This window comes from Rattus norvegicus, chromosome 2, assembly GCF_036323735.1.
Source record: "Rattus norvegicus strain BN/NHsdMcwi chromosome 2, GRCr8, whole genome shotgun sequence".
Lineage (NCBI taxonomy): Eukaryota > Metazoa > Chordata > Mammalia > Rodentia > Muridae > Rattus > Rattus norvegicus.
The window spans coordinates 49,637,184-49,709,272 of record NC_086020.1 but is presented as its reverse complement, the minus strand read 5'-3'; the positions used below and the strand labels follow the sequence as shown (position 1 = coordinate 49,709,272).

The window sequence follows — 72,089 nt, the reverse complement described above, 5'->3', positions numbered from 1 at the left end:
CATTTTTGGATTGGGTTGTTTGGATTTTTGGTGGTTAGCTTTTTGAGTTCTTTATATGTTTTGGACATTAGCCGTCTATTGGTTGTGGGGTTAGTAAAGTTTTTTCCCCAATCTGTAGGATGCTGATTTGTCTTATTGACTATGTCCTTTGCCTTATAGAAGCTTTCCATTTTCATGAGGTCCCATTTATCAATTCTTGATATTAGAGCATGAGCCACTGGAGTTCTCTTTAGGAAATTTCTCCTGTGTCAATGAGTTCAAGGCCCTTTCCTACTTTTTCTTCTTTTAGATTCAGTGTATCTGGTTTTATGTTGAGGTCCTTGATCCATTAGGACCTGAGTTTTGTGCATGATAACAAATATGGGTCTATTTTCATTTTTCTACATCAGACAGCCAATTAGACCAGCAGCATTAATTGAAGATGCTTTGTTTTTTCCACTGTATATTTTTGGGTTCTTTGTCAAAGAACAAGTGTGTGGTTTTATTTTCGGGTCTTCAATTCTATTCCATTGATCAGCCTGTCTGTCTCTGTACCAATACTATGCAATTTTTATCACTATTTCTCTGTAGTAGAGCTTGAGAGTCAGGGATGGTGATTCCCCCAGCTGTTCTTTTATTGTTAAGAATTGTTTTTGCAATTCTAGGTTTTTTGCCTTTCCAGATGAATTTGAGGATTTCTCATTCCATGTCTTTGAAGAATTCTGTTGGGATTTTGATGGGGGTTGCATTGAATCTATAAATTGCCTTTGGTGGGATGGACATTTTTACTATATTAATTCTGCCATCCATGAGCATGGGAGATCTCTCCATTTTTTGGGATCTTCTTCGATTTCTTTCTTGAGGGACTTTAAGTTCCTATAATGATCTTTCACTTGTTCGTTTAGAGTTACCCCAAGATATTTTATATTGTCTGTGGCTATTGTGAAGGGAGTTGTTTACCTAATTTCTTTCTCAGTCGGTTTATCATTTGTAGAAAGAAAGCTTACCTATTTATTTGAGTTAATTTTGTATCCGGCCACTTTGCTGAAGTTGTTTATCAGCTGAAGAAGTTCTCTGGTAGGATTTTTGGGGTTGCTTATGATACTATCATGTCATCTACAAATAGTGATACCTTTCTTTCTTCTTTGCTAATTTGTAACCCCTTGATCTCTTTTTTTGTTGTCTTAGTGTTCTAGCTAGCTCTTCGAGTTCTATATTAGTTTGCAATAAATTTCTTTCATTATGTTTATGTATGGGCCCTGAATTCCTGATCTCCTCAATACTTTAAACATGAAGAGGTGTTGTATTTTTTCAAATGCTTCTTCTGCATCTAAGGAGATGATCATGCAATTTTTTTCTTTGAGTTTGTTTATACAGTGGATTATGTTAATTGATTTTTGTATATTGAACCAACCTTGTATCCATGGGATGAAACCTACACAAAATAAAAAGATTCAAGAGAAAATTGGTCCAATGACTTTTGGGCAATATCAAATGGTTATCCGGTTTTGCTGTTCAGATAGGTCTGTGAATGGAACCAAAGAAGACGATGCCTTGTGGAAGGATGAAACCCATACTATCTAGGAATCTGCTTTATCTCCACAAGCATTGGACCTAATCTTCACTATCACCTTGATTTGGAGTCATCTAGGAGATACCTTCTCTTCCATGGTGTTCACAGAAAGGTTTTACTGAGGATGGACCATCTTCCCTAAGTGCAGGGGGACTGCCTTCCAATGCACTAGGGCTTTAGAAATTTGAATATGAATGGAAAACTGCTTAATGCTAATTCTCCCTTCTCTACCAGCTCATCCAGATGTGAGAAAGTTCGATAGTCACATCATCCCTATCACAAGAGACTGTGTCCCCACAAATTGTGACCCGATCCAAACTCTTTCTGCTTTGAGTTGCTTTTAACATGGACTTATTAACAACAAGAAGAAATGTAGTTACTATAAAGTCCTGCAGAATACATTTTGAGTGTGGGTTGGAGCCTAAACTCTGACTCAAGAGCAAAATATATGTCAATGAATCTATTAGAAAGAAAAAAATCTCAAAATATATCACAAACATAAAATGGAATGGGAGGTAAAAAATGAGAAAGAACACAAAAAGGCTTTTGTGTAACACATGAAGAAACAAATTTCTCTCGAAAGTGTATCTTCATTATATTTTTCCACCTCAGATCAAGTCATCTAGCGATTTAGAATCACATACTAAATTAAACCCATAATTACTAAAGTTTTCATTTTACTGTATCCAACTAAACAGTGTGTCTTTTTCTCTCTTATATGTTCTAAGTCTGAATATAAAACTCACAGCTGACGATCCCCACATTTCCATGTTTGAAAGTCGTGTTCATGCTGTCGTGGTTGGGTCCTTCCATTCATGCACAAAACACCTTCACACCCCTTTCTCTTTCAATCTTTCCATAAAGTCCCATTGTCCCCAGCACATTTTACTGCTTTTACTGCTTTGCTGAGCCAAAACATCTCCTTATGGTCCTTCCACAAGAATTTTTCCATGTGGAAATGTTGTTTATAGAAGGGATTCAGCTTTTATCTGTTTTGGGCAGAGAACTTGTGTCTGCTGTGATTCTGCCCGCACAGAGAGAAAGAGTAGTGTCACTGGAAACCACAATGGAGAGTGCACTATTATATAAACGAGACAAGAACTGTCTCTGTATGTTGTAGAATAACCAGAATTTAATCTTGTCATTAATAAATTTCACTTATCATAAATTCTTTTGGAGGCTAACTCCCTTGAAAAATAAAGACCTATTCTTGCAATAGGTAAATTTCTGGGCTATAGGATATATTCTAGTAGTGAAGCATTGGTTTCCCTTGTACTAATTTCTGGATTCAAATTCTAGCATCAAAACAAAAGTGCACAAAATGATGAATATCTGTACATAGTCTATTGAAGACATATACTCTTGCAATGTATTAAATAATATCCCTAAAAACTGGTGTCCCGTGAATGATTCTTAATTTGGCTAGTGGCCAATTTTTTGAATTGTAATTGAGTTTGATGATATTTAAGTTACTTGTCATCTCCTTTGGCATAAAAGATTTCTCGTACTAGAAAATTTCTCAGCTAGTGAAGAACGATAGAACGTTTCTCTTTCTGTCTAAAGCCAAAGCCAGAATTTGAGTTCTCGGCCTTTTTGCTTTGTTCTTGATATGAGAATGATTGGTTTTATAGGACAGCTTCCTTCACTCTGGTAGCAATTATTCATTATTGCTGTGTTGCTGGGGGGCTATTTGCTTTTTTCTATCACTAGTAAACATTCCCTTTTCCTCCTCTATCATATCCTGAAAAGACTATTCAGTTTTGTCATCAGCTATCATTGAACCATCACAGAGCCACAAATCCCAACTCAGAGAGCTGTGGGCTCTCAGCCTGAACATTTATCTGTAACCCCTTGGTTTATTCTTTTCTTTGAGGGAGAGATAATGTTAGGGAGGATGGTGGTTGTGCAAAGAAATATTTCATAGCACTGAAGAGAAAGATCTTTATCAGCACAAAATTATGGAGCCTATACTGGGACAGAGCCTTATGGAGGGAACAGAGATCAGCAGTTCTTTGATAGGCTTGTAGCATGTGATGCAAATTTTATCATTGTTTCCAAATCAATTATCTCATCGATATCAGAACGTTTCCCCATCAGACTAGGCATAAAAAAAGATATGGTTCTTAGCATCCTTTCAGCATGTTTTTACTGTTAATCACATGGTACGTGTATCAATGAATGGGACAGATTTGCTGCAAGAATTCCAGTAGAGAATCTCTGTGTGGAACGGAGAACTTCTTTTTTTTTTTTTATTAACTTGAGTATTTCTTATATACCTTTCAAGTGTTATTCCCTTTCCCAGTATCCCGGCAAACATCCGCCTCCCCCCTCCCCTTCCTTATGGGTGTTCCCCTCCCAACCCTCCCCCCATTGCTGCCCTCCCCCCACCAGTCTAGTTCACTGGGGGTCCAGTCTTAGCAGGACCCAGGGCTTCCCCTTCCACTGGTGCTCTTACTAGGATATTCATTGCTACCTATGAGGTCAGAGTCCAGGATCAGTCCATGTATAGACTTTGGGTAGTGGCTTAGTCCCTGGAAGCTCTGGTTGCTTGGCATTGTTGTACATATGGGGTCCCGAGCCCCTTCAAGCTCTTCCAGTTCTTTCTCTGATACCTTCAACGGGGGTCCTATTCTCAGTTCAGTGGTTTGCTGCTGGCATTCGCCTCTGTATTTGCTGTATTCTGGCTGTGTCTCTCAGGAGCGATCTACATCCAGCTCCTGTCGGTCTGCACTTCTTTGCTTCATCCATCTTGTCTAATTGGGTGGCTGTATATGTATGGGCCACATGTGGGGCAGACTTTGAATGGGTGTTCCTTCAGTCTCTGTTTTAATCTTTGCCTCTCTCTTCCCTGCCAAGGGTATTCTTGTTCCCCTTTACAAGAAGGAGTGAAGCATTCACATTTTGATCATCTGTCTTGAGTTTCATTTGTTCTAGGCATCTAGGGTAATTCAAGCATTTGGGCTAATAGCCACTTATCAATGAGTGCATACCATGTATGTCTTTCTGTGATTGGGTTAGCTCACTCAGGATGATGTTTTCCAGTTCCAACCATTTGCCTATGAATTTCATAAAGTCATTGTTTTTGATAGCTGAGTAATATTCCATTGTGTAGATGTACCACATTTTCTGTATCCATTCCTCTGTTGAAGGGCATCTGGGTCCTTTCCAGCTTCTGGCTATTATAAATAAGGCTGCTATGAACATAGTGGAGCACGTGTCTCTTTTATATGTTGAGGCATCTTTTGGGTATATGCCCAAGAGAGGTATAGCTGAATCCTCAGGCAGTTCAATGTCCAATTTTCTGAGGAAACTCCAGACTGATTTCCAGAATGGTTGTACCAGTTTGCAATCCCACCAACAATGGAGGAGTGTTCCTCTTCCTCCACATCCTCGCCAGCATCTGTTGTTCCCTGAGTTTTTGATCTTAGCCATTCTCACTGGTGTGAGGTGAAATCTCAGGGTTGTTTTGATTTGCATTTCCCTTATGACTAAAGATGTTGAACATTTCTTTAGGTGTTTCTCAGCCATTCGGCATTCCTCAGCTGTGAATTCTTTGTTTAGCTCTGAACCCCATTTTTTAATAGGGTTATTTGTTTCCCTGCGGTCTAACTTCTTTAGTTCTTTGTATATTTTGGATATAAGGCCTCTATCTGTTGTAGGATTGGTAAAGATCTTTTCCCAATCTGTTGGTTGCCGTTTTGTCCTAACCACAGTGTCCTTTGCCTTACAGAAGCTTTGCAGTTTTATGAGATCCCATTTGTCGATTCTTGATCTTAGAGCGTAAGCCTTTGGTGTTTTGTTTAGGAAATTTTTTCCAGTGCCCATGTGTTCCAGATGCTTCCCTAGTTTTTCTTCTATTAGTTTGAGTGTGTCTGGTTTGATGTGGAGGTCCTTGATCCACTTGGACTTAAGCTTTGTACAGGGTGATAAGCATGGATCGATCTGCATTCTTCAACATGTTGCCCTCCAGTTGAACCAGCACCATTTGCTGAAAATGCTATCTTTTTTCCATTGGATGGTTTTGGCTCCTTTGTCAAAAATCAAGTGACCATAAGTGTGTGGGTTCATTTCTGGGTCTTCAATTCTATTCCATTGGTCTGTCTGTCTCTGTACCAATACCATGCAGTTTTTATCAATATTGCTCTGTAATACTGCTTGAATTCAGGGATAGTGATTCCCCCTGAAGTCCTTTTATTGTTGAGGATAGCTTTAGCTATCCTGGGTTTTTTGTTATTCCAGATGAATTTGCAAATTGTTCTGTCTAACTCTTTGAAGAATTGGATTGGTATTTTGATGGGGATTGCATTGAATCTGTAGATTGCTTTTGGTAAAATGGCCATTTTTACTATATTAATCCTGCCAATACATGAGCATGGGAGATCTTTCCATCTTCTGAAGTCTTCTTCAATTTCCTTCTTCAGTGTCTTGAAGTTCTTATTGTACAGATCTTTTACTTTCTTGGTTAAAGTAACACCGAGGTACTTATATATTATATTATTTGGGTCTATTATGAAGGGTGTCGTTTCCCTAATTTCTTTCTCGGCTTGTTTCTCTTTTGTGTAGAGGAAGGCTACTGATTTATTTGAGTTAATTTTATACCCAGCCACTTTGCTGAAGTTGTTTATCAGCTTTAGTAGTTCTCTGGTGGAACTTTTGGGATCACTTATATATACTATCATGTCATCTGCAAATAGTGATATTTTGACTTCTTCTTTTCCGATCTGTATCCCCTTGACCTCCTTTTGTTTTCTGATTGCTCTGGCTAGAACTTCAAGAACTATATTGAATAAGTAGGGAGAGAGTGGGCAGCCTTGTCTAGTCCCTGATTTTAGTGGGATTACTTCAAGTTTCTCTCCATTTAGTTTAATGTTAGCAACTGGTTTGCTGTATATGGCTTTTACTATGTTCAGGTATGGGCCTTGAATTCCTATTCTTTCCAGGACTTTTATCATGAAGGGGTGTTGAATTTTGTCAAATGCTTTCTCAGCGTCTAATAAAATGATCATGTGGTTTTGTTCTTTCAGTTTGTTTATATAATGGATCATGTTGATGGTTTTCCGTATATTAAACCATCCCTGCATGCCTGGGATGAAGCCTACTTGATCATGGTGGATGATTGTTTTGATGTGCTCTTGTATTCAGTTTGTCAGAATTTTGTTGAGTATTTTTGCATCGATATTCATAAGGGAAATTGGTCTGAAGTTCTCTTTCTTTGTTGTGTCTTTGTGTGGTTTAGGTATAAGAGTAATTGTGGCTTTCTAGAAGGTATTCGGTAGTGATCCATGTGTTTCAATTTTGTGGAATAGTTTGGATAATATTGGTATGAGGTCTTCTATGAAGGTTTGATAGAATACTGCACTAAACCCATCTGGACCTGGGCTCTTTTTGGTTGGGAGACCTTTAATGACTGCTTCTATTTCCTTAGGAGTTATGGGGTTGTTTAACTGGTTTATCTGTTCCTGATTTAACTTCGGTACCTGGTATCTGTCTAGGAAATTGTCCATTTCCTGAAGATTTTCAAGTTTTGTTGAATATAGGTTTTTATAGTAAGATCTGATGATTTTTTGAATTTCCTCTGAATCTGTTGTTATGTCTCCCTTTTCATTTCTGATTTTGTTAATTTGGACGCACTCTCTGTGTCCTCTCATTAGTCTGGCTAAGGGTTTATCTATCTTGTTGATTTTCTCAAAGAACCAACTTTTGGTTCTGTTGATTCTTTCTGTGGTCCTTTTTGTTTCTACTTGGTTGATTTTAGCTCTGAGTTTGATTATTTCCTGCCCTCTACTCCTCCTGGGTGTATTTGCTTCTTTTTGTTCTAGAGCTTTTAGGTGTGCTGTCAAGCTGGGGACATATGCTCTTTCCTGTTTCTTTCTGCAGGCACTCAGAGCTTTGAGTTTTCCTCTTAGCACAGCTTTCATTGTGTCCCATAAGTTTGGGTATGTTGTACCTTCATTTTCATTAATGTCCAAGAAGTCTTTAATTTCTTTCTTTATTTCTTCCTTGACCAGGTTATCATTGAGTAGAGCATTGTTCAACTTCCACGTATATGTGGCGTTCTTCCCTTATTGTTATTGAAGACAAGCTTTAGGCCGTGGTGGTCTGATAGCACGCATGGGATTATTTCTATCTTTCTGTACTTGTTGAGGCCTGTTTTTTGACCAATTACATGGTCAATTTTGGAGAAAGTACCATGAGGAGCTGAGAAGAAGGTATATCCTTTTGCTTTAGGATAGAATGTTCTATAAATATCTGTTAAGTCCATTTGGCTCATGACTTCTCTTAGTCTGTCTACATCTCTGTTTAATTTCTGTTTCCATGATCTGTCCATTGATGAGAGTGGGGTGTTGAAATCTCCCACTATTATTGTGTGAGGTGCAATGTGTGTTTTGAGCTTTAGTAAGGTTTCTTTTACATATGTAGGTGCCCTTGTATTTGGGGCATAGATATTTAGGATTGAGAGTTCATCTTGGTGGATTTTTCCTTTGATGAATATGAAGTGTCCTTCCTTATCTTTTTTGATGACTTTTAATTGAAAATTGATTTTATTTGATATTAGAATGGCTACTCCAGCTTGCTTCTTCTGACCATTTGCTTGGAAAATTTTTTTCCAGCCTTTCACTCTGAGGTAATGTCTGTCTTTGTCTCTGAGGTGTGTTTCCTGTAGGCAGCAGAATGCAGGGTCCTCATTGCGTAACCAGTTTGTTAATCTATGTCTTTTTATTGGGGAGTTGAAGCCATTGATGTTGAGAGATATTAAGGAATAGTGATTATTGCTTCCCGTTATATTCATATTTGGATGTGAGGTTATGTTTGTGTGCTTTCATTCTATTTGTTTTGTTGCCAAGACGATTAGTTTCTTGCTTCTTCTAGGGTATAGCTTGCCTTCTTATGTTGGGCTTTACCATTTATTATCCTTTGTAGTGCTGGATTTGTAGAAAGATATTGTGTAAATTTGGTTTTGTCATGGAATATCTTGGTTTCTCCATCTATGTTAATTGAGATTTTTGTAGGATACAGTAACCTGGGCTGGCATTTGTGTTCTCTTAGGGTCTGTATGACATCAGTCCAGGATCTTCTGGCCTTCATAGTTTCTGGCGAGCAGTCTGGTGTGATTCTGATAGGTCTGCCTTTATATGTTACTTGACCTTTTTCCCTTACTGCTTTTAATATTCTTTCTTTATTTTGTGCGTTTGGTGTTTTGACTATTATGTGACGGGAGGTGTTTCTTTTCTGGTCCTATCTATTTGGAGTTCTGTAGGCTTCTTGTATGCCTATGGGTATCTTTTTTTTTCAGATTAGGGAAGTTTTCTTCTATGATTTTGTTGAAGATATTTACTGGTCCTTTGAGCTGGGAGTCTTCACTCTCTTCTATACCTATTATCCTTAGGTTTGATCTTCTCATTGAGTCCTGGATTTCCTGTATGTTTTGGACCAGTAGCTTTTTCCGCTTTACATTATCTTTGACAGTTGAGTCAATGATTTCTATGGAATCTTCTGCTCCTGAGATTCTCTCTTCCATCTCTTGTATTCTGTTGGTGATGCTTGTATCTACAGCTCCTTGTCTCTTCTTTTGTTTTATATATCCAGGGTTGTTTCCATGTGTTCTTTCTTGATTGCTTCTATTTCCATTTTTAATTCCTTCAACTGTTTGATTGTGTTTTCCTGGAATTCTTTCAGGGATTTTTGCGATTCCTCTCTGTAGGCTTCTACTTGTTTATTAATGTTTTCCTGTGTTTCCCTAAGGGAGTTCTTCACGTCTTTCTTCAAGTCCTCCAGCATCATGATCAAATATGATTTTGAAACTAGATCTTGCTTTTCTGGTGTGTTTGGATATTCCATGTTTGTTTTGGTGGGAGAATTGGGCTCCGATGATGCCATGTAGTCTTGGTTTCTGTTGCTTGGGTTCCTGCGCTTGCCTCTCGCCATCAGATTATCTCTAGTGTTACTTTGTTCTGCTATTTCTGACAGTGGCTAGACTGTCCTATAAGCCTGTGTGTTAGGAGTGCTGTAGTCCTGTTTTCCTCTCTTTCAGTCAGTTATGGGGACAGAGTGTTCTGCTTTCGGGCGTGTAGTTTTTCCTCTCTACAGGTCTTCAGCTGTTCCTGTGGGCCTGTGTCTTGAGTTCACCAGGAAGCTTTCTTGCAGCAGAAAAGTTGGTCTTACCTGTGGTCCCGAGGCTCAAGTTCACTCGTGGGGTGCTGCCCACGGGCTCTCTGCAGCGGCAGCAACCAGGAAGACCTGTCCGCCCCTTCCGGGAGCTTCAGTGCACCAGGGTTCCAGATGGCCTTTGGTGTTTTCCTCTGGCGTCTGAGATGTGTGCACAGAGAGCAGTCTCTTCTGGTTTCCCAGGCTTGTCTGCCTCTCTGAAGGTTTAGCTCTCCCTCCCACGGGATTTGGGTGCAGAGAACTGTTTATCCGCAGAGAACTTCTTAATTTTGAAAACGTATCTCTATATTCATGCTGGCCAAAGTCAAACCAGAATTTTAATCAGGAAGACAAAATTATTAGTTCCTATTCTAAATTATTCCATATAACTTACATAGTTTTGAAGGCCAAAGAACATTTTAAAATATAACATTTTCAAGTTTCAAGACATTAAATAAGTGGCTGGAGAGATGGCTCAGCAGGGAAGAGCACTTCCTGATCCTCTGGAAGATCTTTGCTTCATCTCCAGCATCCACATGGTGGCTTCCAAACATCTGTACTTTTAAGAAAACCTAATGGGCTTTTCTAGTCTCTATGTGATACAAATACTGTGCAGACATACCGGCAGGGAAAAAATCATAGATATAATATAAAAATACTTAAATAAAAAACTTTTAAAAAGATAGTTAAATTTCCTCTAGCTCTTGACAAATGGGTTGATTTAATGTATTTGCTCTTTTATTCTTAAAATCATCCCCAATAATAATAGTGTGGATTGCCAACACTGTATAGTTCGAATATACATGAAATACTCCTAGGTAGGTAGGAAGTTAAAGTCTTTCCTGTCTTTTTCTATGTTGCAATAAGTCTCCAGCCAATGAATGTAACTTCTTGAGGCATGATTGAGGATGGCAGAGACCATTGTAGGAAAAAAAAATGAAAGAGAAATGATTGGTTAGTGAGCAGAATAAGTAAATACCAGGAGAAATAGTGTTCTCTTTCAACCTTTGTTCTCAGGGTTATTTTAATGCCATAATTCCCTCTACTGAAGCCCTGACTCATCATCAATATAGATGTTATATCATCTATATCATATATGCATATATAATATCAATATAGTATAGAATTATTATGTATAGTATACAATCATTTAAGAGAATAGGGAGGGGTTGGGGATTTAGCTCAGTAGTAGAGCACTTGCCTAGCAAGCACAAGGCCCTGGGTTCGGTCCCCAGCTCCGAAAAAAAAAAAAAAAACCAAAAAGAGAATAGGGAAAGTAAGACATTACTTGTTATGTAAAAAAGTTTCATAAATGATTTGAGAAAGACAAAAGTAATGCCATCATGGAATCTAGCCAGTAAAAATAGAAACTATATTGAACATAATCATTCCCATAAATACCTTGTAATGTTTATGTGACTCTAACATATCTAGTAATGGTGATCATGACTTTATGACTTGTGTGAGTAGAAGCAACACCATGGACTATGGAAAAAAATTCTTATAGCGCATGTGTATACTGGATCCAAAGAGCAGAAGAAAAGACATTGAGAGTCAACTCCAGACAAGGAAAATTGAACTTTAAGAGACCACTAAGTGTGTTTTGAAAATCCACTTTGAAATTAAGTTGGCATCTATTCTTGCTTCTTGATCTTAGTAGCAAATTATAAATGACAATATCTTCATCACCACTCAAGTTTTAGAAGATATCATACACAAGAATCTTTTAATTTAAATATTAAAGTTAGTACAGTTTTATAAAGAACACATACAGGATTTTATCCTGAAGAATGATTCATGTAACTATGTGTTGTTTTACTATTTGTAAATGGATAATTTGACTTTCAATCAAGTGATAAAATCTGCATAGAATATCTGGTCATATTCAAATTAAAGAGTTTCCTGTGAAAAGTGTGTACAAACGCATTTAGCAGCTAGGTACCATGACTGCACAGTACTTGTCCATTTGATTGAATCTGTGCAAGAACCCATGCAATTGAATATAAGATAATTTTAAAATGCACTGCCTAGTACATGTCTACATGTTGGTTTTAGTCAATAAAAATGATATGAATTTTAAGTCTTTGTTACATATAGTGTTCTCTCTAGTCACAAAAAAATTCTTGTGTATTAAACCAACTTTTTGATTAACAGCAATCATATCATATGGAAACTTTGTGTGTGTGTGTGTGTGTGTGTGTGTGTGAGAGAGAGAGAGAGAGAGAGAGAGAGAGAGAGAGAGAGAGAGAGAGAGAGAGAGAGGAAGAGAGAGAGACCAAGATGCTAACTCAAAAATTATGCTTGTGCAGTTTTGACATTTGTGGATGTTCAGTCTTCATTTTCCTGCTGGGATACCTAAAGAAATGATCAAGACAGTTTTCTGTTTACAATAAACATAATATAGAGGGAAAAATGACTAAAAAATGCATCTCATTGGAATTCCTATCTCTAAAACATACTTGTAGAAGATACTTTCATGACTGTTAAAATTCTCAAAGGTTTAAAAAATGAGAATCATAAACAATTAAATTCTTAGAAGATTGTGATGATTTAAAACGTATCAGATCATTTTTAGTTTTCAACTTGATTAAAGTCCATAGTGAGAAATATATTTGATGCTCAAAAATTTGTAAATTCACTATATTGCATTGTATTCTTTTATGCTAAAAACCTAAATGAGCAATTTTTGGTGGAAACATTGTTTCCCAGAGAATGTCTATGAATAACTTGGTTAATTCATTTTATTTCCAAACTTCGCGTGTTTGAACAAGCTAGTGTTCATCTTAATTTTCAATTTTACAATAATGGAATTGTTAGTAAATCTCAATGCCGGTAATTTCTGTCTGAATTAACTTACAGTCTTTATTGACGCATGGAGAAGTGGAGGTTTCTCCTCTCGCTAATAATTATATCGTTCTGGTTGTTAGAATTACAGTGTCGCTGCTTGGTTCAAAGCTGGTCAGGGCAAGTTTAGTGAAGCTGGATTTATTACCACTGACTCGTCTGAGGTCTACCGCAGTCTCTAAAGTTGTGACAGAAACTCCTTACCTTATACTTTAGCAAGTTAAGAGACCAAGAACACAGACAGGTACAAACAAGGTTTAGAAGCGTGTATTTCTGACGTAGGGAAGGTACTCAGCTGCTATGTGCATTTGGAAACCCAGTTGCACTTTTGGTATCAATTTTCTCAGACGTAAAACACAGAATATGTTTCCTGAATTTTACGCTTATAATTTGCCAAAAAAAATGCCACCACTTTTTGGCCAATAAGAATAAATATTTGAACATTTTTTCTCCCTGTAATATTTCCTTCAAAACCTTTTGTCCAGACTTCTGCTTACAACAACAATACTTTAAGTATTGTGACTTTTTCTGTCTCTTTCACCCCCACTTTTCCATCATTCTCTTTCAAAAGCTTTTCCTCCCCAATTTCCCATGAGGGACTGAAAGAATATTATTTAGTCTTGCCTTTTCCCTCCACTTTATTCGGCAAAAGCTACTGACTGGAACAAAAGCGGCACTGTACCTGTTTCTGCTCTCCAGAAACAACGAGGAGCGCCCTGATAAGATTAGATGCAATTTTAAATGCAGCAGGGACAAAGCCTCCCTCCCTCCCTCCTTCCCTCCCACTCACCCTACCCCTCTTCCCCCTACTGTAATTCCACCACAGCCAGCAGTTGCAGAATCCCAGCCCAGCGCCAGACTGCCCGGTAGGCTGCCCGGTAAGCGTCACCTCACAGGCCAGAAACACGATCTGCATCATTTTCAGGGTTGGCAGACATTTTGTGGTTTAAAAAAAAAGAAAGAAAGAAAGAAAAAAGAAAAGGAAAGAAAAGGAAAAAAAGGCCATCTTTGATGCAGACACAAGCAAACTTTATACATTCCAGTTTTATAGCTTCAAGAGTGACTTAAATTTCAAATAGTCAAGCAAACACAAGGCTCAAAAAGAAAACCATGTTGACGACTTGGATCAGAACCCCTCCCTTTTTTCTTTCTTTCTTTCTTTCTTTCTTTCTTTCTTTCTTTCTTTCTTTCTTTCTTTCCTTCTTTCTTTCTTTCTTTCTTTGTTTTTTTTTCTTTTCATTTTGTTCTTTGGGCAGTGAATGTCTTTTTATATCTGAGAGACGCTGCTCTGTAGAGGGTATCATGTTTTCAGCTAGTGACCTGAAGCAAAGGTGCACATGATTCTTCATGGATCTAGGAAACATGCTTGAATGTACGACGCGTCTTCCCGCAGTTTGAAAAAAAAAGTTAACCAGTTCTTAGATACATCTGATCTGAGTCCAAGCACATTCTGCCTTTTTATGCTACTAGGGAAAAAGCTTGCATGCATTTACATTTGCATGTTATTTCCTTCTCCCTTGAAAACACTGTAGACTCTTCTTAACATTCACTGGTAGGTAAAATACTTTTTCTGTTTAGTATCTACCTAGCTACCTGTCTGTCTTTACCTACTATCTATCTACTGATACCTACCATCTCCCTGTCCTCTAGTTTCCTATCAGTCATCATTTTCATAGTCAGTAAACACTTGCTTCTTAACTTTGAAAGAATCTTACCTCGACAGCAATAAAAATGTGGTTGATTATCAAGAAGCCATTTGTTTTGCCCACATAATCCCACATAATTCATAAAGCCTCATAGTAAGGTTGATTTTTTTTGTCAGTTGAATCACTTAATTTGTGTTATAGAAATAGTTTAAGATAAGGTATCTGTTTTGTAGGGTAGACACGATCTTTGGAGTTACTCTTTGGTATCAACCGTGTGTGTGTGTGTGTGTGTGTGTGTGTGTGTGTGTGTGTGTGTGTGTGTGTGTGTGTTTTAACAGGGGGCATGACCAAATGCTCAAACACAGGCATATGTTGAAAGAGGATAACGAATCAGACTGAATTTGAGAGGCTCGCTGAACTTCTGCTCCCATAGCAGGAGGTGTTTTTGAGTAACACTAGAGGGAAAATTTCTACACTCACCTAGTTATGGAAATTAGTGGCATTTTGAGTTTGGATCCTTCCTGTAACTTGGTACACAGACTGTGTGGGTATTTTTTCCTTCTTTTGTCATAAAACTTCAAAAAGCTTGGGAAGTGCCTTTAGAGTCTCTATTACAACACATCCTAAGTGTATATGCTGTTTCTCTGGGGGAAATAAAGAAGCCTAAGGAGAATTCACACTGAATCTCATCTTACTAGGTCTGGTCCGACATTGCTATAACATTATGTAGCATCAACTTAATGTATTGTTCTATTCTACATTATGCTCCATTGTACAATGTTGTGCACAATTCTACCCTCAAGAATAATGAACTATGCTGGTTTTCCGGTTGTTGTCTTGGAGTGAATGAAAGGTTTCCTGGTTTCTTCCCACCCTCCCTTCTTTCCTCCCTCCTTGTCTCCCTCCCTCCCTTCCTCCCTCTCTCCCTCCCTCCCTCCTTCCCTCCATCCCTCCCTTCACCTCTCCCTTTTCCCTCCCCTCTTCTCTCCTTCCTGCCTTATGCATTTCTGTTTTAAAATCTACCCACATGTGACCAGTATCATCAGTGCCCCTTCCTTCTATTTATTTCCTATCTCCTTAACTCCATTCCTAGAAACATATGGATGTTTTTTCAGACAGCCTCTTGGTAAGGTGTTCTTGGCATTTCTAACACTGCAGCGATCATCTTTGTGGCTTCCCACTATGTTTCTCCTTCCCCTTGGTTTTCTAGACACCACACATTCACACACCCCAATCCCTAAGTTCCTGGCTTTCCTTTTCCCTGCAGTATACATAAACTCTCTTGGGCACTGAGGATTTGAAAAGAGGCAAACATACTATAGTAAATGCTCTTGAGAAGTTAATTGATTGTTGACAAAAGAAGGAAAGGAAGGAGGAGGAGGACTGGAGGAGGGGAGGAGGGAAAGAGGAGGGGAGGAGGAAGGAGTAGAAGAGGAAGAGGAGGGGAAGAGGAGGAAAACAAGGAGGAGGATGAGAAGAAGAGGCAGAGGAGGGGAGGAGGAAGAAGAGAGAGAAGGAGAGGAGGAGGAGAAAGGAGGAGAAGGAGGAAGAGGAGGAGGACGAGGGAGGAGGAGGAAGAGGAGGAAAAAGAAGAAGAAGAAGAAGAAGAAGAAGAAGAAGAAGAAGAAGAAGAAGAAGAAGAAGAAGAAGAAGGAGAAGAAGAAGAAGAAGAAGAAGAAGAAGAAGAAGAAGAAGAAGGAGAAGAAGAAGAAGAAGAAGAAGAAGAAGAAGAAGAAGAAGAAGAAGAAGAAGAAGAAGAAGAAGAAGAAGAAGAAGAAATGTTTAAATAATTTGTTTCTAATTGTCCCATATTCAGTTCTTGAACAGATCGGAATGATGAGGGTTTCAATATCTTCATCTGCAGATGAAACACAGAAATGAATGGGAGTCAAGCACACTGTTAATATATTAAAGCATTGCTCAGCTCAACATTTAAATATTATCTCGTGCCTTGAATAATGAGATAGATGTGTCAACTGTTGCTAACAAAGAATACAGCTGAAGGAGATTCATTCTACATTGAGCACATACTACACTCTTTATATTCAAAGTATTTTAAACAAAAGGAAGTGTGTTATCCCTAAGCCCTGTTTGTATTGTCTAGAGTTTATTCTAACTCAGAAGATTTCAGTCCATTTTTTTTCTGATTTTCTGTATTTTGACATTTACCATTCTGAACATAAAATTTGTGAAATAAAATAAATCATCTTATGACTTATGTGCCAATACATATAGATTCTGGGAAAAGGAAATTTACATGTAAATTGAAAACTTGATATTCTTTTCCCTTTACTAATATGTCCTTGTAAAAAAAATCGAAGGTGATTTTGACTCAGAAAATGTATACTTAAAGATTCTCCCATTTCTCCTCATATTATTGTCCTACACAGCATAAGTCTTTAATTAATGCATGTTTATTATGATATCATCCATAAACAAAAAGGACAAAACTAACAACAAATGAGACTAAGTTTATTTCTAAAGTTTGATAACTCCCTTTAACATTTTTATCCAAGTATTTGCACATCCTCCATAGTGAGATCATTCTGTGGATAGCAGTTTTGAATATATGGAAAGCACATATCACATTCATTTAAAATGACCCTTGATTTATAAATGCATTTCAATTTTAATGTCTGTACTCCATAGTTGTAGAATTCATACATACTATTTCTTTTCATTTATCACTTTAGCCTTTCTCTGTGTGTCACACAAACTAAATATCATGTATTGGAAAATTCTAAGTCCTCTTAATACTTATATTGCAACAAAATTCTACACATGGAATTTTTTTTAAAGCAAATCGACCCTATTAAAATACACCATAAATTGCCTAAAAGTTCTGTGTATAGGTTTATGAGAAACATATACACAGTTTATGTTTAGAATTGGGCCCATTCCTAAAATAACTAAAGATGTACCTAAAAATATTCCAAATACAAAATAGTCTAAATCTTGAAATCTATCCTCTTCCCAAGGAACCTCAGCCTGTACTGATAGCTTCCAGTCAGACTCCACTTTCTAACTTCCATGATGTGATCTCACCCTGTCCAAAGGTGAAAACCTTCCCCTCCCTTATCACTCTGATTAGAAACCTTGTTCTTGCAAGGCTCAACTGTTAGCCTACATGCTCAGCATATTGCAAATTTACCCTCCTTCTCTGTATTCCTCTCAGGCCTTGTGTGTGGTGTGTGTGTGTGTGTGTGTGTGTAAGTGAAATTTACCACCCTGTGTAGGATGACGTCATCCCAGATTGGGCCTCAGACTCTGCCAGGCAAGTGGCAAATCTCTCGAGGGTCTACATTGTGTGCTCTAGATGAAAGAGCCTCTAGAGGGTACAGACTGTTTTGGGGTCTCTAGCTAGTGGAAGCGATCGCAATTTCCTGAGAGAAAGCATCTTTCAGTTGACAAGACTTTGATTGAATGAAAGGTCAGAAATGAATGGGAAAATGACTGTGGCTATACCAAGAAACTGCCTGACCAGCATGGGCTTCTTTGTTCATCCAGGGACAGAACTCACTACGTTGTTAAGGAAACCTTGAGCCACTGTAAACGCAGAAGCTTGGCTGTGGAAGTCATTCTGACAGAATGAATCACGCTCAGACATGGATGTGCAGAGTTCCCTTTGCAGGTCACTGTGGTCACTAGTACCTCTGAGAGAACGAAGCGTGGGCCCCTTCACAGGCTCCAACCATTAATAGATGAGGGAGATTTCAGGATGGGCCAACTCAAAGGTGAGAGGCAGAGCCAGTGCGCATGACCTTGGGCCCGGTCTCCTGACTACTGCACGGGGCGAGGGGCAGAAGGGCTGGGTATCATCCCTGCTATTTGCCACCTCATGGTTGATGAGTAGCTCTTCCATGTTCACGCTCCCTCTGGGAGGCTCACCTAGATCCCCTACTAAAAATCCATCTTTTTTTCCCAAAGCTTTATTTACCACTGAGGAGGGCCTGATCATAGAAGTAACTAACATATAGAACATATTATAATTCATAAGACAACAGCCAGACATTTAATTTTATAGCAATAGCCCAAAATACTTATTTTAATTTTATAGGTTAAAAAGCGGGTCAAAAATATTAATTTTTCTAATTTGACTAAGATAGGACAAAAAAGGGTCAGTGTTCCAAAATAGGCCTATAAAACTTTTTTCTTTTATTTTTGGGCAAAATGTGATACTCATGGGTATTTTGGGGGGTGGGGATGCTTGTCAAATGGACAGCCAGACCTCTGTCTTCAAAGCTTTTATATTTAACAGTGAGTAAAGAGAATTATACTCGTAAAAGACATAAATCATAGGTAAACGTGTAAAGTAATACAGGACATGTTATAGGCACAAACTCTGAGGTCATGGGGATGGAGTAACAGTATAGCCCTGTGGTTAATGCTATTAATACTGGGGATATTGCTTTCTCAATGCAGAGAGGTGTTGGGTGACTACCCGGAGTGACTCGAAAGTCCCTATAGAATAGCAGCAAGGGACCAGGAAAAGTGGGTGTCTTTGAGCAGTGGACAGTTTCAAAGAGAGGCAGCCTGTTTGCACTGTGTTACTATTAGCGAAATTAAAATTAACCTGATGTTTTTATTAGTTAATAATGCCATTTCTCATAAGAACATCTAGATGCATCATTGCCACGGTGTTAAATCGTAAATAGGTGTCTCCGATGGTAAGGGAGAAGCTTAGTTAGTTGGAGGTTTTTGGAGCCACTACAGGAAAGCGGGAACTCTTCAGCACAGCATCTGTGTTCCTCCTGTGAGGGGCTTGCTGTCAGTAGTACAGGGCTGTATCTCACTCTCTAGGGAAGCAGGGAGGAACAGGAGAGCGCCATACCTCTCCTCCAGGCAATGCAAAGCGATACTTTCTGAAGTCCGGTGTTATTTTACAACAGACCCGCTGCATACATCCCCACAGGGGTAACAGTGACCAGCAAAGAAAGGTTGCAGTGTGTGTGTGAGTGTGTGTGTGTGTGTGTGTGTGTGTGTGTGTGTGTGTGTCACTGAAGTTTTTTTTTAAGTTTAAATAATTTTCCAAAGACTTGCCTTCAGACTTCAGGTGCCAAGGCAGAAACAATTTACATGGACCTGGGTGAACTTGAAAGGTCGGAGAGTCTTGCCTCTCTTGTTGTTGGAGAGCAGATGAGAGTAGGCTCCATGGAAATCCATTCTCCCGTGGAGGTGGCGGTTTCTCAGGCGAGATGGAAGAAATATTCCATGAAGTTTTTCAGTAAGTGCTTTCAACTTTTTACATATCTAAACACTGAGTCCTGAGATGTGAAAATTTTTCCCGTTGACTTGGTAAGCAAGAAAAAGACAACGTTTAAACATTGTGCCCATTCTCCAACCTCATAGGTAGCAATGAATAGCCTAGTAAGAGCACCAGTGGAAAGGGAAGCCCTTGGTCTGGGCGGTAATGGGCGAAGGATGGGGAAGGGAGCACTATACAGAAGGGGAGGAGGGGTTAGGGGGATGTTGGCCGTTAAACCAGGAAGGGGAATAACAATCGAAATGTAAATAAGAAATACTCAAGTTAATAAAGATGGAAAAAAAAAACATTGTGCCCATTAATTCAGTCAGTTATTTATCCCCGGTCTGATTAGCCCAAGGTGAGGATTGGTGCAATTAAAATATGAATTGCGGGGTTGGGGATTTAGCTCAGCGGTAGAGCGCTTGCCTAGCAAGTGCAAGGCCCTTGGGTTTGGTCCCCAGCTCTGGGGGGTGGGGGGGGTGGGGAGTTTTCTCCCTCCAGAAATTACTCATTGCTTACAGAACCAGGAGGAGGAGAAGGAAAAAATAAAATATGAATTGCTACGAGAAAACATTTAAAAACTATAATTGTTTAGCTCTTATCACTATCCTGAGTTATAACTATAGAAATTAAATATTTGGGGGACTGGAGAAATGATTGTACAGTGGTCAAGAACACTTGCTGAACTTCCAGAGACGCAACTTTGATCCCGAGTTTTGGGCTCAGAAGACTTACAACCACCTGTAGCCCTAGTTTTAGGGCATTTGATGCTTCCTTCCGGCCTGCACAAGTACCCACACACATGCAGTGCATGCGCATGCGCATGCGCGCGCGCGCGCGCACACACACACACACACACACACACACGCACACTAACTCCTAAAGAAAAACAATCCATTTTTTTTTTTAAAAAAGAAGTTATATGTTTTTGTATGAGATCTCTGGCTCAGACTTCTTCATGTTTTATGAAATCTTAATATTGCTATTGAACATTGCTCTTTGATTGACAGAAGTGTGTCATGATGTTTACTCCTGTGTGGGGCTGCGACTTTATCTTTAAAATTTGTCAGCTACTGTAGCAAGTGGAAGTTGATAGCGCTTTCTCTCCTCACCTCATTAAACTCAATGCATGTGGCATTATGAACAAAGTTCTTCCTGCCACATCTGTAGCAGATGCACAGCTTGGTCTTCGTGCAGGTTCCCCAACATCTGGAGCAGAGGCTGTCGCTGACTCTGTTGTCTGCCTGCCTGTGGATTCTGTTGCTCTAAATAGGCTACATTTACCTCAGTGGGAGAGGATGAGCCTAGTCCTGCAGTGACTTGGTGGTGAGGTTGGGGGGAATGAGTGTGGGGGTGACAAAGGAGGAATGGGGGGAGGATCTCCATAAGAGGGTACTGGGAGTATGGGGGCTGATATTGGGATGTAAGGTGAATAAATAAATAAGTGTAAAAAACAAACATATTTCTTAAGATTTCGCTGGGAATATCAGAACATGTCTGTAATCTGTTTTCTCTGAGACTGAGTCAGGACGATCAACAGATTGAGGCCAGCCTTGCTACATAGTAAGACCCTGTGCAAAAGAAAAAAAGGTGACTTATTAATATATTAATTAACATTATAATGCTTACATATTCACTTTAGTTCTTTGAACTAAACAGAATGTGATATGTCTATATCATCTATATCATTTCTCTGTGTGTGTGTATATATATATATATATATATATATATGTGTGTGTGTGTGTGTGTGTGTGTGTGTGTGTGTGTGTGTGTTGATGGTATAATTCCTAGGTGTTTGTTTAAAACTAAAAATATAAGGTAGTGCCTTGTTGAGGTTCCAAGATACATAATGGGTCCTGACTCTGTTACTTACTAATTTGGAATCATAAAGGAACTTGCTTATCCTCCCAACCCTAATTTCCCTATACATGAAGCAAGAATGGGGAAATCCACTTTTCCAGCAGAGTCAGTGAGCTCACTGCTGGCAAAACAGGCATCATCATTGGTGTACAGGATACACGTTTTCACTAAGTTGATTAACTTGTGAACACATCCGGTATTAATCTGATTGTCTTTTTCATTGCTTTAAAACACATGCCATCAAGGTAGCTTTAACAAAGTCTTGTTCTCCAGAATGCTCAATAATAAGGAAATTAGCCATCTTCACAGTTTTTTAACTGTAAAGAGTCTCATTTTCTAAACTTATCAGACATGTTTATGGTATATTATTAAATGTATAGTCTTTATAATAATGTCCAAAACAATTTAAATATTGATCTCTTTGAATGCTTATTGTTTATTTGTGGTGAAACTTTAGGATTGGTTTTAAATTCTCTAAGAAAATTTATTAGAGAGTTGAAATATTAAATTTTAACTTCATTTCAGAGTCATTAAAAGTATTTAGCCACACATGAAACTCATGCTATTTGCCTGGTGATCAGTGAAATGCTCCATTGACTTCTTCACAGAATGAGTTCTTTGTCTCTAAGCATTTTATCGTAAGGATCCTCAAGTATTAATATTTACAGAAATGAGTCAAATTATGTTTGCTTTAAATGATTTGCTATATTGTTTTATAACAGTTAGATGGTTGTACTTGCTTTATTAAGTCTTAGAAGTATTTTATTTAAAAAGTTTAAATAATTGTAAGTTTGTTTGACTTCCTCCTCATTAAGTTTTAGAGGAAGTAAGATGTTTTCCCTTTTTGGTAATAGAAACAACTTGCAACTGTCATCTAGATGGAGAATAGTCCTCCTCCTCTTTCCCCTGATCTGCCTCCTCCTTCTCCTCATCTCCCCTCCTCTCCCTTTTCCTCTCTGAAGTGTAAAGAATCAAACCCAGAGGTCCTTGAGTATGCTTAGCACATATTCATTCTATCTTCCAGCTCTTTCTCTGGTGTCTATAATATTTTAATATTTCCATGTTCTTGGAGAACTTTTTTCTTCTACGCATCTACTCCCCAGTCAAAAACAGGGACTCATATTCACTATACTTTTGTAAGTAATAGAAGTCATTCATTTTCATGGGCATTAGAATGAGGGGTTTGGCAGATTATATTTACTTTCAACTGTATGTAATTTATTTTGTCTTTGAAGAAGCTAGCTGAAGTTTGAAGCTAGGTTTTATTAGATTCAAAACAAATACTTGATGTAGCTAAGAGTGGACCATTCAGCCATGAAAGTGAATGTTCACGCATACCCTTGCTCACATTACTCTCGTTATTATAGGAGACATTTTAAAAGAACATAGAAAATGAATTCCTGGAGAAAGCATCTTGTACAGTCACCCAAATGTTTGGACTACAGAAAGAGGAGGGCATAAGAGCCACTGTAGATATAAAATACAATACAAGCTTTGTTATGAGACAACACAGGCACAGAATTTCTTTCAGAATGGTAACAACATTTTTCAAGTTGAAGATGAAAGGATTTCCTTTCAGTTGCTGACAAACAATATATTCTCGCTGAAACTCCTTGACTTAGCTTCATGATCAATTATTCCCATTAACAGTGGTGATCTGCATTTAAAGTTCCATCAATTATTCTTATTAACAGGGAAAAGTTGCAGTCAGGGTTTATCGTTTAAATTATTGAGGTGTAATATTAGTACATACTTGTGAGGTAAAATTGATACTTTGAGTCATAGATACCTGATCTGCTTGTAATTATCGAATTCTTATCTTAAAATGTTCTTGCTTCCTGGTGTGCAACTTATATTCAACTCCCCTCCTATTTTTGAGATAGGAAGTGCATCAATGCTAATTTACTTCTCCTGCTCTGCCACAAGACAAGTCAACTTGTTCATCCTATCAAATGGTAGCTTTTCTTCTTCCCTTTCCCTGGCATTACTTTTCAAGTTCTTTGGAGAATGGGCCCTAAGGAACTGCATTACTGATGTTCTACTGATGCCATGCTGTCCCACAAGGATGATTTTAGTGGGGTCAGTCTTCACCCAAGGGGAGAGCATGCCTCCAGAGAAAATCCCTCTGTTCTCAAAGAATTTTGTGGTTAGAGGATTTTCCATATTTTTAATGAAAGAGAAATTATTATCTTGCTTCACAGATTCAGAAAAGGAACACATATTTTTCTGAGTCCACAGAGGAAGAAGCACTTGTGGGGCTTGGGTGGTTTTCTCTTTACATCTGAGCCTATAATTCAGAGGAACAATAACACAAAAGGAATTAGAGAGGGCTTGAAGGTTGAAAAGGGCTGCTTGGCTTTTTTGTTTGTTTGTTTTGTCTTTTTACATTTTTCTTTACCATCAGTATTTATAGTCTGGATAGATTTTCTAGAGAGCAAAGCCTTTCCTGCTCTGCTTAGATTTCTTTTGAATCAAGACCCCAATGTAGAAGTTAGGGCAAGGATTGCAGGAGCTGAAGGGGTTTGAAACGTAGGAACGACAACAGTATCAACCAACCAGACCCCTCCAAAGCTCCCAGGGACTAAAACACCAACAAAAGAGTACACAGGGAGTTCCCATGGCTCCAGCTGGATATGTAGCAGAGGATGGCCTTATCTGGCACCACTGGGTGGGGAGTCTCTTGGTCTTCTGGAGGCTTGATGATCCAGTGTAGGGGAATTAGGCTGCTGAGGGAGGAGTGGTTGGGCAGGTGGGGAAACACCCTCATAGAAGCAAGGGGGAGGACAGAGGGGAGAGGGAGCTTCTGGAGGGGAAACTGGGAAGGAGGATACATTTGAAATATAAATAAATAAAATAACCAGTAAAAAACAAGATTAGATAATATGAAAGAATATTGAGATGCTGAATAAATTTTATGTTGGTAAAGAGGTAATATTCATGTGTGTTTATGTATATATATACGTGTTGTGTGTGCAGGTATGTGTGCCTATGTATATATCTGTGGAGGTCAGAGGTTGATATAAGGTGCCTTCTTTCATTGCTATCTTTTTTTTTTCAGAGCTGGGGACCGAACTCAGGGCCTTGCGCATGCTAGGCAAGCGCTCTACCACCACTGAGCTAAATCCCCAACCCCTCATTGCTATCATTTACAGCACTTGATTTAATTTTTATTTTGCAAATGTTCATTTATTGTTTGATACTTTTAACATGCATATAGTATATGTTGACTATATTTTCTCCCTAATTACCTTTTCTCATCCTCTCATGAGGTGGAGGTTATCAGTCTGACAGTATATCGAATTACCTGGGAGATTGGCCTCCAGGAAAGCTCATGGGCAATCATGTTAGTTAAGCTGACTATTTTAGTTAGAGGAGACAGACCTGTTCACTGTGGGCGGTGGCATTCCCTGGCTGGGAAAGGACTGTAGAAATGGAGGCATGAACAGGCCTGAAGCGTGTATTTATCACGTTCTCCTGAAAGTGGATGAGATGGGAAAAGCTGCTTGAAGCTCCTCCTGTCTCCTCTGTCATGACTGATATACTTTGAACATCCTGAGTTAAAACAACCTTTATTTTTCCTCCCTTAAATTACTTTTGTCTGGGTATTTTATCACAGCAACAGGGATTTATTTCCCCAAATCCCTTCTTATTAGTTAGTCTCCTATTTCTATGTCTCCTACCACTTGTCTCCTCTTTTCTCTCTTTCCTTTCTTCTTCTTTTTTTTCCACACAAAGAGGTTTAATGAGAGAAGAAGAGTAGAGGAGAGAAAAGGAGGCCAGCCATGGGCATGTGGTAGGAAGCAGGAAGAGGGCAAGAACAGAGAAGAACAAAGAGAAAGTGGGGGAAGTAGGAGCTCCTTCCTTCTTTTTTTTGTGTGACCCGTTGAGTTGAATTATGGTTGTTTGCATAAACTTGGACAAAGGGTCATTTACTGTAGCCTAGTCAATGTATTAGTGGATACATCACCAAAGAAGATGACTCCCTCTTTTCCAGTAACTATAACTGTCAATACTGTCAATAGCTCAAGGAGATGTGTGACCCACCTTATTTCCTTGAAACAGGGAATCTCAAAGTTTTCAGCAAGAATGACTGACCACTGAACCTCTATGATCTTTTTGTGTCTTCTCTACACAGGTTGAGTTAGTATCAAACCACACAGCTTCATTTGTGTGTCCTGTAGATCCAAATTCAGACCCCCAGGCTGCTCTAGCAGCACTCTAACCATTGAACTATCTTGTCAGCCCTAATGGCTAGCTTACTAGCACTAAGCAGCTGATGGACTCATGATGCAGTGATGAACTATTAGTACTTTCCTCCACAGTTAAATTCAAATAGGAAAGAGAGTATCTGTTTCACACTAAAGTTCAAATTGAGATCAATTAATAGCAGTCACATCACCATTTTTATTTAAAAAATGAACATCATTTTAATGAATATGCTATTTTATAAAATTGACTGATATGGAAAAAAAGATGATGCTCATGTGCCTTCGTAGAAATTTTAATTGAGTTTTAAAAATACTTTAATTCATTAATGGGGGGAGACACGGTGAAACACTGACATGTTTTAGCTCTCTAGTATTAACATAGTAATTTTTCAACATAGAATCCATAACAAATTTTAATTATTTTTCCAAAAAATATATTTCCCTAGTATCTTAGTTCTCATTTATTGAACATTAAAATTAAGTACTTTTAAAATGAAAACTTAAAAGCTGTTGGTGGCACATGCCTTGAAACCCAGCATTCCAGAGACAGAGGCTGATGGATTTCTGAGTTCAAGATCAGGCTGGTCTATAGACCAAGTTTCAGTATAGCCAGACTACACAAATAAACGTTGCCCAGAAAAACAAAAACAAAAACAAATAAAACAAAACAAAACAAAACAAAAAACTTAATCCTTTATTGTTTCAAAATGGTCCCAGCCAGCGTGTTGTATCTATAGGTTGATTCAGTTACGTGTATATGAAACAGCAGTGGTTGAAGATGGGGGTGGGGTGTGTGTGTGTGTGTGTGTGTGTGTGTGTGTTTCTGTGTGTGTCTGTGTGTGTCTGTGTGTGTCTGTGTGTGTGTGTTTGGGGGTTAGACTTGGGGAGGGGATTGGAAGAAGAAAGGGAGGAAAGAAATAATGTGATTATATTTTAGTCAAATAAAAAAATCATAGAACGAAAAAAATACAAGAAGGAAGTAAGTAGGTAAATGCATGTCATCAAGCTCCCTAAACTTTAAATGAGGCACTAGAAGTGCATATCAGCTACTCAGACAGTAGGGGTGTGCATCAGTCATTCAGGCAGTAAGGGTGTGTATCAGTCATTCAGGCAGTAGGGCTGTGCATCTGTCATTCACTTGAGTATGACAGTCCTTCAGGTTTCCCCTTCATTTTTAAAGAAATTATAGAAGTAATAGTTGAGCAAAACCATTTGTAGTACAAAAAGCAAAACATAAAAAAATCAACTAAATTAGTGGTAAAATTCTACCTCTATATAAGTGTGCACAGCCTTCATCAAGTATGTTGGTATAGGAAGCATTCGTTATTCATTTTTAACCTGATTACAAATATTAGCTTCTATGTGCTATTTAACTTTTCCGGTGGCGCTGCTAATTGTCACACAGTCACTAAGTAAAAGTCACAGTTTTGTTTTTGTCTTTTTTTTTTAAATTTGAGTATCACCTCCAAATACAAATTGAATATCTCTGGTGAAAATTGTAGACCGAGCAGTTAAAAGTTATGTCTGATTTCAGAGAAGTAAGATGGTACATTTCAATTTAATATATACTTTTATCTTAACCTTTCTGTTGCCTAAAAGTTATAAGTACACATTCTTCCCCCAAGGCATGTGCTTATTCTGTATGGATATAACCTTGTGTCTCCTGATAAACTAGTCTTTTACATAAGTGATACTTACACTGTGACAGTTTTAAGAGTTAAAGTGGCCAGAGAAATGAACAGGGCTGATAGTACTAAGTTACACGCTTAAAAGTGACACCTTTGTCCTTTGATACCATTTCCCAACAAAGGTTATCATTGAAACTTCTTCCAGTCCAAAGACTTGTATTTCTCAGTCAGCTAAAGCAACTGACGACAGTGTGAGTTGACACGCAGCTCCAGTTTCTTCCCAGGACTCCGACCTTGCTGCTCCCCTCTCCCTCTTTTGGAGTTCTCTTAAAAGATTTCTGTTATCTGTCATCAGGCTCCAGTTTAGATTCCCAGGGCCAAAGCAGCTAGGAATGTGTTGGTGAAGAGTACACTCCAGACAGGACAATATGCTTGTCTGCAGGGCAAGACTGAGGAGGAATTCTAAGAGCTGACTGAAGAGTTGCTTTGGCAACTAGAAGCCAAGGAGAGCAGAGTAACTGGAGATGGGCGTTGGTGCTGATAGGGTGTACTTCAACCTTTCAGTTTGTACACAGGCCTCAGAGCAACAGCATTAGCTGCCAATTGGCCTTCTTATGCTGATTTCCAAGCCCCAAGTAGGAGTGATGTTGAGAATCTCCTGGCCCTTAGAGTGATTTGCTCTGCATAACGACTCTACTTAGCACATTCAGATGCAGTGCTGCTTCCTAAGTGATGATCTGCTCCTCGGTCATCACTACCTACCATTCAGCCAAGAAGCCAAGATATAAGGTCTGTGAGATAAACTGAAACGGACTACAGTGGTGGATATAGGCTGTGTCCATTTGTCAGAACTCACCCAACACCTAAAATAGATGATTTTATTGTAAGCAAATTATGCCTTAATAGAATTGATTTTAAAAGGGATCACAAAGTGTGAAGAACTGTTAGATAAAATAAGAAAGCTCCTGTCATCGAGCGCGAGCTAATTTTGGTTGCTGTCGCAGATATTTCTTTTTGTGTGTAGAAAGTACAGGGACCGTTTCTAGTAAACATTAACACTATCCCACAAGTGATGTATTTTACTGTGATTGTATGAGGTGCATGCCTGGTTTTCATTCTATCTCAGGCAGTTGGTCTAATGCACAGTATGGAGTAAGTGCTCAATGAGTATTAGCAGACTAATTGATGTCTGATATTATAATCTTTAGAGCATAAAGTGTCATTATGTACTACTGTCTTAAAGAAAAAGCAAGGAACGGTGTAATAACTTTATGTCATATATGTAAAATGACTGTTTAGTCTACAGCTGCAAAGGAAGTTCTGGAGTGTTTTCGTAATATCATGTAGTTTTTTCATATTTCACCCACTGGTAGGAGTTCTGTGTTAGATGATAGAACATGTGTTCGACATCCCAAGTCACAGTCTAAGATCACCGTAATGAAGTTGATTTTGATTGGTCCCATAGGCAAAAACTGAGCTTTTTTTTTTATTCTATTACAGTTATATGATGCTTATTACGACAAAGGACGAAAAAATCAACAAAACCCACAATCTTCAGTCTTGAGTAGAAAGGAGAAAGCTCAGGGTTTTGCCCTCTGTCCATGGCTGCCAAGCTAACTGTGCTATAAAATTTGCTGGCATCGTTAAATGATTTAGGGAAACTTACTAAATTTAGGAATGATTATTTCTTGATTTTTTTCCATCTTTATTAACTTGGGTATTTCTTATTTACATTTCGATGAGAATCTTGTTAATGTGATTGTTTCAGTGTGATGTAAAAACATCATTATGTACATGAACAGTGGAAGCAAAGGGGCAATGGAAAACATGAGACAGATCTTCTTTTTACCTGAAAGATGGCAGTGCATGCTGATCTTGATGTCTGGGGAAAATCAAGCACACAGGGGAAACACAGGCCTGGGGATATGTGAACTTGAGACTGGATTGACTAGAAGTGGACATGTGTAAATGTTACATCAGTAGATGTATTTGGGACACAGCCAAAGTCAGGTGACTGAGAAGATGAAAGAAGGGATTTCTCCTTTCCACTGTGTTAAGCAGCTGAGGTTCACCCAGAAAGGAGGAGCTGGGGCTATCACTTTGAAGTGGTGTGTGCATGAGTGCGTGTGTGAGTGTCCATGTGCGTGTGCATATGCGTGTGTGTGTCCGTGTGCGTGCGTACATGCGTGCATATATGTGTGCGTGTGTGTGTGAGTGTGTGTGTGCGTGTGCATGCGTACATGCGTGCATATATGTGTGCGTGTGTGTGTGAGTGTGTGTGCGCATGTGCATGTGTGCGTGCGTGCGTGTGCGTGTGTATGTGCATGCGTACATGTGTGCATATGTGCGTGTGCATACGTGTGTGTGTATGCGTGCATGTGCGTGTGTACGTGTGTATGTGTTTATATGTTTGTGTGAATGTGTGTGTGCATGTGCATGTGTGTGCATGTGCGTGTGTGTGCGTGTGTACGTGTGTGTGCGTGCATGTGCATGTTTGTGTGTGTGTGTTTGTGTGTTTTTGTGAATGTGTGTGTGTGTATAAATCCCTGCATGAGGTTAAAACTTCTTTAAAATATTTACAAATTAAGATCATTTCTGAGATGGCTTATGATTGGGACACTATTATCTTTGCTTGCTTATAAAGAATGCTCACTTGGCTTAGTAAACCATTTAACTTGAAAGATTTTTAGACAGATGGATACTTTTAACATTTTAGGCATCATGAACATACAGGTTAATATGAGCTCTAGGTTTTTTTTTTTTTTTTGGCCTTTCATTTTTCACAATATTTGCATTGTATTCTAGTTCCGCAGTTGGTTGCACTATTTACCTCGTCTATAGCCTGATAAGTTAACTAAATACTTGCAGAATAATTATAATAGCAACAGGTATTAACCTGTGTGTAATCACTTCTGATAAACCCTATCAACATCTCAACATATCCCATCTCTTCATTTCCAGAATGCCCCAAAGTTAAGCTGCATACACGCCTGCTCAGGAAATTTGCGTTTGTAATTATGTTTGCAAGGAATTACACCTGCTTGGTCCCTTTTGCTAACACAACGGAAAAATCCGAAGACAAGCTAGTAGACACAGCATGTCCAGTTCCCGCCTTCTTGTGAACGGAAATACTAACTTGATTGTGACTTTACCCCCAGAATGAAGAGGAAGCTGTCTCTAGGGAGATGATGAAGAACTAAAATGGAAAAAGTCTAGATGTTTGAATTATGTCTGACCAAATATCTTTACAGCCTGAACTATTTAATTCCAAGACAAACAAACCAATCTTGGATTCATTTACAGTATTTTCCTTGGGTATCTTTCTTATCCAGCTTACCTTGTATTCTAATTGATACATCTCCACTACTAATACATGTAACAGGTATACAAGATACACATATAATTTTCTAAGTATGCATTAAAATGGAAAGAAAGAACACTAGCTGAGTGGTCCCATTAAACAGAAAACTGATTTGCTATTTATGTATCTCATGTGTGACACAGAGGTGTCTATGATGACTTATATTTAATTAGTTAAGACTAGTATCAAATAGAAGATTTAGAATGAATAATGTAACTTTCAACTTGTTACCTAATCTTTATTACTTCATTTTAATCCATAGTCAAGATTGGAGTTCCAAAGTTTTGTCTTTGAAATTTTTGAATCCTAATAGTCATTACATATGCATGCAATGTGTGTGTGTGTGTGTGTGTGTGTGTGTTTAGAAACTTGAGTGCCATGGTGCAAGGATGTAAGTCAAAGGCAACCTGTGGGATTTAGTTCTCTCATTCTACATGTGGAGTCTAGGGGTGCATCTGAGGTGTTCAGGCTTGCTTACAAGAAACTTTACCCCTTACCTTTCTCTTTGAACCTTTTGATGACTTAATGTTATAGGCATAAACATTTTAAAAATTAGCTAGGTAAAATCTGAGTAACCTTGCCTATAATAAAATAGTTAAACATTTAACCATGGATTTTAAATACAAAACTGAAGAGATCTTTCCATGCTAGAGTGGGGAGCTCTGTCTATGGTCAGCCACAGATAGGTTGCCTTATACCATGTCATTTAGAAGTTAATCATAAGGGGAGGGGGGAGGGGGATGTTTGCCCGGATACCGGGAAAGGGAATAACACTCGAAATGTATATAAGAAATACTCAAGTTAATAAAAAAATGATTATTAAAAAAAAAGAAGTTAATCATAAGAGATCCATTTGCTACCAAATAAATTTTTGTCTTTTAAATTTTTAATTTTTGCTTCTCTTCTGTTTTTCTGTAAGAGTGACAAAAAGAGATTGCACATGGGCATAGTTCTAAGAAAGACAGAAATTAAGTTTTTTATTTTTCTAAAAATTTATCAAAGTTTTACATTTGAATTGAGAACACAAGTTTTGCTTATGAGCATATCACTAGCTTGTGTTCCCTGGACTTAGTTCTTCCAACGTCTGTCATTCCAAAATTGTTGTGAAAAATTCGCAGTTCTAACAATTCTGGGAAAGGAAACTAGATCTGCAGGGGGTCATACACAGTAGCTTCCAAATGCACCTTCTCTTCAAGCTGGTTTGGTGGATCAAGTATGAAGAATATCCCTCTGCCCAAAAGAATTTTGTTGTTACACTACATCACTCACACACACACACACACACACACACACACACACACACACACACACACACACACACACACACACACGACTAATATGAACTAGGGGGAAAAAGACAGATCTTCACTCCTGAGAAACTCAACTATGAAATGGGGAATCTGAATTCCTGAGGTGATGGGCGACACAGAATTGAAATGAACCCTGAAGTGTGGATGAACTGGGCAAGAGCCTAATGATGTTGCTCAGCCACCAGGAGGAAGGAGGGAGCCCATCCACGTCAGCCGCCAGCCAGAAGCAGCCTATTTTTATCTGACATAGTCCACTTCAGATCTACGTGGAGTATTGGCATTGGGGATAATCCTGACCTAAATCCATTTCATACTTACAAATAAATGTAATGAGTACGGACGTTATTTGTTTTTTAGAGATGCAAGGAGATATGGAAACTAGCCTTTTAGAAAGATTAATTTAGAACATTGTGTTAAAGGGATTAGAGGAGACGAAGAGAAGGCAAAAATAAGACTGGGGGAAAATTAAGGTTAGCCAGGAAGGCCAAGATGTTGGTCTGAACTAGAGAAATGGTGTGGTGTGTGGCTTTAGGGTCCTCTCATGTTGAAAACACTTCTAGCTGTAGCTTTGAAAATTGATTAATTGAAAAAAATAGGCTCGCAAAAGAGTTGCTTTCTATATGTTTTTTTCATTCCATTTTGGTGTTTGTCCTCTCTTCCTGCTTTCCCTCTCTGAATCCACAGCTCCTGCTGCACATTTCACTCCCTCCATCCCGTTCTCTACTTGTTCTGTTGTCTTTCCCAGCTTTCCTGCTGGAAGCCATCCCCTGCCCTTTCCAGTTTCTTGGATTTTAACTCTGCGTTTTCCCACCCAGACATGCATACTTAATAATCAGCCACTATAGTCTGTATCAAGGGAGAATGCACAAGTGTTTGTCTTTCTGAGCCCGAATTACACTTGAAATTATGTTTTACAGTTCTATTTTTTTTTCTTGAAATTTCCATGACTTCATTTGTCTTTGTGGCCAAAGTGTTATAGGCTGATTCTATTTCCTTGCTTGTATGAAACAAACAGTGATAAATACAGACTTTTAGGATATAGAATCCTTTGGATACATGTTGTAACATAGGGTAGTTTTATGTTTAAGAACATAGTGTAGGTTTTTAAGAAGCCTGCACAATTATTTCTATAGAAGTGGCACTGATTTATAGGTCTGTCAGCAGTGGGTCCTCCATTTTCCTTTAGCACTTTTAGCATGCCTGGTTTTAAATTAAAGTCTATGAACCAGATTGGATTGAACATTGTACAGGGTGAGAGATAAGTGTCTCGTCTCATTCTTCTGCAGATGGACATACAGTTCTGGGAACACTTTTATTTGTTCTATGGCCCTTGCTTTCATTATGTTACTTCCTCTGATGAGCCTAATATGTGTGCTCAGTGCTGACCCTGAATCATTCATGACTCTGTTCTTGCTTTAATTGTGCCTAGAAAAGAATTGAGTGCAGGAGTGGCTCCCATTTCAGAACAGTTCTCGTCACTTGTGTACTGTGCACTCTCCTAAGAAATTTACAGGTACTGGACTGACCCGCAAAAGAAGCGTCATCCTTACAGGTCAAAAATGACAGGAAAGCATCCATTTCATATAGTCCTTTTTCTTCACAGCAAATATATAAATTGGCTACTAGGGTTATCCACTATTTCATGCAAAGTAGTAGATCCATAGAGAGGTTAAATTGTCCAAAGCTGGTGAACAGCTCATTTCAGAGCTGGAGTTTGAACACAAGCCACATTGTATACTTGCTGATGGAAACACCTCTTATCCTTTCACCTGTCCTAAGCCCTTTAGTATAATGTTCCCAACAATCACAGGAAGTAAAGACTTTCCTGTGTGACACAGAAGAAGGGTTATGCACAGATCCCTAATTATACACAGAACATAAATGATTTGAACACAGCTCTGATTTTGGATTTTTTCTTATTGAGTATACTATAATACATCATATATCTATATCTGTATCTATATCTGTGTTTGTGTATGTGTGTGTATGTACGTGTGTGTATGTGCGTGTGTGTATGTGTTTGTGTGTGTGTATGTGTGCATGTGTTTATGTGTTTGTGTGTGTGTATGTGTGTATGTGTTTGTGTGTGTATGTGTATGTGTGTGCATGTGTGTGTATGTGTGTATGTGTGTATGTGTGTGTGATGTGTGTATGTGTTTGTGTGTGTATGTGTGTGTATGTGTGCATGTATGTGTGTGTATGTGTGTGTGATGTGTGTGTATGTGTGTGGTGTGTGTGTGTATATGTGTGTTTGTATGTGTGTGTGTGCATGTGTGTGTATGTGTGGTATGTGTGTGTGTGGTGTACTATACATTCTGATTATGAATTCCACTCCACTTTCACCTTCTAGGTTTTCTCCACCTCCCCATCCACCCAAACACCCACAACCCTTCTTTCTTTCTCTCATTACAAAACAAACATACATCTAAAAATATTAACAGTAAACAAAGTAAAATAAAACCAGAATAGGTCAAAATAAACAAGCAAAAAAATAGAAAGAAGAAAAGATCAAAAGTAAAGCAGAAGATGCAGACATTTCCATCCACCCATTGTAGAGTAGCAGGACGTTGGGATGAAGACCCTCTCAGCTTCCTGTAGTCAAGATCTATTTCCACCAGCACCATCTCATCATCCCGCCTTCAGGCTTTGCTTTTGGATGCCATCAGCTGTAGCACATCTATACTTTCATTAATTTCAAGCTTCTGTCTTGACACAATAGTTTGCTGCAGTTCTTTCTCTCCCATGTCTCCTGAGTGCTGACTTTGACCTCATGTGGACATCATTTCCTGGATCATTTTGATTTTACCCATCAGTCCATTTCTAGCTAACTCACACAAACTGCAATGCAAGTCATCTCCACTTTTGATATTATTTCAAGTCTCCTGATCCCACAGACTCATTGGATTTTGGATAACTAGTAATAATACCTAGCCCTGACTCAACCAAACTAAAGATTTTGGCTAATTTGCATAAGACTTGAAAAAACTTGTGGAATCACGTGGAATAATTTCAATGCTAATGTGTACTTTCCAGTCTAATTGATATTAAATTCCATTTTTAAATAAAAATATATTTATATAACACATTTACATATATTTTATTGAGGCTTCTAAATACTTATGATATTTAAATTGTTTACGTTGTTTTAAATTATTTCTTCTGGTCTCAATCTGCCAATCATTTTCCTATGAATTTCTATCCTAACCATAATCTGGAGAAAATTAAGATTTTTTTTTTTACTCCTGCCAAACTACATGCTTGCTCCACAGCTTTCTTTTATAATTTTTAAAAATTTTTCATTCTTTCTTCCTTTCTGTTTTGGGAGGACGGTACATGGACAGGGTCTCATTCTGTAACCAAGGCTAGTCTTGAACTCAGTCAATTCTCCTGCCCCAGGCTTGAGTCACTGTTCTTCGCTTGTTTGTACACTTGTCCCAATGTAATAGTAGTTCAGTGTATAAAATACTAAAAAAAGATGCTCCCCCAAATTAAGCTTTCTCCAAAAGTATTACCTTTTCCTGGGATTTTGAGTATTATATTTCATTTTCTCTTTCAAACCATTTCTCTCCTTCTGTACTGTATCTTTGTTGTTTATAAATTTAAAGCTTCAACTTTCCCTTCCTAAAGCAAAATTCAAGATATATACTAAATCTAACCATATGACATTTTCTATAAGCTCCCGGACTGCAGTCTCTGCCAAGTGCGTGAAGTGACCACTCACTCCTGTGTCACTTGTCGGCTTAGGTCTTCTCACCAAATGCTTCTGAAACATCTCCAGATCATTCCTAACTCTCAACACATGCTGTGCTTGTCACTGGCAGCCTCACCTTGTCTTTTATCTCAGGAGCTCAGCCTGTGCTCTGATGTATACTGCTTTTTGCTAAGTACTTGACACAGCTCAGAGTGGACCCTTGCCCGGAGAACCACCCGCCAGATGACAGTACGCCAATAATCTTCTCACCGTCTGCCACCTTTATTTCTTTCTTCACTTAACTCTCATATTCACTTCAAGTGGTGTGCATACACTATTTACTCTTAAGCTGTATTCGGGCTATGGAATCAGCTCTTGCTTCGTTAACCTTTCAAGCTGGGTTTTCAGATCGAGCTCCCTCACTGTACTTTCCTCTTTTCTGTCAGACGAATTTTCTCCATCATTTCCCTTTCCAGTGGTAATTTTGTTGTCGTTGTTGTTGTTGTTGTTGTTGTTGTTGTTGTTGTTGTTGTTTGAGATAGGGTTTCTCTGGGCAGCCCTAGCGCCCCGGAACTCAGTCTGTAGACTGGAGAGCTGGCCTCAAACTCAGAGATCTGTCTGCTTCAGCCTGCAAGTGCTGGGATCACAGGGAGGAACCATCACTGCCCAGCTGAGGTATTTATGAATGCTGCTATTTATTTATTAAACCTGCAAACATTTTGAGCATGTTCTGTGATATGAGAAGTCAGCAGGCAATTGGGAAAGAACAATGAATTAAACATATTTCTCGTCCTCAAGAAAGTGACATTCTAGGGACCAGGTTCCAACTAGGCTACCAAGGAGGTTGATTCTTACAACAGAATGTGTATTTTGATACACCAAAGGGAACCCTGAGGGGGATAGAAGAACACAAAGAGAATATGATGAATGTATCAGCTAAGGGGCTTTTCATAGTACTTCCTTCAGCCTCATCCAGTGAGTTCTTCTTATAAGCCTTAGACATTAGTTTCTTCCAGGTTTACCCTTTTACCTATTCTTTCCTAACTGTGTTACTCTTTGTAGAAATTTCACCCTACCCACATTTCCCCTTGCCTTCTCACTTGGAAACCATGTCATTAGCTCTTATTTCAAGACCAGTTGTCACCTCCTTTCTTTGCAGCATTGAAAACCACATTGCTTTGTTTTTCTGTAACATCCTTGTATCCTTCTGTGCTTGTAGGTCTTCACCGATAACATGACGGATTCTGTCTCCAACTTTGTGATATCACACAGTGGAAGGCCACCATATTGCTTGGGTATTTATACCACGTATTAGGTAGTGTGTTACTTTACAGGCAAGCACTGCTTATTTCATTTGTAATTGAACTCTGCCTAGCATGCTGAACGTCCAATGACACACATAACTGAATGTACAAAGATGAAGAATTTGAAGAGTTATCATCAACAAAGCAGAAATTTCAGGGGATGGGCAAAGCCCATCTCTCCCAATGGGGACAGGTGTTATATTGACAATATTGAGCGAGAGAAAGAAGCAGGATATCCTTTATTGGATGTGTTGCTGCAATATTCCCTGGACTCAACAAAGAAATTAGCTTGCTGAAGTATGGGAGGGATGGTACCCTTAGTTACCTGGATGTTGGGAGATGGATATTTAGACATAATGTATGTGAGGTCAAAGTTGAATATCCAGTTGAAAAAAAGGTTTTGCAGATTGGTATAGGTAGCTTTGGAGTAAAGGGTGTGAAAACACAGCAATCGAAGATTGAGTTAGAACAGCGTCCTGCCATGAAATTCAAAGTTGATAAAAACAATGATCTGGTCAGTTCAGTTAATCTTAGGAATGGCAGTGGTGTCATATCGCCATGGTTACTCAGAAGCATCATGACAACGGTCTTTTGTGAAGAGGTGACCGAACACATTGAAGCACAGCTCACCCTGAATTAAGATGGGAGGGAAGCACTGCCTACTGCTCACCCTGCTTGATTTAATCACCAAATTACCGCAGTTAGAACCGTAGGTGTGAGGCTTACGTTTCACAACGAGGAGGAAGTGCACATGAAGGGCATTCTGTGGAAAATGGTGAAAAGTACAAGAACAATCATAAAACTCGAGGCAGAGCAAAATGGAAGAATTTTAGTTAACTCACTTACTTCATTTGTGTCATTTTTTTCTTGTTTTGTTTCTTTTTCGTTCATATTGATTTTGTTTTGTTTTGTTTGCTGTTGCTTTTGATGGGTTGAGGAAAGGCATTCCCTCTATGTTCAGAGGTAAATAAAGAGCAGGCAGAGTGCTGAGCAGGAATGAAAAGGGCAACTGTGTACCACACGAATGTACTGAGTGCCTGGTTGGACCAGTGCTGATCAGCTGTACATAGCCCACCCAGATGATACTTGCCTCCCCGGGCTGCAAGTAGTTCTTTGTTAAGGGCACGATGCTTCTTTGGTGGCCAAAGCCTCGGATTCTCTGGTAATTTTCTACTTAAATTGGGGGATGTTCAAGCATGTAGAGATCTAATCCTCCCTCTGACCTTTACATACCTTCTTTTGTGGCATTAAGAAAAGTAGACCTGGTTGTGAAAGGAAACATGGCATTCACAACTGAGGGGCTGGCTAGGAATACAATGTGATTTTTCAATCTTGCCTATTTTACCATGTTTGATAACAGTTTTCTAAAAATCGAAACACAAGGTAAATATCTGTGGTAAATATCTGCTCTAATACATCACATAATATTTTTATTAAATAAAATAAAGTAAAAGAATTGAAATCTTCAATAAAAAACGAAGAAATAGCGTTCATAGTTGTCTTTGTGAATGGCCAGTTCATTGATGCTAATATATGCCATCTTATGAAACGGAGAATTTTATTGCTTTCCTTAGGAGTAATTATTTCTAAAACCTTGTAGCATATGGCAGTATTTTTTTTGATATTGAAAAAAATTCAATAGAGTCAACTTCTATTTTAAAACGTCCCTTAAGATTTTAGGTTTGTTTACTGACTTGAAGGATCAGCACGGACATGATGTACTTGGGTTATAGGATCTTCAAGCCCATATAAAAGGCTCATCAGGGGGTTAAGGCAGTTCTCATGCATCACAAAATGCTCACCACTGTCACATCCCCAAATTTGGTTGTAAATTAAAAGAACTAAAATCACTTTTTTTTTTACTACTTAGAAATGCATAAGCTCATTAACCTAGAAAAATGTCTAGAACCTTGTACAAAGATCCAGTTCAGGATAACTGATTGTTTCTTGGCACTGTCATCTGCGTTAAGGGATTAGCGAAAGCTGACTATCTGCATCATTTATATGTCAGACTAGTCCAGAGTCTTTTCACAGGCAGAATTATTTATCAAGCAACAGGTTCCTATCTGTCTTTTTACCTTCAGGTGGATCTGTCTACTGCGAGTCATTCCTATGAGTATCTGATAATCTGGCTTTAACACAACACAGCACAGCACAACGCAACACAGAGAGCAGTGCTTGTTGCTTTTACTCCTCTTTCTTTAAAAAAGAAATCTTTTAAAGACATAATTTTCTCTACAAAAATCACAGCAAAAATGAGGTAACAAAAGATGCCAATCACAGAAAAAGCCTATCAACTTTTAAATCCTTGTAGTCGTGGTTGCGTATCAGCCGACTTTAATTTAAGTAAATAAATGTTGTTTTGAAAGTTGTAATTAATTCACTGAAGACATGGTACCAAGAGCTTTCAATTCTATTCAGATATCTGACTCCCAGGAAGTTTAGATTCTCAACATTTAGTAACCTAAATGCCATGGCGTTACCGAGATATCTCTCACTTCCTAACGGAATGTGGAAGTGCTTCATCACTAAGTTGAGTGGATTTTTGTTTAGAAAAGTGGACTGAATTGTTACCTCATGTATTTTTACAATAGATTATGCAATGAGTTTCATTGTTTTGGTTTGGTTTGGTTTTTTTTTGTGAGACAGGGATTCTCTCTGTTGCCCAGTCTGTTCCAGAACTTTCTCTGTCGACCAGGCTGCCCTGCTCAGTGCCGAGATTAAAGGCACCACCCCGCAGCTGAAATGAGGTTCTCTTGAGAAAGTAAAGCTAAATTACACTCCAAAGATTTAAAACCCAACTTAAGAGTTTCAGAAACAGGTAGAGGTATAAACTTTTGTTCACAAAGAAAAACAACTTTTTTCAATCTGTAATAATATTTACAGTACTCTAGATACTTTGGCAACAGTCAATAGATATTTGATTATATTGATTTAAACACCCTTGTCAGCCTTTCGAACTCAACTCATAACTTCATCTCACGTTTTGAAGGGACTCAGATTTGGATATATTGTATAATATGAAGTTAGTTCCCCACGCAGTGTCTTTCACTCTGTCTAGAAACCGATTTGAGTCAACACTAATTCAAAGATATCCTTTTTACTGTCGCTGTACCCATCTTGAACAGCCAGCAATGAAAGGGTTATCGAACGGGAGAAGTTGAGCTGCGGATCAGCATTTCCCAGTGGCACATATCTTTAGCAGTAAGTGTGGAGGCCAACTAGGAAGGAACACGTTTGAAGTGGCAGAACTAATCATGCAGAAGCAATTTGCGATTTTCTCTCTCAGCCCAGATAAAGCAGAGCATTATGACATTGGCTGTGAGGAACAAGGTCAATTTACTGTGAAAAGCCAACTATAGACTACAACTTCAAATAGACTTTTATCCCGTATAGGCAGAAACAGGATTTACCCTATTGCTTACACTACAGAATGGACAAAATGAAGTGGACAATTCAATTAGGATGCACCAGTAATTGTCATGAATTTTCCTCCTAACTCTTTCCGATAATCACCTCGTAACTAGAGCTGACAGTTTCACCTTTGAGAACAAACTATCAATGCTTCATTGCTCATTTTCTTTGCAATGAAATCTATTTTTTATGTGTCGCTAATTTAATTAATAGAAATCTACCACTTATTTTCAAAATATCTGATGCTTATATTCTTTCATAGCATTTAATTTGGGAACTTTAAATGATATTCATCCCTCCAAAACACTCAAAATGGCTTTAAAAATGGAACATATTATACTCAGGAATGACATTTTTCAGTTTACCATTTTTGTGATGTTGTTCATGAAGGTTTGTCACCTTTTGCATAAGACACTTCATAAGATAATCCTACCTTCTTGGATGAACTGGTTGTAAAAATTTTTTTTAAAAATTATTATCTGAATGACAATACTTAATGCAAATTATTGGAGTTATCGCAGTGAATAAACGGTTTGCTCCCTCAGCAATGGCCGAAGACTGTCTTGTTTTATTTCCTGGCTCATTTCCAGGGAAGATTATTCTTAGGAAAAATAAAGCTGGGGTCTACCTTCATTGGCTGCTCAAGGGTCCAGCCACCTAGAATAGCCATATTTCGTGTATTTAACGTTATCAAGTCCACCTGATATTCTTGTTTAACCACAATCTATATTGATAATGGTATCAATAATCAATTATATTTAAAAAATATCATGAAAATGGGATGAGGCCTGTTCCCAGAACCCAAAAAATAACACAAAAGAGATCTGATTAGATGCCATGCTTAGCGTTGTTCTTAAGAAATTCACAGCTGCGGAACAGCTCTAAATATTAGTGTGTTGGTCATGAACCTGTGGTTCTGCAAAAAGTTTGGCAAGTGAAGGAAGGCCATGGTGCTGACATTCACTCCTGGAACATGGGGGAAGCCAGACTTTAATGTTTTCATTGGCTCATGGAGGTGCTGAGCAAATGCATCTCTGGGCCAAGGATCACCGGGGTCCTGCTTTTGCTGACCCAGTGATTGACAGTAACACAATGTTCTTTCGGTTTATGACTCTGGGTGAAAGACAGAGAAAAACATGTGACTTGGGGCTAAACTAAGGAAGAAGAAAATGAGATATGAGGTGTTCAATAAAAAGAAAGGTCAAATCATTTAACTGTTATGATGCTATGAGAAAATTTGACTCCCAAAAAGAGAAAATGGACATGAGCTTATATCTCTCCTGGAGATTAATGACAATAAACCATGTTAGAATGATTAAAGCACATATATATAAACTAACTTTTCTTCTTTAAAATATAAACATTTTAGATTAGCTACATATTTAGGTATTTCTTTCCTTGGTAGGATAAGCACTCATAGAATATTTCCTTAATTAAAGGCAAATTGTAAATTTCTAATGGAGCTGGAAGGCTGAAACATTTCTCCTCTAATGTAGTATAATTCCATTCCATCTTGAAGGATGAAATATAATAAGTCAGTAATTTATATAGCCTATGTTTTTCCCAAGTAATATGTTTATTCTTTAAAATTAAGAGATGTATAGGTATGGAGTATTTTCTTGACTATAATTTTAATATGCTCATATTATCTTTTCAATGTGATAGTTTGACTTAATTAATTATTTATATATAATATAGTATGGTTTAACATTTGTAGTTAGTGGCTTTCATTGAAATAAACTGTAAAGTGTCAAATATATTGTTGTTCATCTTGTGTCTTTTGGTGTGAATTACTCTGAGGCTGGAGAGATGTTTCAGAGGTTAATAGTGTTGTTGTTCTTACAGAGGATTCATGCTCTGTTCCCAGCCAGCAGATGCCAGGCAGCTCACAACCATCCCTAACTCTAGTTTCAGTAGATCTGATGCTCTCTTCTGAATTCCATGGGCATCAGACATACATATGACACACACATATTTATGTAGGCCAAGCGTACCCATAAAGCAACACTATTATTTTAGCATAGGAATAGCATTATAAATATTGAAACATATAGATTAATTTGTGCAATATATTGTTTAACCATGCCACTTGAGAAATTAAGATATGTGAACTAGTTCTTGATGTGCATGTGCTCTCTCATTGCAATTTTGGGGGTGAATAAGTTTCATAGGTTTAAAATATAGTTTTTTCATATTCTATTTTCACCTAGATCATTTCTTTAATTCTTTCATGCTATTTACATTGACATTAAACTTTAATATTGTTGTCATATGTGTCTGTGTGTGTTAGAGACCATTTTCTCCGAGTTTTGTTTTAGTATAAACATCTTAATGTTGCGTGTATGAAAGAGACTTACAGATGCCTAAATTCATTTTTACAAATTATCTTATTAAATCATTTGCCTCTTAACAATCAGCATAATGGCAATTTAATGTTGAATAAAATTGTACCAAAAATGATGTTTTTTTATAGACATAGTAATCCTTTTGAAAGTTGGAAAAGTTAAAGAAAACAAAGATGATCTAGTGATATTAAAGTACTCTCTTGTATCTATAAATTCATTGTATTGAGACATTGTTAATTTTATTCAACTATAATCCAACTACTGTCACCATGAAGAAATCTGAAGTGCCATTTTAGGTTGTCACCTTGACATTTTATGTTTAAGCTAACCTCAGTCAAACTTCTTAAAGCATTAAGCTCCAGATTTTTTTTTTTTGGTATGTGTTTATCTTCAAAAAGAGATCACTACTACTGTACACATCTTGCATTTGGATAATCTAATCATGACAAGTTAATACTCTTGATTTAGTGTCCAAATAAGATACATCTTCAGGCTTAGTAATTATCAATCAAGTTATGAAATGATTTCACTTTATAACCAGCTACAGCCATGAGAGTTGTCTTGCATAACATAGTTTAAGTGCTTTTAAAACGGCATACACACCTTCAAAAAATGAACTGACTTTATAAGAGAAGCCAACAGTCTCTGGCAAAGCTGACTTTCTGCCTTTATTGGCAAGGGGAGCCAATGAAGAGATATTAATCTTGTCTTCCTTTCGAGGCATAACGTTCTCTTTCGTTTACGGCTTAATAGACAGAGCGTTGTCTACCAACAATACAACACACTGAACACACGAAGGCAAGATATCATCAGCTCCATTCTGACTGTCACCCCCGATAAGAATCTTGCCTTACTGGAAACTGTGAAACTATTGGAATAATCCAGCAGCCAGGTAGAGAGAGTTCTTGAGCCTAGCAAGAGTGCAATAACTCCTTCTCAAGATTAAACAGCAAAGTATTTCCATGAGATGCTTCATAGAAAGTGAATAAATGAGCATTGGGTGTAACTTTCATACTATCAATATCAAATGAAAGCAAGAGAAGTTCTTTTGAAAATGTCGTACATGCGAAAAAATAACCTTGTAATATTTGAGAACTTTTCTGTAAAAAGGGAGAACACAAGAAATGAGTTCTGTATCAGAAAGCGAGAAGTGAAAATGATCTGGCCGTATTAATTGATAGGTTAAAGAAAGCTATCACACAGGACATACTTGTTCCTGTGTTACAATTTATGTGTTGACATTTTGAAGAAAATGTTTCCTCCTTCAATTGGGATACTCAGACAGATTTTGCCATTTCTTTATACATGTGGAAATGGAAGACAGACTGGAGGAAGGAGAGATGGGGAGAGAAAGACAGACAGACACAAAGACAGAGGGAGTCAGGCAAAATTTAGGGCTTTTTGTTTTAAGAGTAAAAATGATAAACAGGAGAAGAGAACAAACTAAAAAACAGATGACTTATTATGCTTTCAGAAAAGTTACAGAAGAGAAACAGCTGGGGCCAAGGGACTTAAAATAGCAGCTTGCAAAGTCTACTGAAACGGAAAAAGTTTCCCTCGTCGTTGAATTTTTGTTTTAAACAGGCATAAATGAACGCTGCTTACGGAGGAACTATGTAGTCAGCGTGCAGTTGTCTTTGGACTGAGCTCATCCAGAATGATAGGCAAAGAGAAATAAGCCTGAATATGAATCGAGAAGTAAGAGTTCTCCCTCAGTAATCTCTGAGATCTGTGTCTTTCTGACTGGTTTCTTGGTTACATCTGGGGTTGTGTCTCTTCCTGTAAGTCTTGTCTGTCCTGTGATAAGTTGAGGATACTGGAGCCACTTAAAATATCTTGATATTTCCCCTTTGTTTTCCTTTCTACTAAAATTTTGCTGCTACCGCTTAGAAAAGTCAGCTTTTAATTCCTGAGACCTACTTAGGCTTAAATTTTACCTAAGTACCAGTGTTTGAAGGCTGTCTGCTTTTTTCTCCTACAGTCACCAGGACAATGTTGAGAGGAGACTCAGGCTGTGATCCCCTGCCTACCCAGAATCAGTTCAGCGATGTCAGGGACTAGAAAGGGTGTGAGCTGGAATGGATTGGAACCTATGCAATACTTTTCAAGACTTCCGTGTTGTGAAAATTTTCTCTAGAAAACTCTCCAATACAGTGCACTAATTGTGTTACTATAAGGATACAGGAAAGTTAGAAAGCAGCATAGCCTAGTGGAGAAGTAGGCTATGGAGTGTGCAAATATCTGAATGACGGCATTCATTTTGTGCATTCACACAAACCACTGAGGCATTTTCTGTTCAGCTTTCCTTCTTGTAGAATGTAATTTTCATTTTCTTTTTATCTGCCAGGAAGAAGTGTTATGAAGACATGTGACCTTTAGGACACGTTGAAGACAGGCTGCTGCTGCAGACTGAGGAAACTGCAGAGACTGTAGAAAACTGCCCAGTCTGGCTGTAAAATGCTGACTTTCTCCTACTCCAGCCATCCACTCTTCTTTGGATGATTGTATTTGCTGTGTATATGTGTGTAGAGCACGTCACGCCCTCCTCCCTCAGTGTTTATTTAAATAGACTTCAGGCAGATGGCACAAAAAAAGTTTTGTTCTAAAAAGATTCATACATTAAAACAATATACTGACAGTTGGGAGTAAAGTGTTTTGACTTAAGGGTAGATTTATTCTAATTGTACAGAAACATTGTTCTAGTCAGCGACAGACCGTCCATCTAAACTGTCTTCTATTTAGATAATAGACTGCCTTCCTTACAGGATAGTGGCATTATGAGGCCGAAGTTGTTGTTTTTTGTGTAGTGTATATCTTTCTGAGCTTTATTGACCCCTCCATCCTTTCTGAATTGCTTGCAAGGACATAGAAAACAAGAGCTAAATAAAACTTTGTTACAGGGGCATTTGAACTTGATGGGAGTGGGTCTGGGAATCAAAGTTTGGTCTGGAATTTAAGTTTGTAGGTATTAGAAAAAAATTATACATTAAGACATTTTAAAGGATTGTCGGTTTTTACTGTATGTATTTTATGTATGAGTGTATTTCTTGTATCCTCAGGGGCCTGAGGAGTATATAACATCCCTAGAAATGGCAGTTTCAAAGGGCCCTGAGCTGACACGTGGATAGTAGAAATTGAACCCAGGCCTTCTGAAAGAAAAACCAGTGCCCTTCAGCAGCACAGCTGCTCTCCAGGCCTAGGATGTTATTCTTACTGCTAATAATGCAAAGGCCCTCAGTACGTCTTAGCGTGTTGTACTGAAATGTTGTAAATTGTATTCTGTGGAACCACGAAAAGGTGCTTTCAAAAGTATTATTACTAAGGCTGGAGGGCTGGCTCAGTGATCCAGAATGTTCTTTGCCTTTACAGAGGCTCACAAATGCATGCAACTTTAGCTTCAGGGTGTCTGACACTGTGTCAGACCTCTACTGGCACACGGGACATGTAATAACACTTATGCACGCATACAGGCACACACGTAATTAATAAGATAACAAATCTCTAAAATCTCTTACTAATTCCTCTTTCCACTTAACACTTTAAAGGGCTGAGTCTCAAGTTGAAGAATTTAACTGTATATTCAAAACAGAATTTCAACATAGAATTATAAAGGAATTCTTGCAACTCATTAAAAAAAATAATAGTTGCTAAACAGGCAGGATACATTAACAAGCATGTTGTCGACAATGACATACAAATGTCCAATAAATGTTTTAAAATATAATCAACATTAGAAATGCAAATTATGGATATAAAGAAGGAAAGCATAGCATATAAAAACATTTATAGAAGCACTATTTATAATATCCAAAGTTCAGAAATTACCCAAATGAGCCAAAAGTAGCATAGATTCCATAATCTTGTAACTCAGAGACAATGCACCCTATAGAGCTGCATCAACTGAATACATCGCACAGCTACAAAATTATGTTGTACGATTGTATTTCTGTAATTTTGTGATCCTGTAAAATTAATTCATAGTATTAGAAATTAGATTAGTATATTTGAAGAGTGTTTTGGATGGTATACAAGGAGACTTCCAGAGCACTGGTGGTGTTTTAAATCCTAACAGAATCCTGGAAGCACAAATATATTTAGTTTTTTTCCTATAAACTATGTTTGCCAATATTTATATTTGATCATCATGGTAAAGAGAGGGTAGTAGTGAAGAGGTTATTTCCTAAGAGTTAACACAAATTTGCTTTCTGAAAGTTAGATTATAAAGAAAAATGGAACCATGGAGGCAGACATTTTAGAAGACACATTTACAAGGTCCTGATCTTTGCTTGATGAGTATATTGATAGAAAGAGACAGAGATGGGCTTGGGTAGCCATGTTACATTAAGAGGAAGAGCTAGGAGGTAAGGTTCATCTTGTGGAAATGTTTCCACTTTATTTCTTCCAAGCTAGTTTGTTCAAACCCCTTAAGTCCTGCCCTCTAAACTTCAAGTGTCGTGTTAAAATCAAACCAAACCAAATCGAAAACCCATAAAATTCTGTCATGGCTATACGAATACCATAGTGGATTTTTTTTTGCCCTTAGAATTGCCTTCTCTGGTGTGAAAAACCACCTGATTCCATCTTGTTCAGGAGTACAAGCACTCTATCCCCTGTCCTGTCCTCCAGAGACAGTGAGTGGTCTTTTGGGCGTTCCTTGAGGATTGTCAACTAACTGTCTCCTTCGCCAGAATGTTCTTCCAGGTGGGCCCTTACTTTAGCTGCCTCCTTAAAAGTCATTTTCTTGAAGAAGTGTAAATTATGTAAACCCAATCACTCTTGAATGAACGACCTATACTTATATCTCTAACAATTGATTAGACACATACCACTGTCCGCTTGCTTCCAATTGGCCACCTAACCCATCACCAAGGTTTATTGTCTGTTCATTCTGCGCAACCTGGGAGCGAGAGGGTTGGGAGTCAGGACTCAGCAAGAGGCTGCCTGTTTGTAGACAGGGTTTTTCTTCAGATTAGCACGATGGGTGTCATGGGGATGGAGGAGCACAATTATTGGCTGCTGATGCAAGCTCCCAGGGGTTTTCCCCAGTGGTTCCTTGAGCTTGTTTACAAGAAAGGTTCGGATGAACTGTTGAGATAGAACAAAACCATACAGTCTAGCTGAGACAAGAAGATGGGTAGATGGTCATACTGGTAGATCCCTAGAACTTGGAGAAAGAGAAAGGAACCAACTATTTGGCAATGGGCCTGACCAGAATGTATTGTATCCCAACCTTGTTTAACTTTTTGTCTGAGGTAAGCATTTCTCAAGAAGAAGAGTAAATCCCAGGATGTAGGCTGATTTTGGTTGGTGATTTAACATCTAGCCAACTTCCTGCCCTCAATCTTTAACACTTGAATTTGCTCACATAATGTATTGTTATGTCCCTTTTACTTTAGGTAGGCTTTGAAATAGGTTTGAATCCAGTTCAAACTTCTCTGTTTCAACTCCATTCGGCTGAAACCAACCTTCAATCACCTTGATATCTTTTCCTCTTAATTGCTATATTGTTGCTGCAGAAAAGCGAAGCAGGAAGTTTATTTCTCTTCACAGCCCAAACTACCAGTGTGTCTAAGAACCAAGGCTTTGAAAATTTAGCTCTAAAGCTATCTCACTTTGAATTTTTGATGACTGTGAATTTCACCTTAACTCAGACTCATGACTGAAATAGGAAAAGTTAAAAATTATAAGTCACTTGTCTCCAAAATCAGGAACCTGCACACAGGAAAGTTTTTAATTGCCTCCCGATAATCCCTGTGGCATGTATGACTTCTGCATGCCAGAATGTTGTGGGGAATTGTTAGGATGAGAATCAAGACTTCAGCTTCAGGCTAAAAAGTCAGGATAAGCTGGTGACTTACGCTGCCACCCATGACTCAAAGAACATCTATTCTTTCAAATGACAGGTTTTCTAGTTTAAACTGCAGGCCTGAAAGGGAACATGCCTTTCACTGGTGCATCATTGTTCCTGCGGTTTAACTTCTTAACCTCTCTTCCTGTTGAAGATTCTTGCTGTCTATGGCTTTAGTCACTAATTACATTTGCACCTACTCGAATCCCAATAATAAAGTTCAGAAAAATGTTTTCTTTGGGTTTATTTTGCAAAGGAAACAACTCTTTCTCAGAAGCACCTACACAGTTAACAAAAAGTTTTCCCTTGCTAGACTATTCTATATTATCATACATTAAATATTCCATATATTTGACTAGAGTGATGGTTCCAAGATGCAGAGCATTTGTCTGCTCTTCCAGAGGATCTGAGTTTTGTTTGCAGCACTCAGGCTTGGCTACTAGTACCCATATCAGGAATCTCAACTTCAGTCTGTAAATTCAGTCTGTAATCAAATTCTAGGGGATTTTAAGATCTTCTGGCCTATATAGCTACCCACACACATGCAGTGTGGTGTACACACACACACACACACACACACACACACACACAAACAATAAATAGGTAAACCTTAAAGTCACATGTTTTAAAAGCACAGCCATGATATTATTAGCATATAAACATTAACTTGGTAATATCTTAACATCATAAACAATGAAAATTTGAAGTTGTTCTGAAAAAGTAAACTTGATTCAGTATTGATAGTTCACTTAATTTATCCTGAGTCAACAGCTCATTATTATTTTATTTAAGAAGAATTATAGTCTCTGTAATTTAATATGAATATATAATAATAAGAAATGGCCCAATATCTTATTTACATATTTAGTATATCCAAGGTCATTATCTTATGTATAGTTCATGAAGATTATTCCCCTAATGTCAATATTACTATAATTACATATATACTGTGTCAAACAGGAGCTAAAATCAAGAATGTATAAAAAAAACTTCAAAATGAAAACCAAACCACAAATCCAAGGAAAATGCAATTAACAAACAAACAAAAATAAACAAACAAACAGATGCCCATTGAGCAACAAATCTTCCATTTACTAAATGGGTCAACAAATTGAACAGAAAGTTCTCAAATGAAGAAATATATTGATTAATATTGATATTGATATTAATATTAATATTCAAAATTCTTAGACACAAAAGTCTAAAATGATTTTGAGATTCCATTCCACAAAAATCAGAATAGCTTGGCAAACAATACAAATGATAAAACATTAAAAATCCAGGGATGATATTGCAAAGAGAAATTGCTATTAAAATGTAGCCATGGTGGAAATCAGTGTGTAGGGTCCACAAAAACTAAAAACAGAGCTATCACATGACTCAAGCATGCCACTGCTAGATATTTCCTTAATGGGCACTTACATATGGGTGTTCATATGCTCTATTTACAATGCCTAGGAAATGGAATCAGGCTAGACATGAACAAGGGAAGTTTTCTTTTTCTATAAAAAATGTTTCTGAACATTTGCAGAAACTGGAAAGTAATTACATTCAGCAAATTAGTTCAGACTCAGAAAAACCAAACACTGCATGTTTTCTTTAGTATGTGGATTCTGACTTAAATTTTTCTGTGAACAAATGCACAGGTGACTTAAAAAGCAAAAGTGTGAAGGGAGTTAGAGTGAGACAAGAGTCAAGGGAGCAGCAGGTTAGAAGAAGGAACCTGGGAAAGCAGATCAACAAAAACAAAAAAAAATTATGAAAATCTATAATGAAACTCATTGATTTATAAGGTAGTTTTATAGACTAACTGAGTCATAATGTAGCATTTAAACTCTATATAAAGCTATGACATTATTGTTGAAGCCTGCCTGCCTAGGATGGCTACAGTTATTTTGTTCCATGCCAACCATATTGTAGCTGATTATAACAACAATTAATTCTGCCAGTCATTAACACAGAAAAATAACTTGACTTGGAGCAGGCACATGCTGATCGCATACCTTGTTATGGTCTGTGTGTTTTACGGTTTGCTAATCTGAAGAGATTCCATGGAAACCCCGTCTCCAGGAACACTGACACACCTGAGAGTAGAGTTCTCTGTACCCAGATTCCATGGGAAGAACACCATTTCTGCTCACATTCCTGGCCCAAGAGGAACCTGCCTAGAGCCCTCAGGATACAGGAACCCAGGATCATTCTGGGACAGAATCCTTCCAATTTCCACCTGAGCCCTGAGCTGACCCTGTAACATAGCTCTCTGTACCCAGATTCCATGAGGAGAGAGCTAGACTTTCAGAAGTGCTGACAATCCTGAGAGCCCAGGGGAGAGCACCACTTATGCTCACATTCCTGGCCCAAGAGGAACATGCTTGGAGCCCTCTTCACACAGGAACCAGGGAGCAATCTGGGACAGGATCCTTCCTGTTTCTGCCTGCACCCTGATCCGACACTGACTCAGTTTTCTGTACCCAGATCCCTCCAGGAGAAAGCCAGTCTCCAGGAGTGCTGTAACACAGGCATAAAGGAGGGTCAAGCTCCCACTGTTAGACACAGCAAGACCAGCTAACACCAGAGACAATCAGAGGGCAAGAGACAAGCACAAGAACGTAAGCAACAGAAAATAAGACTAGTTGGCATGATCAGAGCCAAGTTCTGCCACCAAAGCAAGTGCTGGATAAACAAACACAGCAGAAAAGCAAGATGTGGATTTAAGTTCACATCTTGTGATGATGATAGAGGACTTTAAGAAGGATATAAATAACTCCCTTAAATCACAAGTAAACAAGGAGAAGCCCTTAAAGAGGAAACACAAAAATCCCTAAAAGAATTACAGGAAAACACAACCAAATAGGTGAAGAAATTGAACAAAACCATTGAGGATCTAAAAATGGAAAAAGAAACAATAAATCACAAAGGGAGGAAAACATGGAGATAGAAAACCTAGGAAAGAGATCAGGAGGCAGAGGCACAAGCATTACCAACAGAATACAAAAGATAGAAGAGGGAACCTCAAGTGCAGAAGATACCATAGAAAACAATGACACAACCATCAAAGAAAATGTAAAATGCAAAAAGCTCCAAACCCAAAAACATTCAGGAAATCCAGGACACAATGAGAAGATCAAACATAAGAATAATAGTTATAGAAGAGAGCAATGATTCTCAACTTAAAGGGTCAGTAAATACCTTCTACAAAATTATAGAAGAAAACTTCCTGAACCTAGAGAAAGAGATGTCCATAAACATACAAAAAGTCTACAGAACTTCAAATAGATTGGAGCAGAAAAGAAATTCCTCCAGTTACACAATAGTCAAAACAACAAATGCACAAAACAAAGAAAGAATATTAAAAGCAGTAAGGGAAAAAAGTCAAGTAACATATAAAGGCAGACCTATCAGAATTACACCAGACTTTCACTAGAGACTATGAAAGCCAGAAGATCCTGGGCAGAAGTCATACAGACCCTAAGAGAACACAAATGCCAGCCAAGGCTACTATATCCAGCAAAACTCTTAATTACCATAGATGGAGAAACAAAGATATTCCATGACGAAACCAAATTTACACAATATCTTTCCACAAATCCAGCCCTACAAAGGATAAGAGATGGAACACTGCAATACCAGGAGGGAAACTATACCCTAGAGAAAGCAAGAAAATAATCTTGCAACAAACCCAAAAGAAGAGAACCACAAAAACATAATTCCACCTCTAACAATAGCAATAACAGGAAACAACAACCACTATTCCTTAATATCGCTTAACATCAATGGACTCAATTCCCCCCAAAATTACATAGACTAACAGGCTGGATATGTAAAGAGGACGTGGCATTTTGCTGCTGGAAACACACAGGAAACACATTTCAGTGGCAAAGACAGACACTTCCTCAAAGTAAAAGACTAGAAAACAACTTTCCAAGAAAATGGTCCGAAGAAACAAGCTGGAGTAGCCATGCTACAAAATAATAAAATCGACTTTCAACCAAAAAGTTATTTAAAAAGATAAGGAAGAACCCTACATATACATCAAAGGAAAAGTCCAGTAAGGTGAACTCTCAATCCTTAATATCTATGCTCCAAATGCAAGGTCACTGATAAACATAAAAGAAACCTTGCTAAACTCAAAGCACAGCTCAAAGTTCTTAAAATAAACTAAACAGAGATATAGAGAAACTAACAGGAGTTATGAACCAAATGGATTTAACAAACATCTATAGAACATTTCACCTTAAAACAAAAGATTACAACTTCTTCTCGGCATCTTATGGTGCCTTCTGCAAAATTGACCATATAATTGGTAACAAAACAAGCCTCAACAGATACAAGAAGATTGAAATAATCCCAGGCATCCTATTAGATCATTGCAGTGTAAGGTTGGTTTTCAATACCAACAAAAACAACAGAAAGCCCATATATTCATGGGAGCTGAACGATGCTCTACTCAATGATAACTTGGTGAAGGAAGAAATAAAGAAATTGAAGACTTTTTAGAATTTAATGAAATTGAAGGCACAACATGCCTAAACTTATGGGACACAATGAAAGCTGTGCTAAGAGGGAAACTCATAGCTCTGAGTGCTTCCAAAAAAAAAAAAAAAAAAAAAAAAAGGAAGAACATACATCAGTAGCTTGAGAGCACATCTAAAAGCTCTAGAACTAAAAGAAGCAAATACACCTAAGAGGAGTAGAGGGCAGGAAATAATCAAACTTGGGGCTGATATCAACCAAGTAGAAACAAAAAGAACTATACAAAGAATCAAGAAAACCAAGAGCTGGTTCTTTGAGAAAATCAAGAAGATAGATAAACCCTTAGCCAAACTAATGAGAGAGAAAGTATTCAAATTAACAAAATCAGAAATGAAAAGGGAGACATGACAAGAGTCGGAGGAAATAAAAAAAATCATCAGATCCTACTACAAAAGCCTATATTCAACAAAACTTGAAAATCTGCAGGAAATCGACAATTTTCTAGACAAATACCAGGTATCAAAGTTAAATCTGGAACAGATAAACCATTTAAACAACCCCATAACTCCTAACGAAATAGCAGCAGTCATTAAAGGTCTCCCAACCAAAAAGAGCCTAGGACCAGATGGGTTTAGTGCAGAATTCTATCAGACCTTCATAGAAGACCCGGTACCTATACTATCCAAATGATTTCACTAAATAGAAACAGAAGGAACACTACCTAATTCCTTCAATGAAGCTATAATTATGCTTTACCTAGAGCACACAAAGATCCTACAAAGAATGAGAACTTCAGACCAATGAATGTTGATACAACAGTACGTAATAAGTTTCTCACACATCAAATCTAAGAGCACATCAAAACGATCATCCATCATGATCAAGTCGGCTTCATCCCAGCAATGCAGGGATGGTTCAATATACAGAAATTCATCAACATAATCTACTATATAAACAAAGTAAAAAAAACTTCATTGCCATCTCATTAGACGCTTAGAAAACATTTGACAAAATTCAATTCCCCTTCATGTTAAAAGTCTTGGAAGGATCAGGAATTCAAGGCCCATACCTAAACATAGTAAAAGCATTATACAGCAAACCAGTAGCTAACATTAAACTAAATGGAAAGAAACTTGAAGCAATCCCACTAAAATCAGGGACTAGAGAAGTCAGCCCACTCTCTCCCTACCTCTTCAATATAGTACTCAAAGCCCTAGCCAGAGCAATCAGATAACAAAATGAGGTCAAATGGATACAAATTGGAAAGGAAGAAGTCAAAATATCACCATTTGCAGATGATATGATAGTATATTTAAGTGACCTCAAAGGTTCTACCAGAATACTCCCAAAACAACTTCAGCAAAGTACCTGGATTTAAAATTAACTCAAACAAATCAGTAGCCTTTATCTCCTCACAGGATAAACAGACTGAGGAAGAAATTAGGGAAACTGCATTCTTCACAATAGTCACAAATAACATAAAATACCTTGGTGAGACTCTAACCAAGCAAGTCAAAGATTTGTATGACAAGAACTTCAAGTCTCTGAAGAAAGAAATTGAAGATCTCAGAAGATGGAAAGACCTCCCACGCTCATGGATTGGCAGGTTTTATGTTGTAAAAATGGCCATTTTGCCAAAAGCAATCTGCAGATTCACTGCAATCCCTATAAAAGTTCCAACTCAATTCTTCATAGAGATAGACAGAGCAATTTGCACATTCATTTGGAATAACAAAACACCCAGGATAGCGAAAACTATACTCAACAATAAAAGAACTTCGGAGGGAATCAGCATCCCTGACCTCCTGTATTATAGAGCAATAGTGATAAAAACTTTCTGATATTGTTTGCTTTACTGTGTCCTATAGCTAAGAACTCTCCAGCTTTTTGTATATAAAATTATTTCATTAGTGTTCTTTGCTAAAGGTGACAAAGTTTTCCTTTTAGTAATTCATCACTCAGTTACCTTCCATTATGTAAGACTTCTTATAAGGAGTCTTGTTGGGAAAACCTGCCAATTAAGGTCAACCATGTCTACATAGCTCCTCTTAGCCTTGCCCCAGAATGGAGGACTCCCTTTACCCCTTTATCAGCAAGGTTTCCCCTTCTCTAACCTTGTCTGGGGATCCCAACACACACACACACACACACACACACACACACACACACACACACACACACACACACACCCACACACACATCCTTTACCTGAGTAAGGGCCTGTAGCCCTTGGCAGACCTACGAATTTCACTTCCACTTTCTGATAAGATCCTGCTCATCAAGTACCTGGGATTCCTAGAATGCCTCTTTAAACCAATAGGCATTCCTAGTACTTTAAACTCTAGCCAATGAAACTTCACCTTAAGAAGATTCTCCTCCCACTCTCCAAGGATCATCTATAGCCCTGATTCTGTTCCCCCATAGCTCCTCTTTCTCAAAGCGCACACCCTCACTCACAGCTGGACAGGGATCTTACGGGCCATAGCCATTCTGGACTCTGCTCATCCTTTCATCTGCAGCAGCGTCTAGACACCTTCAGAGGGAGGAAATGGAGGGTGTGGAAACAAAGTTGATTCCCAACCTGCGCACCACAGATTCTTATGTATTCCTCTGTATACATTCTAAATAAGTAAAATTATCTGTATCCCTCTGGAATGGTTCTTTCCGGCTTGTGATTGTCAAGATAGTCTCATTATCTTTGCTCTCCAACAATTTGAATGTGTTAATGTATTCAACTTTATTTTGTTTTTCTCATTCACAAAAAGATCTTTCTGTGTATAAATTGTTCTTTCATTGACAGACAATTGTTGATCTAAGACTATTTAGTATACATTTGTAAGATATTAGTAAGGAAAGTTAACACTAATGAATTACCAACTGGGTCTCACTGGTGTCCCAGTTAGCATGGGAAAGTGAAGGATATTTCAAGAATAGGTTCTTTGCAGTCCATTGTCTTACTATTCTTCTGTTGCTTCAATATGACCCTGAGTAAATATGACTTTAATCTTGACTGAGGCTATAGCAATGCCAAGGGCATCAACTCTACTAAGTATTTTTTAAATTATTAACCACATGGATATATCGATCAGTCTTAACACAAATTTGATGGTATAGTAGAATCTAAAGCAAATGTATCTATACAGATACATTTAACTGAGTTTAACTGAAATCTTAATACTAGTAAAACTACTCGGAACACTGCATACATGCGACACCGAACAGCATAAAATGTCAAAATCATGTCACATCAGCTGAAACAAAATTAATCTTTAGTTTCTATCATATCCTGGCTGTTTTGTTGTCCTTCTCATTTGGAAAATGGATGTGACAGGTTTTTTTTAAATTTTTTTAATTTAATGTTCCCCCTTATATTGCATCCTGACTGCAGTTACCTCTCCATTCTTTCCTCTGATTCCCCCTCTATGCCTTCCTTTTCCCCCTCCCTTCCCTCTCCCCCAGACGCATTCCTCCTCCTTTGCTCTTCAGAAAAGCATAGGCCTCCTAGGGATGTCAACCAGATGTGGCGTATCAAATTGCAGTCAGATTAGACACCTCCTCTCATATTAAGGCTGTATGAGGCAACCCAGTAAAAGGGAAAGGATTCCAAAAGCAGGCCGAGGAGTCAGAGGTAGCCCTGCTCTCAGGGTTAGGAGCCGAAGCTACACAGCCGAACATATATGAAGATGGTTTTCAGCAATTTGAATATGTTAATGTATTTAATTTAATTTTGTTTTCTTTTTTCAAAAAAGACCTTTAAAATATCTGACAGTATTTTCTCAGCTCTTACACATTGGTTAGCTACCTGTTACTAATTTAGGAAAATTTTTAATTAGTATATCCTTAAATATTTTTCTCAACAGTTTTCCCCCAAGTATTCTGAAAAGGAACATATTGAATTAAATGATATTTTCCAAAAATGCTGGGTTGCTCTCTCTGTGTGTGTGTGTGTGTGTGTGTGTGTGTGTGTGTGTGTGTGTGTCTGTGTCTGTGTGTTGTTGGTTTTGTGTGTGTGTGTGTGTGTCTGTGTGTGTGTGTGTGTCTGTGTCTGTGTGTTGTTGGTTTTGTGTGTGTGTGTGTTTGTGTGTGTGTCTGTGTGTGTGTCTGTGTGTGTGTCTGTGTGTGTGTTCTTGTTCGTTTTGGTTTTGGGTTTGGGTTTTTTGTTTGTTTGTTTCGTTGGTTCTTTTTATTTTTCTCTTTGTGTATGGTTGTGTGTGGTTTTGCTGATGAAGCTCAATCCTCTTGGTACTAAATCTGTTGCAACTACCCATGCCTATTAATTTTTGCCACATGATTTAGTTATTTGTAGCTCAGGACTCTTATTGGTTAGGCCATACTTTTCATACTTCCCAGTATAATCTTGAATTTTAATCTTTTTCATTCTTATGCCCATTCTGAGACAGATTTTAATGATGGCAATATTTTTTTGTCTTTTCTATATCTTAGTCTTTCACTGTTGAAATCTAGCTATTTTAAGTAAAAAAGCAGACACACAAAAAATTGGGGGACAAATACTTATGTAGTCAAGTTGCTCTTAACTTTGCTACCTTAGCCTAAAGACTACAGTGATTCTGGACTTGGCATCCTCCTGCTTTGATCTCCTTAGTGCTAGGATTATGGTAATGTATCACCGTGCTCAGGATATATAGTGTTGGTGACTGAACACAAGGTTTTGTAAAAATAGCACAGCTGAGGCACATGCTCGGTGCCTGGTGATAAATGTTTACTGCTTCAAGATGAATATGTCTATTTTCTACAAATTCTGATTGCGGAAGCTTTTAGAAGACCTGAGTTGTCATGATTTTGCCTTCATTGTTGCCATAACTTCCCTTGATATACAATAGTAATTAAAAAAGTTTTCCTTTTTTATTAAAACTAAACATAAGTTGTGTAGATTAATCATATTTTTTCACATTTTAGAAGAAGAAAGAGTATAAGGGACTCTTAGAAGAGGATGGGAGGTGGGAAAGCAGAGAAAGATGCTTTGAGGTCTGTACCTGCTCCACCTCCTCTCTTTCTGCTTCTTCATGAATGGAGAACAAACAGCCTCATCCTCTGTGGGCAGTGTTGGCTGAGATTTCCTGCAGCCATGCCACTCAATTGTGATGAAGTATACTATCAGATTGCACGTCAGCATATGCTTTCTTCCTTGAAGATGCTCCTTTTCATTTGCTCACACTAATAAGCAAATGTACTGATCTAGGTACACTGGATGGTTCTATAATATAACTACATGTACACACACACGGTACACATGCACATAACAGCAATTTTAATATGCTGATTTAATTTTCCTTTATATATATATATATATGAAATAACCAGTTAATACAAACATTGGCACTTAAAAATAATAAAAGATTAAGTGCTAAAGCCATCATAATAAACAAACAAACCCATGAGTTCTGATAGAATTGAACCAAAGAGTTAAGTGTACTTTCAGTTTTCCAAAGAACTTCCATATTGAAATACATTTATTTTCATCCACATCAACATGTATAAGGATTTCTTTAGATCCTCACCAGCATTTGTTACTATGATTATTGATAGTACTATTCTGACTGGACTGATGGACTCTCAGCTAAGTCTTGATTGACTGTGCTATAATGACTAAAGATGTTGTATAAAGAGATTGCAAATCTCCAATCAACTTTTTTTAAAAAAAATCTAACTTATAAAATTTTATATAATAAATTCATCGATTGATTCATTTTTTGACAAATATCTATTAGTAATCTATTATGCTTATGGCATATTCTTGAAGCCAAAATTAGTTAAACTGCACACTTAAGCCCTTGGAGTCCACAGAACAGTGAAGAAAACAACATGATACAGGATTAGTCAAATCACAGTGTCGTATGTGGTGAGGGAGAGAGCAGGGCTTCAGAAGTCACACGGGCAGACAGATACTCACAGCTCTTTCTATGTCTTTCAGGCAAACAAATTAATTTCTTTCCTTAAGTTCAAATACAACCAAATCACCAACAGCTTTGCAAGAGATTTATGAGAAGGCATGAAGACTCTGAACCTATACGAGATATTCATTGTTAAAAAGAAAGGGAATGGGAAATCCACTGGAGGACCAACAAAGTCAGCTAACATAGATGTCTGAGAGCTCTTAGAGCCACTTAACCAAAGAACACACACAGGCTGGGAGGAGTCCCTACCCCAATATGTAGGAGACGTGCTCCTCAGTCTCCAACAACTGGACCAGAGATTCTCCCTAAAGTTGTACCCTGACTGTGGTAACTGTTCCTCAGCAGGGCTGCCTTGTGGCCTCAGTTAGAAAGGAAGTGACTACTCTGGCAGAGACTTGATGTGCCAGCATGTGGGGATATGGGGGGCACCCTTTCAGAGGAAAAGTAGGGGAGGGTCTGATGGGGGAACTGAGAGAGGACAGCAATTGGGATGTACAGAAATCAGCAAATCTCTATCTCCCTCTCTCCTTCTATCTATCCGTCCATCTATCCATCCATCCATCCATCCATCCATCCATCCATCCATCCATCCATCCATCCATCCATCCATCTATCTATCTATCTATCTATCTATCTATCTATCTATCTATCTATCTATCTAGTGGGAAAGGTGAAACTGAAACTAAGAGCAGTGCCTCTGTCACTCCGTGGCTGAGCATTAGTTTTGCATACACGTGACTCTGGATTTGATCCCCATCATCACAAAAGCAAGATAAGAGCCCAAAATTGTCAAAGTTGTCAATCGAGTTTACAATGATTAAATTATGTATATTCCTAAGTAACACCAGATTGTATTTCCTAAATTAATACTTTTTATCCTGTACAAGACAGCGATGGTGTTAGTATTTCTGAAGTATCTTATGTGTTTTGTTCTATATTTTTTGCCACTTACAGTGACTCTTCTCTCCAGCTCCATTGCATTACATTTCGTGCTGCTAGAACTAAATGCTGGAGATAGGGAAATCTGAAAACAATGGTTCATTTTCCCACAGTTCTTGATGCTTGGTGGTCTAAAAACAAGGTGCTGGCAATTTCAGTGGTCTGACCCTACCAGTCAGAAAGGCGAAGGCAATAGACATGAACACCATCCAAGTCCTAGGGTGGTTATAACTTATTTCTTAAAGGTCACCCCTCTGAATACTCTTTTAAGAGACACCAAGTTTTATTATGACTTGTGGAGCATGGAAATAATTAAAAGCATTATCAACCCCTAAGCATTATTCCTGCTCTTTGATTACTTCAGTTTTTTAAAAATAATACTTTCTTAATTATTTGGGGACTTTATTTAATGTATTTGATGACATTCACTCCTCCTCCCATCCACATCCCCTAAATTCACCCTCACTTCCAGTCTTCTTCCTCCTCCTCCTCTTCTTCCTCTTCCTCTTCCTCTTCCTCCTCTTCCTCTTCGTCTTCCTCCCCCCCCCCCCCCCGCTGAATATAGACTGTGCTGCCCAAGTGCTCTTGGGAATAAGGCCTGCCATGCACACTGCAGTCTGTCTATTAGGAGTCACACCATTGTTACAGAGAATTGACTTTTTCACCCACCCCCAGCAAAGGCCATCGGATTCTCAGCTGGTGCTATGGCATAACCTCACCCAAGCATGGGGGATTTTATCTCACCTTCATGTGTCCAGGTCCTGTATATACTGCCACAATCATTGTGAGTTTATATGTAGGACTCTCCTGTTCTGTCTGGAAAACAGTTTCCTTGAAGTTATCTACTATTTCTGGCTTTTGACAATCCTACTGCCTTCTCTTCTGTGACAACCGCTGTGATATACAATTCCTAATTATGGTTGAGCTCTTCATGGTTTCTTATTCTCTGCACTTTGACCAATTGAGTGTCTCTTTATTGCCATCTACTACAAGAGGAGCTCCTCTGAAGAGGTCTGAGAAAGCTTTCCTTGCATAGACCTACCGTAAATATCTATAGCTGAATGGAACTAACAGTCACATTGTTTGTGTGTTGTCTAGAAGATAGGATTTTAAAGTCCTTCTCATCTTCAAGCTACCCATTCTTATTTTTCCCATTTTTATAGTGTTCTGTGAGCCTTATAAGAGGTAGTGTAAATGATTTATTTTTATGGATGACTCTCTAACCATAAGTTATTCTCAGGATTCTGTGTAGATATAAGTCTCTAAATCCACTGCCATTCACTGCAAACATATTCTTCCCTGGTTAAGACAGATTATATAGCCTTTGTTAAAGGGTGTAAGCAGAAATATTTAGAAAGCGGTTGGAAGCCATATCTAGTTATCTGAACATTAGTAACTAGTAAATTCTCCTATAGAGACTATAACCTCTACAAAACACTGTTCAAACTTTGTGACATGTCTATACTGAGTTTGCATGGGGTCAAATACTTCCCTTCTACTGGGGCAGCTAAAGTTTCTGTTCCCATGTCCTGGGCCAGAAGTCCCTGTCCTTTGGTGACTTCTCTAATAGGGCTGTGAGTATCTAATGCTAAGAAACAATCTTGATTTGTGACATAATTTCATTGGTAGACTTAAGAAAAATAGTTAATTTTCATTTTGGGCCACGTGTGTGCTTTCTTTCTTTCTTTCTTTTTTTAACTTGTGAGGATGGAAGTGATTTTGAAGTTCTCTATAAGCCAAATAGGAAACCCAAAATCTACTTAATTGTAATTATGTATAACATGAAGAGCTATAAATTGCTCCTAACTTTAATGACTTCCACAAGCAAAGGAGAATATACTCTCTGATTTGGATAATATATAGTCTTTCACTGATATATACTTGATTCCACATAGTACAATGTCATTTTAGGTTATTGGTACTGAACTCTTCAGTAGGTTCTCTGCTGAACTCCATGTTCTAACCAGTGCTTTATAGTTTTTAAAAAGAACTAACTTCGCTTCAACTTCATTGGTGCATATTTGGTTTTTGGAAAGGGAAGAAGTTGTGGATTGGTACTAGCATCTCATTGGTAGAAATTTGGGATGAAAGAATTTTTAAACTGTTAATATTTGTTATAAAGTTTATGTGTATTTATTTTAAACATTTATTGCGCCTCTTTACTTTCCTTAACTATCCTAACTTATTTCTTTTAAAAAATTATTAAGCATTTTTAACTTGAAGAATGAGGATAAAATTATTTTATCAAAAATGCCTGTGTTTTTTTTCCAGATGAACTGATTTGCACATGCATGGGTGAGCAGAATGCTGAGAACATCAGGGGCTATTAGGATCTCTGTTACCATTCCAAGGTTTCATGTATTTCTAAAATCAGTGAGATGAATTCTCAGTGCAGGAAATTTGCACTGGTTAAGAGTTAATTAGCTGAATAGTTGGATTCCATATATGTTTAAGTGTTCATTTAATTGTAAAATGTCTTTATTGTTGTTCTGCTTATAGATAAGTTGCCAAGTTTAAATACTGATTTAATAATGATCGTACTATCCCATTAAAGTCACTAATTTTTGTCAAGGAATATTAATTAAGAACACTTTTAACTTCTATCTATATTTGTAATTATATCCATACTTGTAATAGAATCCATTGGTCTTTAAAAATATTGATGTCTAAATTCTATACTTTCTTTTATTATGTCTTTACTTTTGAGATTATAGCACAATTACACCATTGTTCTTTCTCCTTTAAAATAGTCTCATGTATCCCTACTTTGCTTGCTATCAAAACCATTGACTCTTTTTAAACTGTTGTTTTACAAGCATCTATGTATATATGCACATGAAAACACACACACACACAGAATAAGAGAGAGAGAGAGAAAGAGAGAGAGAGAGAGAGAGAGAGAGAGAGAGAGAGAAAGGTGAATACATACCTTCTCAATGGTATGATTTTCTTATATGTATATTTTAAGGGACACTCATTTTGAATGTTTTAAATATTCATATTACTTTTTTATGTGTATGAGTGTTTGCTTGCCTTGATATATGTATGTGTAACACAGGCACTTTTGGTGCCAAAATAAGGCTTATGACACGGTAGAACTGAAGTTACAGATGGTTTTGAGTTGCCTTGTGGGTCTTAGGAACCAAACTTTGGACCTCTACGAGAGCAGCAAATGCTTTTAAACTGGGTAGTCATTTCTCCAACCTCTAAAGTTCATGGAGTTTTTGAAAAATACACAAACCTTCTGGCTCTGAAGTGTTAGGAATATCTTGTGTTGACCAGATAAACTGATTTTATTTTATTATTTAAAAATTTTTCCCAATTGGTCTTTATATATCTTTTAAAATTTTTTTCACTTATTTCACATCAGTTTCCTCTCCCTCCTCTCCTCCCAGTTTTCCCGCCTCCCCTCCCCCATTCATCCACTCCTCTGTTTCCCTTCAAAAAGGGCCAGCCTTAATGGATTTCAACCAGCCATGGCATATCAAGTTACAGTAAGACTAGACACTTCCTCTTCTGTTAAGGCTAGATAAGGCAACACAGTAGGGAGAAAGGGTGCCAAAGACAGGCAACAGAGTCAGGGACAGAGCCTGTTTCCACTATTAGGCGTCTCCCATAGAGACCAAGGAAAACAGCTGCAACATGTGTGACAGGCCTAGGTTTGTCCCACTCATCAGGTTCCCAGGTAGGCAATTCAGTCTCGGTGAGCACCTAAGAGACTGGGTAAATTGATTCTGTAGTATTTTGGTGTCCTTGACCCCTTAGCCTCTTACACTCCTTCTTCCCTCCCTTCTGCAGGATTCCCCAAGCTCTGCCTAATATTTGACTGTGAGTTTCTACATCAGTTTCCACTAGTTGCTGGCTGAAACCTCTCTGATGACAATTGGGCTAGATACCAATCTATGAGTACAGCAGAGTATCTTTAGGAAAATTTCATTGATTTATTCTTTGTCATTCCTGTTTGCTTCTGTCACAGGTCTCTGAGCTATCCAGCTTCTGGCTTCTGGCTCTCTTGGCTAGAAATGTTAGGGGTAGATTCCTTTTCATGGTATGGATCTCAAGCTGGAACAGTCACTGGTTTGCTATGCCAAATTTCTGTGCCAACTTTACCCAAGCACATCATGTAGGCAAGACAAATTATAGGTCGAAAGTTTAATATCCTAATCCCTCCACTGGAAGTTATGTTTGGTTACAGAAGATGGCCAGTTTAGGCTCTGTATCCCCTATTGCTAGGAGTCTTAGCTAGGCTCACTCTTATGAATTTCTGGAAGTTTTCATTGCCCTAGGTTTCTAGCTCTTCCTAAAGACACCCCAGATTCCAGTTTCTCCCAGTTCTCCCTTCCTCCATTCTCTCTCAACTGATCCCTCCTGTTCTCATTTCTACCCCCATACCTGTCCAGTCTCCTCTCCCTGTCCACCCACAATGTCTACTATTCTATTACCCCTTCTCAGTGAGATTCCTATGTCCTTCCTTGAGTTCTTCCTACTTAGTTTCTTCGGGTCTGTGGATTGTAGCATGGTTTTCCTTAACTGTATGGCTAATATCTACTTATCAGTGAGTACATACCATGTTTGTCTTTCTGGGTCTGGGTTACCTCAATTAGGATGATCTTTTCTAGTTTCATCCATTTGCCTGCAAATTTCACGTCATTTATTTAATAGCTGAGTAATACTCCATTAAATATATGCACCACATATTAGTTTTATATTCTTCAGTTGGGGGATATCTAGATTGTTTCCACTTTCTGGCTATTACAAATAAAGGCACAGTGAACATAGTTGAGCAGGTGTCCTCACAAGAGAATCTGTTGGGTATATGCTCAGGAGTGGTATATCTGGATCTTGAGGTAGATCAATTCTGAAACATCATCATATCAATTTCCAAAGTGGTTGTACAAGTTGCATTCCCACGAGCAATGGAGAAGTGTTCCTCTTGCACATTCTTACCAGCATGCAGTGTCATTTGTGCCTTTGATCTTAGCCATTATGACAAGCGAAGATGGACTATCACATTATGACTCAAATGGTACTTACATATCTACAGAACATTTCACTCATACAGAAAAGGAATATACCTTCTTCTCAGTACCTCATGGACTTTCTCAAGAACTTACCATATGCTTGGTCACAAGGCGAATCTCAACAGATTCAAGAACTGGACAAATTACTTAATAGACACCACTTAGCAAAGTTAAATCAAGAGCAGATAAACAATTTAAATAGACTTATTTTTATTTTAGGTAAAATTAAAAAATATTTAATGGTCAAATATATAGTGGTTTAGAAACTAATTACACTGAAGTTAACTTCTAGAAGTTGAAAAGAATCAACAACATGGATAGACCAAACAATTCTCAAAATGCTTCATAGAGAACCCACTTTTTCATCTCTGTTTCCTGCTAAGCATTTGAGGTTTTATCTTCTGCTCGGTGTATTTATTGCTCTTGTTTTCCCTGCTACTCCAAGTGACCTCTGGATTTTTCAACAGAATATATTTTTGAGGAGAGAATGAAAGTATGACATGAAAAGGTATTGAATTCTCAGAAACCGTGCTCTGATTTTCTAGTGAGTAGTGAGTCAGACAAAATGAGCAGAGACTATAAATACTTGGAATCAAAAGGAAGCAGTTGTGATGCTGAGAGAGAAAAAAGGCAGAGACATGCAATATACGCAAAGATTCTCCAAAATATAACAAGGACATATGACCCATATATGTTCATAGCAGCCTTATTTATAATAGCCGGAATCTGGAAAGAACCCAGATGCCCTTCAACAGAGGAATGGATACAGAAAATGTGGTACATCTACACAATGGAATATTACTCAGCTATCAAAAACAATGACTTCATGAAATTCATAGGCAAATGGATGGAACTAGAAAATATCATCCTGAGTGAGGTAACCCAGTCACAAAAGAGCAAACATGGTATGCACTCACTGATAAGTGGACATTAGCCCAAAAGCTTGGAATATCTTAGAAAAAATTCACAGATCATATGAAGCTCAAGAAGAAGGATGCCCAAAATATCGATGCTTCAGTCCTCCTTAGAAGGGAGAAGAAAACGCTCATGGGAGGAAATACAGGGATAAAGAGTGGAGCAGGGACTGAAGAAAAGGTCATCCAGAGACTGCCCAACCTGGAATCCATCCCATATGCAGCCACCAAACCCAGTTACTATTGCTGATATATAGAAGTGCTTGCTGACAGGAGCCAGATACGGGTGTCTCCTGAGAGGCTCTGCCAGAGTCCTACTGATACAAATGAGGATGCTTACAGCCAACCATTGGACTGAACAAGGGGACCCCAATGAAGAAGTTAGAGAAAAGACTGAAGGAGTTGAAGGGGTTTGCAACACCATAGGAAGAACAATATCAACTAACCAAACTCTACCAATGCTCCCAGGGACTAAACCACCAACCACGAGTACACATGGAGGGACCCATGACTCTAGCCACATATTTGGCAGAGAATAACATAGTCCAGCATCAATAGGAGGAAAAGCCCTTGGTCCTGTGAAGTCTGTTTTCCCAATGTAGGATAATGCCAGGGCATTGAGGTGGGAGTAGGTGTGTGAGAGTGAGACCAACCTCAAAAGCAGGAGGAGGTGGGAAGGGATGTGGGAGAGAAGGGAAAGGGGATAATATTTGAAATGTAAATACATAAAATATCCAAGAAAAATAAAATAAAAAATAAAATTAGAATACCTTAACTAAAATCCCCAATTATTTAAAACTTTGTGTTTTTTCCAAATCGTCTCCTGTAAGCTGTTCTATTTTAAATGCATATCAGTAATAAAAATGGGTTCATAATTTTCAAAAAAGGAGAGAGACATTAAGTGGTACATTGTGGGTCAATGCATGCTCAGAGAAAGTTCTAAGAGAAAATGAACCAATTTGCAGAGTTTGATCAGTGTTTAGCTATATACATCAAAAGGGTTGAATTGGAAATTGTAATTTTGTGAAACCAAAGGAACACACCTATGTGTCTTGCTAGCTATCGTCTTCATGAGTCCGATAACAAATGTAAAAATCACAAATTCAGGACATAACTGGCTGGCTTTTGGGACTGAGAATAAATTAAGTACATTTTCTTATACTTTGTATTATGTATAATGAATATATATGGATAAACGTGTGCTGTGATACACTTCTTAACACCAAAACAACATAAATTTGAGTAATAGGTTTGTTAAAAAACAAACCAAACAAAACAAACAAAAACACCCAGCATGGCAAAACGTATTTACCTTGCCATGCTTTGTTTTTGTCAACCTTTGATAACCTGTTTTAGCATTCTTTTCTTCATTCCTCCGACATTGCAAATAATGGATACATTGACACATTATCAATTTGATATTCTGTGCAGACATATTTACTCATTATAATTCTGAATGTATTTATACTGTGGTGATTTAGCTTAGAAATATCCCCCATAGGCTCAAATATTAGAATACGTGGTTCCTGGTTGCAGGAATATTTGGGGGAAGTTGTGGGACCTTTGGGAAGTGTAACGTTGCTACTGGAAACAAGTCATTGATGATGGGCTCTGAGAGTTTGTAGCCTTCCCTCACCTTCATTTTCACAGCTTTGCACTGTGTTTTCTGTGTGCAGATGGATCTATGTCTGATGCTTGCTGACATGCCTTTCTGCTATATCCCTCTGGAAATGAAAACCCAAACAATCTCTCTCCTACAGGTTGCTTTTGGTCATGATATTTAACCAAAGCTGCGGATAAGTAATTAATCTGAAAGTTAGTACCAGAGAGTGAGCTTAACTGTGAAGAACCAGCCATGGTTGTTTTTATTTTTTATATTTGTTTATTTGTTTGCTTGTTTGTTTGTTTTGCATTTTGTGGGAAATGTGAAAGACTTTGGAACTTTGGATTACAAAAACAAATAAAACACACACACACACACACACACACACACACACACAAGTGAATGTTGTAAGCGTTGCTTAACAGACCACTCTAGTAGGAACCGATGATACATTAGTGCTGAGAGAAGACAGAGCCTAGCTTAAGATGCTTCTTTAACGTCAACTACTGTTTTTCTAAATGTAGTTATGTAGAATTTTCTTATGGTGTCTTTACTGTCATTATTCATAGAATCATATTATCTGCCATAAGAAAATGTAGCTGCTTTTCCTAATTGCTCCTTCGTTCAGCTCACTGCTTTAGTAAAGACATCTCCCCCTATATTCCACCAACTTTCTGTATAAATCTTGTCTCCCCTCTGTATTCTTTTCTCAATTTTCATACTGCATGTGTTTGGTCTACTGTCCTTACTGGTTTAAAGACTCTCTCCTCCTACTACACATGACCTCTTTGTTACCCTTGTGTCTCTAAAGACATTTCAAGGTAAACAAAAATATCTAGAAGTTCAAAGCTATGATCTACATATGAGAGGGAATGAGAGGCATGTTGGCTTGAAGTATCCTTCACGCTGTAATATATCCCAGTGCCATCCTTTAAACAGCTGATTTCACTTTTGCTTACAGCAGAATAGTATTCTGCTTTGTATGTATAGCATATTTCTGTATCCATTTATAATTACACTTCTTAGATATTGAAAATGGAGCAGGAACAAACTTGGATTTGCATGTTTCTCTGTAGTAGGATAAGGAGTCCTTGTGTTTAAGGCCAGAAGGTACAACTGGATCATCTGGGAGTTATTTCTACCTTTAAAAAGAAACTACAGATTGATCGAAGGGGTGGGGCCCCGGAGCCAAGTGACGTGAGGAGCTGGCCTGGAGAAAGAGTATGGTTGCCAGTGTCCAGACTCCCAATATCTTATCTTGAGATTGGTAGAAGTAGGAGAATTTCTTCCCTGACCTGGACTTGCATGTCCTGGTCCAGATAGCTTTTTGACCCCTACCTCTGACACCCTTGAGGTGCTCACACAGTCTGGTGGCCAAGTTACAGGTTAAACTTCCTCTCTTTTTCTAAGGTCATGTGTAGCAAGCTCCAGAATTTCCTCTTTATGCAATAAGGTATTCCCAGCAAATTAACCTCAGCCAATGACGTACTTTTACCCAAAAAGCCACTGCCCACTCTCCAGAGGTTTAAATATCCTTTGTTTTCCCCAATTAAACGAGCTGCTCAATGAAGCCTGTCTCCTGAGAACCGTTTCATACCAAGCTTACCAGGCTGCTGTCTCCAGAACCTGCCTTGCTTTCCCTCTCAGGCCCCCTGTCTGATTGCTGGGGATCGTGCAATTAAAGGAGTGGGAAGGACATAAAGGCAAGGTTTTCTACTTATTCTTATGTAATGTTATCAATTTGCTGATAGGTTGTTCGATTAGTTTCAACAATTTTTAAATTCAGTACATACAATTTTCTGCATTTTTTAAAAAATATCATTAATTGTAACAGTCGTAGCTTCTGTTAGGCAACTCCACTATGTTTTATGTCTATTGATGGCCTAAAATATTTCAGTTTGTGATATCATTCCTATATTTCTTCTTAAATGAGCCCGTGTTGTTTCTGTTTTGTCATTAAACGTAAGATTATCAGCTGAGGCTAGGTGTGTGATTGTGGTAAGAAAACAGCTAGTTATTTCTGAGGCTACTCCTAGTACTAATATTTTATTATTGGGCATATAATGAGGATAAATGAAACTTATTAAATGATTTTTCTTTTTCGTATAACTGAATGGTGCTATCTATCGTTCTCTTTTTGTTAGTCTACCTAACTTGTATGACTTGCTTAAAAGTTCACTTCGTCATTTAATATAGGAAGTGCCATGCCTACAGCTAAAATCTAAGTACAGCACGTACCAGTCACTAACTCTCAGCTACTCTATTTAGGATATATCTGTAACCCCCATTAACTGAAAGCCTTTAATCATGTGTGTATGCATGTAAAAGTGATTACAATATAAAACACGCCCAATTAAGACTTGGATAGAATTATCCTGAGAAACTATTTTGCAAGGGTTTTTTTGCAAGCCAGTTCTTCAACAATTCATACATTTAAAGAGTTTTTTTCTTTTATGGTGTGTGTGTGTGTGTGTGTGTGTGTGTGTGTGTGTGTGTATGTGTGTGTGTGAATGTGAGTGTGTGTGTGCATGTGTGTGTGTGTGTGTGTGTGTGTGTATGTGAAATATGCCTGTGCTTTACTTATCTAATATTTTCTCATGACATTGAATGACAACATACTCAGTAGACTAAGCAAAAGATGAGGTTGGAGAGAGGTGCTTTCCTGAAATAGTCTTTAGTATTACACTTAAAATTCCCAAGGCTGGTCAGAAAATCTGCCTCAGAGCTTGCTTCAGGAGATCCCCAGGGAACTAGGAAAAGGCAAAACCAAACCGAAACCAAAATAAAACCACTCAGCTCCTCACAGAAACAACAAACAGACAAACAACAACAACCAACCAGTCGCGAGTTCTGTCAAAGCTGAGCACTGGTTTTTCCTTTTCATCTAGCCAGTGGTGAGTTTGCAGAGCTGACTGTGGTAGCTGCTGAACTAGAATGGGGTAAAATTAATTACTGACCAACTTAGGAAAATGATAAGGGAAAGAAAACAAAACAAACTATATCCTCACAGACAAACAACTCTCTTGAGTCTCTCGGGCTGAAGATGAAGTCACTGACCAGGTTTACTCGGTACTGCACCCGTATTCACTATGTCTTCCTGAGAACTACGCGAAATCTGTCTCACTGCTGCAGCTAGCAGGATTTGCAAAACAGAGCCAGGGCTACTGCAGAAGCACCTTTGAACTTGGAGATGAGCAATAGCACTGTTCATCAGATAAGCTCTGTTTTCAGGTACATTAGGAACATTGCAATATGAATTTTCAGTAATGTCTGATGATTTCGTAATAAAAAAACAATTAAATTTAAAAAACTCATTGAATCTTAAGAAATCCTCATGTGCATTGACCTGGAAAATCTCTAAGGTTCCCAGTCTTTTTATTCTGAAGAGTAAGCGTAGTTTTTGAATTTGATACGTATGTGTTAAAAGTATATTTGATTTAGACAAAACATATTTGATTTATTGTTTTGGCCTTACCGGCACAGTGCTGAAGTTCTTAGTGTGGAGAAAACCTACTCTGCTGTTCTTTGCTCAGAATATTTTTGTGACTCTTTTACACTTACTCTTGACCATTTATAATTTTCAGTTACACATAAGGTTTTATTGACAAGTTTCTGAAAAGTATTTTTTTTAAAGAAAAGATAGTTACTTTTCTTCATAGAGTAAGTCATGCTACAATGTAGCTATAGAGGTTTTATTAAAAAGTTTTGTTGTAACATTTTTGCAATTATTTTGTGAAGTGAACAATATGTATTTTCAATTTGACATTTCATGAATTATATAGCAAATAATTTAATAATTGGCTTGTATATATGATGTACTAAGGCACTTGAATACAATCTGCAAATTTTACTGCCCATTATAATTTACTGAGTGCTTGGTAGGAGAATAAGTGTAATAGATTAGGATGATGTGATAAAAAATTTAGATATTAACTTACAGTTTCACCACAGTTTCACATACCGTATATGAAACACCAAGCTCGTATTTTGGGGACAGATGCAGAGAATTTACTCGAGAGTTGTTTCAGTCAGAAGAGAATAAACTATGAAATTGACAACTAAATGAAGCAGATGAAATGGATAAATATTGCATTTGTCTGTATGAGACACTGGAGGTTAGGTGCGAAGGAAGTGTTAAAATTAGTCAATACTTTTAGGAAATTGAGGCTTTTATAGTAAAAATTATACAGAGTGCTCAATGATCGTGTAAAATCATAACTCTTGAAAGAATAAGCTGTCCGCCTTCCTATACTCCAAGAAAAATCGCAAAGTATTGGACTGGTTCATTCTTTAGGTTTGTTATTGTTTTTATATGATGAATTATGATTTAAAAATTATGCTACGTGGAATATAAAAATTTAATTATTCCAAGTTTTCTAACCATTTTTCTGCAGTAACGTAAACAGCTGTCAAGTAACCACTGGAACAGTGAGAGAGCTGATAATTAACAGCTCATCTACTGCAAAACCCAAGACAAAGAAAATATATATTACCTCTGACAATGTTACTACAAATGGCCACTCTATGTAAGCTCAGGATATACCGATAAACATTTTGGTATTGGTTAGTTTTGAAAAATATTATTCCAAGTTTTGAATGCTCCAAAGTTCAAGTGATTATTATTTATTATAATAGCGAATCAAATAAAAATAAGCTTTTTAAATTAATGGCTTTCATTAACTTTATCTACCCCTGCCTATCAAACTTAAAGCAAATACTTATTATTTTTATTACTGTAGATGATAAAAAGAAATCCCAACAACTCCACAGAACTGAGATGTCTCAGTGTGGGCTCACGTTTTGGTGATTGAATCAGCATTAAT

At 37.9% G+C, this 72,089-nt stretch overlaps 2 long non-coding RNA genes across 3 annotated transcripts; one reads left to right on the top strand and one right to left on the bottom strand.

Moving 5' to 3' along the window:
- The first annotated feature begins 27,074 nt into the window (after positions 1-27,074).
- Positions 27,075-45,191, top strand: LOC108349948 (uncharacterized). Of its 2 annotated transcripts, none has more exons than XR_010064104.1 (4): positions 27,075-27,105; positions 36,375-36,465; positions 36,710-36,785; positions 44,901-45,191. It is a non-coding gene; the product is annotated as an uncharacterized LOC108349948 (long non-coding RNA). The 2 variants fall into 2 exon arrangements; XR_001836589.3 differs by having other exon boundaries at positions 36,351-36,465.
- Positions 44,900-50,481, bottom strand: LOC134485846 (uncharacterized). The gene is made up of 2 exons (XR_010064103.1): positions 50,405-50,481; positions 44,900-47,638 (listed from the first exon to the last, which is right to left on the bottom strand). It is a non-coding gene; the product is annotated as an uncharacterized LOC134485846 (long non-coding RNA).
- Positions 50,482-72,089: the final 21,608 nt, after the last annotated feature.